The 72,089-nt window shown below is 32.2% G+C and overlaps 3 protein-coding genes across 11 annotated transcripts; all 3 read right to left on the bottom strand.

Annotated features, from left to right (window-relative positions):
• Positions 1-45,240: 45,240 nt before the first annotated feature.
• LOC126838934 (putative uncharacterized protein DDB_G0278921) lies at positions 45,241-52,433 on the bottom strand. 7 transcript variants are annotated; one of them, XM_050573733.1, is made up of 4 exons: positions 52,227-52,400; positions 46,648-46,676; positions 45,649-45,897; positions 45,241-45,573 (listed from the first exon to the last, which is right to left on the bottom strand). In XM_050573733.1, the coding sequence occupies exons 1-4, from the start codon at positions 52,274-52,276 to the stop codon at positions 45,362-45,364; spliced, it is 540 nt and encodes a 179-aa protein (XP_050429690.1). In that variant the 5' UTR covers positions 52,277-52,400; the 3' UTR covers positions 45,241-45,361. The 7 variants fall into 7 exon arrangements, with proteins under 7 accessions (XP_050429690.1, XP_050429691.1, XP_050429689.1 ...); XM_050573734.1 differs by lacking the exon at positions 52,227-52,400 and adding an exon at positions 50,674-50,747; XM_050573732.1 differs by lacking the exon at positions 52,227-52,400 and adding an exon at positions 46,782-46,951.
• Positions 52,434-53,580: 1,147 nt separating this feature from the next.
• On the bottom strand, positions 53,581-57,873 carry LOC126838933 (putative uncharacterized protein DDB_G0278921). Of its 3 annotated transcripts, none has more exons than XM_050573729.1 (4): positions 57,663-57,873; positions 55,000-55,028; positions 54,039-54,146; positions 53,581-53,963 (listed from the first exon to the last, which is right to left on the bottom strand). In XM_050573729.1, the coding sequence occupies exons 1-4, from the start codon at positions 57,710-57,712 to the stop codon at positions 53,755-53,757; spliced, it is 396 nt and encodes a 131-aa protein (XP_050429686.1). In that variant the 5' UTR covers positions 57,713-57,873; the 3' UTR covers positions 53,581-53,754. The 3 variants fall into 3 exon arrangements, with proteins under 3 accessions (XP_050429686.1, XP_050429687.1, XP_050429685.1); XM_050573730.1 differs by lacking the exon at positions 57,663-57,873 and adding an exon at positions 55,139-55,230; XM_050573728.1 differs by lacking the exons at positions 53,581-53,963; positions 54,039-54,146; positions 55,000-55,028 and adding exons at positions 56,192-56,454; positions 56,530-56,778; positions 57,529-57,557 and having other exon boundaries at positions 57,663-57,842.
• Positions 57,874-59,511: 1,638 nt separating this feature from the next.
• On the bottom strand, positions 59,512-61,509 carry LOC126837880 (uncharacterized). The gene is made up of 4 exons (XM_050571838.1): positions 61,269-61,509; positions 61,127-61,158; positions 60,070-60,321; positions 59,512-59,546 (listed from the first exon to the last, which is right to left on the bottom strand). The coding sequence occupies exons 1-4, from the start codon at positions 61,316-61,318 to the stop codon at positions 59,512-59,514; spliced, it is 369 nt and encodes a 122-aa protein (XP_050427795.1). The 5' UTR covers positions 61,319-61,509.
• Between the last annotated feature and the right edge of the window lie 10,580 nt (positions 61,510-72,089).

Raw genomic sequence — 72,089 nt, 5'->3', positions numbered from 1 at the left:
ATAAACATCATGAACGAGCCGAACACTAAGAAAGTACATACATATGAGCAACAAGCGTACATTTTGATTTCTGTGTACAAATTCGAAATGCAAGACAGTTATTGGAAAGGTTAAGCCGGACAGTTGAATTGAATGGTTGTGTTGAAACTAATAGCAGATATTTTCCGATCAAAAGTGTTTCATTTATTTCAATATTTCGTGGTTTAAAACGAAAACGGCGTTTGCTTACAGTGGGCTTTTAGAGTAAACATTATACCTATAGTTTATACAGGTGTCCCACAACAATTTCACCTTATGCATATCTCCTACATAGTTGTTTTATTTTAAATCTTATACTAACTCGAACAAATGAAGCCTTTCAAAGTAGTGATAATACGTACATTGTGGCCAAGTCTGCTCTTTCTTTTGTCCATAATCTCGCTTCATTCCCACTTTCATAAAAATGTGTTTCCGAATAAAGTTTGACGACAGATTTTTAAGAAAACTGTTAATTTTATAAATCTACACTACATTCAGTCTAATTTTTAGATCCCAAGTCCCAAAAAATAAATTGATGAAAAAATTTTAACCTCTTCGCTTTTAAAAAATAAAGCGTTTTTAAAAAATAAGTTTTTTTGGTTTGTCAAGGTATGGTTAGGTAGCGCTATATCTTACAATGAAAAGGACATATGCCTACAGTTAGCTTTTTCAGTAAATCACATGCCTAAACTTTAAACAGGTGTACCGAGATGATTTAACGTTATTGTAGTTCTCTTAGAAAATTGTTTGTTAAAATTTTTTGTTTAGGCTAGATTTTAAATCTAGCCTAAACAAAAAATTGTCTTCAGAAAAAATGGATAAACTACATGTTATCTGGAGCGAGGAAGTGTGGCTGTTTAGTTTTATTGAAAATCCATAAACAACAAATTAAAAGAAATATTTTTCAATAAGATTAATACATTTATTATTATAAATTAGATGCGTTATAGCTTACAGAACAAGTGTTTTTAATAAAGATACAACATCAAGTATATGATTATATGAATAATATCTTACAGCTTACTATTCTATAACGTCTATTACCGATCCGTCTACTTCACTCTTCTACAAACCCGTCGTATATTAACCCAAAGCTTGGGTAAATCGTTGAAACGAAATTGCCTATACGCTGTGTAGCTAATTTCGCTATATCAATAGTTGGCATTTTTTCTAAATTCGGTACGGTAATAGCTTGGTCGAAATCTTGCATCCAGCAAAAATTCGAAAAATATAAAGCCAAATCGTTTTTGGTCTGTGTCAAGTTTTGGAGAATGTCTTCTGGTACTGGAGACATGTAGTGGTCGAAAAAGTACTTTAGTATTGAGTATAGTCGCTCGTTGAACTCTTGTCTTTCCGAAGATAACCGCCTAAAAAATTGCAGCGCATGTTTCATGCGCCATTCAATGAACTGCAAATCCATGATTGCCAGCGAGGCCACGTTGTTGCATTCTAGTATTTCTTCTTGGTTCGTCAGCGTCGAGCACCGAATTTCCAAAACGAGTTGGTAGTTGACGAACTCGATAAATGTCAAAGCGAAATTGCAAGTCAAAAACTGATTAGACATTTGAATTTTATCCGCTAAATTGGCTTCGGTTACAAGCGGTCCGTTTTTATTCAACTCGAGCAAGTGTTGTAATTTGTAACGTAGCGCACCATTTGATCCTTCTCGGATTTCTATATGATCCAAATCGAGCCATCCGGTATTTCTTTGCAGAAGATCGTTCATCTTATCCACGCGGTCATTGGCGTTTGCATTCATAACCATCATGCACGAGCCGAACGCTAAGAAGGTACATAAATATGAGCAAGAGTACATTTTGATTTTTGTCTTGAAATTCGAAATTTAAGGTAGTAATTTGAAAGATTCAGCCGTACAGTTGAATTGAATGGTTGTGTTGAAACTGATGACAGTACACTATAGTACATGTATTTAAACGGCACGTGCATTAATATTTTTCCAACAAAAGTGATTTATTTATTTACAATAAAAATGACTCATGTCTACAGTAATCGTTTAGAGTGAATCATATGCCTATATTTAACCTTATTATACATCTCTTAGACAATTAGTAGATACAACATATTAGGGTTGTTGTTGCCAATTAAAAATACAATAAACATTTATTTCCGATACCATTTGACTATTGATTCATTCACATATTTTTTAGCCATAGTACTACAGATATTTATTTCAATTTCTATTTTTTAGGCGAGTTTTGCGACTTCAGGTTTGAAAATTGGGCCGGATATCGATCTATAGTGGGCTTATAAAAATATAAAATTTTTCTTTTCAGTAGCCAAAACTTATTTTGAAGAAAACCCCCAAAAAGAGAAAAAACTTAATTTCATGTTTCTATCTGAATCAACAATCCACAGGTATCGCAAACAAATTTTCATTATATTGTTGATTTCTATATTGCGTTTTAGTAACAATATAAACGAATTATTTGGAACGACATAAAAGACGTTTAAGGCTATGCAAGGATAATTAATAACCTTTGCTTAAATAAACATATGCCTCACCGAGTACCTTGTACACTTACACAAACACAGTTGGGAAATAATTATAACTTTGAACATTACTTGCACTGGCTCGCATGACTCATCAGCGTTGTCTGCATCGAATGACTAATCAATCTGATGCTCAAGCTTGATGTGTAATCTGAGATTTACAGAAAAACTAATTTTCTTAGCGATTTTAGAATCATCTGCTCTTGTAAACACTATACATAGGTTAATTCCTGCCTAACTTATTTTTCTGATTTTAACTATTCCATCTTTTTTCCCCTAAATATCTCATAGATGTTGGAGTTTTATCGTACGATACCTTCTAAGCCATCGAACCGATTTCTCCGTGCAGTAACTCTATCAGAAATCTTAGCTAAATGGTGCCAAAAATTGAAAAAGTTCACCCCTTCTACTTTAAAATCGAAAAAAATGTGAAAATCTGACCTAAGGTAGATCTATAACAGGCTATAACGTATAAAATTTTCTTGAAAATATGTATTTAAACTAAAAATTACTCTTTGACCGTGGTCAAAGAGTAAAATATTTTCATTTTATTGTTATTTAAGGTACATAGGTAACTAAGGCAATTTAAGTATATACAGACTGACGATAAACCCTATTCGTATCAACCCTAATAACAGAATTACATTTTTAAACACATTATTGTCATTAGATACAACGCTTTTTTCATATGAATTTATAAAGGCAATAGATACCAAAAAAAATTGTATAACACCTAAGTTCACAAATATCCTATGTATAATGGTATGCATGTTTTTAAATATTTATCAACTTTTGGCTTATTATTATATCTATGATTTTTTAGTATAAAAAACTATATAAAAAAGTGCAAAAACAAAAACAAAATTTTAAAGCAATGATTTTATAAACTGAAATCGCAGTTTATACATGAAAGTACATAAGTAACAGATATTCGATTATTGACCAACTTCCTACATTATTTTGTTTTTGGATCAACGAATTTACAAATATCTAAAATTTGAATACTTGTTTAGCAGCTAAAAATTTTTTTTAAATACCTATGTAGGTATTTAAGTCTAAAACTATATGTATGTTTGGAAAAAATTGTCAACTTATGATTTATTATAGCCTTTGAACTTTCAATATAAAAAGTTGTTTAAATAAATGCACACATGTTTTTTCTATGAAAATAAATACAAAGTTTGTAATTAAATTTGGTACAATAGTATTTTGAGCCTGTATAATAGGCCATATGGTAAATTTCAAGTTTATCAGCCTATAATAGCCTTCAAAAACACTACATTTTACATTTATTTAGCGTTTTAGTCACTTTTTGGGTAGTACTTGACCACAGATTTTTTTTTCTACATGTTATAGATATGTTAGACCTGTCTCAAGACTAATTTCAGACTATAAAATTTAAAAAAACTTCCCAAAGCCTAAAGTCCTTAGAAACAAAATGGCATGTTTTGTTTAATTTCAATTATTTCATTGTTATACTAAATAATCATACTTATAATTCATTTTACTTTGACGAAGTTTAGTTTATCTCAAACAGAAATAGTTATATCACTCGGATTAACTTGTACCTACGATATGCTTCTTAACTGTAAAGAGATAACAAGCCGTTTTGTCGTTGAGCATTGTGTAGGACGCGCTTTACCGTAAGATGCGGAATAAGATGTACTCTTTCGCCGTCTTCCGCAGGACTCGCCGGATGTCGAGCAAGTATAACAATATTTTGATAGCCTGCACGGTTTCGCCCGCACCACCGTTGATATTGTCCAAAAACTTCCTATCGACAAGACGTTTTGCCGGATAGACGCGACCAAAAGATAAGTATAAGTGCTGGTGGCGGTCTTTTGAACTGAGCAACGTTTGGCGGTCAACCGACCCACATATTATTTATTATTACCGAGGCAATGCAGGGACCTGGAAACGGCGGTCGAAGACAAGATCTTTTGGCCGGATAAGCCGCGTTATCGTTGTCTTGAAGCTGTGCATCCGCTCCCCAAACAGTAAGATTCCTTTTCCTCAGCAACCCAACAGCTCGTTGGCTTGTAAGTTATGACGGCTACAAATTAATGTACACGGTTTTGTGGCTCCTAAACAGTAATGCGATCGGCATGGCAGCCACGGAGTTATAGCGGTATAGGAAACCCGGAAATTAGTTCAATTTACCAGAACAAAAATTTTTCTGATTTCAGGAAAGTAAAAATATTCAAGAAAACCCGAACGTTAAGTTTCCCACCCCCCTCTTCTCTTCTTTATCAAATCGGCATTCACCAGTCCGTCGAATCCATTGGTAGAACCAGCGGTGATAAACTGTAGACGATCGCTTCAGTCTACAGGCAGCAGTGGAGCGAACAACACTTGACCAACAAGCTAGACAGCCACCAGAAGGTGGAAGATAAAAGGCCTCTGAACCGTTGGCAAAGCCGATTTGTAAAATATAGGTGTACCGTGTAAATGTGTAATTGTATTTATGTTATCTTATAGCTCACAAGACTGAAAACTTGGAATTATCGACCATGATCGTTTGTCTCCGCAGCTCTTCATATTTTGTTATTTCAAATAAGACATTCCTAGATTTGTATGACGTACTAACCGATTCGAAGTTAATAGTCTTGATCCGAAGCTACAGGCTTTCCGCCACTTACTATAATAGTTGATAGTTTTAAAATTGTTATCAAATAGAAATTTTCGTTTTAGGTAAACGTGCTAATATTTAAGTCTACGCTAGTGCATTGCAATGAACATTTGATTTTTTTGGTAAATGTCACCTCTATAACATAATAATATACTATAATAACAATTGTATACGTCGTATAATAGGCAATAGGATTCTTTTTTATGTTCATATGACTGGATTCCGACATCCGTTAACGCGATAACTTCGGGTATGTAACCCATTACCCTCCGGGCTAGTGTACTAGGTAAATGTCCGCCATAAAAGTAAAGGCGACGTTTAAAACAAAACAACTTTCAGGTAAAGAACGGCGAGTCGTGGGACTAAGGGTGTACCGGATGGCCAAATATAAACTAATGTCCGTTTTCTTTCAACGGTAATGAACTTGTTTATGTCAAGGTGGTGGTGGCTTGTCGTCTCTGGAACTTTTAATCGCGTCCGCCGAGAAACACTCAGCCCAGAGGTTCTTAAACAACGACTTATCGCCACCATAATTTCGTCCATTAAGAGTCTTCCAACGTGTATGGGTCACCCAAACGGCTCGTCCTCTCGTCGACTAGATAATAAAAGAGAACGAACGACCAAAGGGATGCTAGGGTGGCACTCCCGGATCCGTTGCTACCCCAAACCGATGCCTGACACTTGCTAAGTGGATCAACCGCTGTTTTATTATGTCTATTGGACAGTTTAATATGGATTACAAAGTCCGTTAACTTTTATCAATGTTTTCGCTATGGAAGGTTAAAATAATTTCAGATTGGTTCGTAGCACAGTATTCCGCAAACAATAAGAACAAATTGGCCAATAACACGTGTTATTCGGACCGAATCTTCATTGTTGGATAATAAATGAAGACTGGACATTTATGGCTTTACTCTTCCTTCACTTGGAAACCATACTTGTAACCATCATCCGCAAGCTAAGTCAAAATGTTTTAGAATTATTTTCAATCCTCATTTTATATTCATAACTTTTATGCCACGCTATAATTTTATTTTTATTTTTACTGAGTATGATAATATAACAATAAAAATATAATGTACTTTTATTTATTATTGAACAATTCCTAGTGTTTGCGCTACTGCAAATCGACATATTAGCTTCATACCTACAAACTTGCATAATAATATATTCCACAAGTGCATACTTCGTCTCACTTGGTTAAGTTTCGTCCGGACATTTGTTTTCTTACTTGTGGAAGTCCACTGTAAACAGCTATGCTATAATTTTATAAATTCTATGAAACATGGTTGTTTTCTACAACAGAGATATTATGTTATGATTTATTTAGGCTTTTTTTTTTTATCGAGTTATCTTTCTAAATAAAATTTAAACAACAATCATACGCTATTATTATGTATTCGATAGTTATTTTATTTGTTATGCATACCGTTATATAAACGCCATCAATTGCAAGGGTATAATGCTCACTGCAATGTTCTCCGTTCTTTTGGGATTCGTCTAGTAATCCCGTTAACACGGTATTGTGAAGTTTGTCGGACAAACCGCCGATTTAATTAATCCAAAACCGACTGAGAAAAGCCAAACACTTACACGAGTACCGTCCGAGATAGGCAATCGGGCAAGTTATTGCGGTATAAGGAGGGCGTCGTTACGAGTGGACGTGATCGAGGATAGGAAACAGGATAGGAGGTGGGCCATAAGTACATCGACGGTGTCATCGTTTTTCGCACTGCGGGTCCGTAGGTATAGTTTCGCCGGACTGGTTTTAATTACATTCCCAAAATTTACTACTTGCACCGCCGGCATTAAGCTTGTCTTATTTTATTCGTTCGGTCACTAACAATATCTTCCCTCTCTGCCCGTCTCTCTCTCTCTCTCTGTCTGTCTCTGTTTCTCCAACTATTATTAGTTTATTTATAGGTCATTACAGCCATAAATTTGATGCGTAAGTACCAAGTTAACCGTCAAACATTACACATCAAAGTTCACTATAAATTAATTAATTAAATAATACGGAAATAAACATATATTATTATAATATCATATTATTTTATAACTTTGGTTATGAGTCATACTACATCATTGAAAATGTTTTTGTAAAAGTGTTTTTATTTATTAACGCCATATGGAATGTTTCATTTTTTTTTTAATTGATTCAAAATTTCACGAATTTATTGTTTAAGAAATGTTATTTCTTTAGATAGTTATTGAAATTAAAAAAAATAAATCGTTTTATAAGAGCAATATTGTTTCATTGAATCATCAACAGAGAAGGCTGCCTATTTTATAACTTAACTAATGTAATATTATTTATAAATAAAGCAGAAAAGTAGAAAATAGTCGAAGTGGCAAAATCTGTAGAGGCGCCAGTTCATTTTTCTTGAGGTGCTTGAGCACAATTAAAAATGTGTACTTTACAAACCTTTATTTATAATTAATTAGATACAATTATTGTATGTGTAAAAAAATAATATAAATAATTATTGGGTGAATGGGCAAATTTGTGCCCATAAAAAGGTGTTTTTATTTAATTAAAAAAAGGGTTGACTACAAATTTCAAAAAATACAATTATACGTTATGAACCCACTATAGATTTTTAATTAATTGTATTCATTTTACAATTTTCTTGTGTTATTAGGTTTTGGTACCTATGTAATAATATATTTGACCGGTGTTCGTGAAAAAGATATGTCAATATTTTCTTCTTTGCAAGAACTATTCTCGCACCTTTAGCACCAAACACGAGTGTTAATTGTCTTATTACCAAACGATGCGTCTTGTTATATTTTAATACAATATGCTAACGATATAATAATAATATAATGATTATTACAATACACATGAAAACAAAAGTGACACCAGTCAGAGTACAAGAAATCAAAAATATAGGTTTGCACCGCAGAAGTTTGTAAGAACTTTCTAAGCGACGCCTGGTACATATTTCTCGATATATATATATTGTATATCCCGTTTAAGCTTATTAGCTTTAAACAAAACGCCATTCTCTCGTGACTGCGGAATTACCCAAGGCGATTAGCATAAACGTCGCCGCCGCCGCCGGTTTAAGTAAAGAAATACCTAAGGTCGGTCTCGTCCAGAGAGTGCAGCAAAAGTTTACGTCTTCTTTCGCCTGTCTTTGGGATTGACACGGGCGGCGGTAAACGGGTAAGAAACGCCCGAAGGACGACTGGATTATTATTATTATCCGACCAATCCGGTACCTCTATCTCCAGCATCGAGCACCTCCCCGCCTCTGGCTGCTTGTTGTTATACGGGTACGAAATTTATTCCAATGCCCTCGGTGTTGTTTTTCTCACCGCACCCTCACCCCCCCCCCCACCCTTTGCTCGAGTCTTTGCGTAAGTATAATACAGGATTTGGCTACGCTTATTTACATATTAATTGTCGAATTCCTACGATTGTCGTTATTTTCCATTTCCGGCTTGGTTTTTCTTCGCCCAACTCACACTGATATTCTCGTCATGTCCGCCGTGAAAGTTTTATCGAGAAAAACTAACCGGGTTAGAGTTATATAATAATAATAATATATATATTGTACTGTACAAACGATCCGCTCCACGGCCTGTCTTAGTCCTACCCCCTCTCCAAATCCTGCAAACCCCTTGACGTTCGCCCCTAGCTCATCTATTGTACTTGTAAGTGCGACCAACTTTTTTAATTAGAATAACGCTGCCACGCATATACTTGGTGGTATATTATGTGTGTGAGCCGCCGCTGTATTATTATTATACCATACAGACTTCAATCGTCGTTAAAATCCGCCCATTTACAGTTGTACCGCCGTTTGACAAGACAATATTAAGGAGATAATAGAAAATGAATAAGACATAATCAGTAATAATTGAATACGTTGAACAATGTATTAACGAAATAAACAGTAGGTGTATACACAATTGTATAAACGGTTATCCCGGAAACAGCCTAGAGCAGGTTAGCAACTCTGAGTAGTAAAAACCACTGTCACACGAAAGGTTTGGCAAATCTACATACTTTATACTTGTATGTAGACGTGTACCAGCCTAAAAACTAGGCTAGAAACTAGAACCTAGAAATTAGGTTCCATGCCTAAAAACTATACTGATTCGAGCTGTTACGCTAGCTGCACTGTTATGGTGCTTGATTTTATCAATAATGTGTTGTCGATCGCATTACAATAATTATACACATAGTACGGGAAAATATAAATTAATTACATTTTTTTATTAGCTCTCCCCCCCCCCTCCCGTCTAGATTAGTCGATTCTTGTAGAATATGCATGTCGCACGCGGGTCAGCCAATAAATAACAACGGTTATTGTACAAACGCATATTGTGTCCCTAACAGTTATTAATTCATATAATAATAGCTCTCTAACGGAACAAAATATAGAATTTCAAAGCAATTTCTTCGATTCGAGCGCAAACAACTATAATATTGTAAAACATTAATTAAAACGTCTGAAGTTAAATCAATAACCTCAGATTTTTATTCTGTGCGCATATTAACGCTGGGATGCGTTTTTAGGTCTGGTAAAACAAATAACAATTTTAAAAAAGTAATAATAATGTGTTATCATTTAACTATATTATTCTTGGATAATCATAGAAAATATATTACTTTGAAATAATTAGTTGTCGTTGTAACCAATAGGCAGATTATCGACATAATGAGAATGTTTTTGGGGGGTTTTCTTTAATAAAAAAAAATATTCAAGTAAAAGGCAACACAGAGTCAATGCGGAACTTAGATTTAAAAAGATACATTGTATAAATTAGCGCATCAAAAATTGCATAACATCAATATAAAATGTCCATTAATTAGGAATACAATACAAATGGTGCAATTAAAATTAAAACCCGCTTTTGATTTGTACTTTCTTAACTTTCTTGGTTATTCATTTTTGAAAAAATATTTAAAATGCATTATCTTTTATTATTGAGCAATTAATTCAAAAAGTCTGAACATTTAGGGGGAAAATATGTTTGTATGATTTACTACTTAAAGCACTCTGTTGTGAATGAACTATATCGGGTAAAGTTTTGAAACTCTTCACTGAACTTATACATGCCAAGGTGATTCTTATAAGATTAAATAACAAAATCCGTTTATCGGTTTCAGAGATCTACGTGGCTGAAGCAAAATATAGCTAAAATTGACAATTTGTTTAATTGTAAAATACTTATTTTTTTAATTCGTGAAATCCGATCTACCTGTAGGTATATTGTCTTTATAGGTACTATGTTCTCACTATTAGTATGTAGCTTTTGGTTTTCGCTTATTCACAACTAAGCTGTTTTAAAGTTATCAACGCCAAATTTTTTTTCTCTTGAACTACTATACTCGGTCGATTTTTTAAAAATCAAGATAATAATAAAATATACAACACTCATTCTTGCTTTACTATACTTGGACAACTTTTAGCTGCTTGCATAAATCAATGTCGATTTCTGTTTCACCGTTTTCATCATTACACAAATTTTCTTAAGTAAGTACACAATAGGCTGTATACTTTGTTTCCAAAAACTACGTGATTAAATATTTTTCAGTATTTACGTCGATATCGAAACAAAGATATTTTTCGCACTCGGTGGTTTCAACTCAAAAAAAAAAGTATTTTTGTAGTTTTTTTTTTCAAACAGTAATAACTGACGACTTACAATTGTAAAGTTTTGTAATATTTTTCTTTTAAGAGTCGAAAAACAATTACTGCTAACGTCCATCAGTCAATATGTCAAAAATATTGAAAAACGCCATTCGACAAGTAATCGTCGAGTCTTCGTTTTCAACTTTTTGTCATTTATAAGTTCTGAAGGGAAAATAAGAAAAATTAATCTGACTTTCAACGTCGCTTGAAAAAAAACTTGAAGAAATATGCAAATTTCAGAGCGCCAGATGGTTTTTTTTCTCATCAAGTATACAATTGTATTTAAAATGTTAATGAATATTTTATATTCGCAAAAATATATATTCTTTAAAATTTTAAATTACTAGCAAATACTAATTAAAACTGATGCTCTATAGAAACTGGATTACCTATAGTAATTTTTTTTTTAAACAAAAACAAATTAGTAAATTAAAAAATAATTCAAACAATTTGGCGGTAGTTCCATTTTGTTCATACTGTGTTTGCCTGTAGTCAAATTTTAAATTTCAATATTTTTTTAATTCAAACAATTATCTGGCTTTTTTTAAACTATTTATTTCTGTTAACTAATAAATCCTTTTTTTCCCACTATAAGAAAAATTGTACAAAACAATTTAATTAATTTATAGTTTTATACGTTTTGATCCATAAGACTAAAAGTAACGAGACGAAAAAATTGGAAAATACAAACAAATCATTGTTTAAAACAAATGTACTCTAAATTTATTTTACTTTCCGTTAAAACGTCATAACCAGATATTATTATAAATTAGAAATCGTATTTTTAGGGTTTTACTTATATTTTTTGGTTTATATAGCTCAACTGGGTTAAAAAAAAAGAGGAACGATTTGTCGATCACACAAGTGGTATAAAAAAAATTTATTTTTTCAAATTAGAGAATAATATACACACGGTGCAGAGTATAATATTGCATAATTGTCTGTAAAAAACAAAACATATTTTTGTATTTTTTATTGAACAGTTGTAATAATTTTAAAAGAGACTGTTTTAAAAATTACTACACATAAATAAACAACAATACAAATGATGAGTAATAATAATAATGATTATATCTTAACATTATGTTGACATTATTATTTCTTGTTCTTGATTTTTTTTTTAATGTTTCTGTTTTTAGAGATTGTTTACTTCGGTTGAATATTTTAAATATATCAGTATCTTTTAGAAATAAAAATGTTTATAATTCGAGTGTATTACCTCTCAATGAAATAATATGCAATTATAATTTTTTTCCCTTGTTAAAACCGTGTCCCATTTGTCTTTTCAATTATTTAACTCTTGATATTTTTTTTTTTTTTTGCTACATAGAGAGTGGATTTTTGGCTTTCACTTATATATTTATTGCATTATGCAGAGCTGCATAATGCAATAAAGAGAGAGCTCTGCGAGGGGTGAAAACTATGGAAAATATAATGATCAGAAAGTTTGTTAAAAAAATACCATTTTGCATTTTTTAAGCATATTTTATCGGTTTCCGATGAATATGAACAAAAAAAAATGTATTTGCGCTTATTAACATATTATTATCATGTTTTGAATTTGTTCAAAACCTAAAAAACCGCTATCTATAGTTACGACATAGAACTGTAAAAAGTCTGAGATTATATTATTATTATGATTTTACAACGAGTACTGTTGTATTTTTCGCCAAGTTAATATTTTTGTTTAATTTTTTTCTCTCTTCTCGCGATAAATTAACACTGACGGATGTCGAGCGGAGAAAAAACACAGTATAAAGTTTTCGCGCTAAAATGAAGGAAACCACGTCGTCCTGTAATGGCAGAGGAAACGAAGTGGGAGACAGGGGGGAGGGGAGAAAGAAATTAATTGAAAGGAAAATAATTAAAAGAGCGAAAAATCAGAGGGACAAAAGAGGAATGAATTTTGATCAGACACGTCAAACGGAGCGGTAATGAAAGGTGAACGATTTTTTTCGTTTTTTTTTTTGTACTTACAGGCAACCTATTAATTTTCGACAAAGTCGAATGGTATAGGCGGTGAGTGTAAATGCAAAAAAAAAAAAAGAAGAAAACTCCACGATGTAAATTTAATCTGTCCGACTAGTTTGAGTGATGAGAGAGACCGGCGGCGGCGGTGTGTGTATGTGATTAACAAGGCGTGGAATTCGTTCATCAGCCACTTGTCAATAACCGATGGCGACGGTCGGCTTGCTTTCTTTTCTTTTTTTCCCCTTTCTCTACTTTGGCTCTCGATTAATCTCTTTTCATTTTTTTTTTTTTTTTTGAGAAATTCAACACCCTGTTGAACCACAAGCCGAGAGACGAAGATCGAAAAATAAAAAAAGTGCTCGCTTAGTCGGGGTCGGCTTGTGTGGACTTTCTTGGTTTTTAATTTTCAAAGAATTTTTTCAAGGAGGAAATTTACTCTAGACAAGCTGAAGAGGTAGTAAAATTACACAGTACAACAAACTGTGTACTAATCACTCTGTGTTACTATGCCAAAGCAGAAGACATTATGGGCTATTTAGCAATAAAATAAAAAAGTATGAAAATTTAGGGGTGGGGAAATGTGTAGAATGGCTTACAACAATTGAAAAGCTCTACATGAACCAACTATATTAGATAAAGTTCTGAAACTCTTCGCTGCACTTTTTCATGCCAAGGTAATTCTAAATAAGAAAATACGTTCATCGGTTTCAGAGATTTGCGTAGCCAATATAATATTTAATATAAAAATTTACTATTTTTTTTTACTTAGATAATTAATTTTTTAATTCATATTTTATATCTCCTTGACAAGGTCTTTCCAGTGAGCTTAGAATCAACAGGCTACTTCCTATAGACTTATTTCAAATCCAAATCATTATGCCGCATGGGTATTAAATCCGATTTACCTATATATTATTATCTTAGACAAAGCTAAGGCAAATATCTGTGTAGTATTTTGTTTAATTTTTCCTATTATTAACGAGCTCTTTCAGAGTTATCAAAATGTATTTTTTTTTTAAATTTTATATAGATTACCATACTTACTGGTTTTCAAGCAAGCAAAAACACCAACCAAGTTGATGTGAACTCAAAAAGAAAGGTACTGGGACCACTCATTAATAGAGCGACGGGGCGCACGTGGAAGGGTAAGTAAATCAAAACTTCAAGACTCCCGCGGTTGATGTTTGTAATTTAATTTCCAACAATAACTTAAACAAAAAACCAAAAACGTTCTGCCGGTGCTCGTGTACAGATATAATATTATTTTATCAAAAGCCATCAATATTTTTGTTCGCGGATTACTCGGAAAACGCAAAAGAGACGAGCACTGACTGCTACAAAACTTAAGTAAATCCGAATTACTTATTATGTTTATATACAACAATATAGTAGTAACGGTACAGAACAGAATTCTTGAAATAAATGCCAATTGAAATGTTCAACTGCGCCCCGGCTGTAAAATTCCTATTCAATACCTACTATACTATAATGAGTTTTTAAAATCTGTATTTAGGTCTGTTATTCGAATTTTGTAAAACAAAGCTGAAAACTTTGAATCCCTTGCAAACCGAACGATTTCAAATAAACTGTATTTAGTTGTTAAAATAATAATTTCAATAGCGATCAAAATATCTAAATTTTAAAAACGACAAAATTTGCACTCCTAAAATTGTATGTAGAATTGTTAATCGTACATATTGTGTTTATGTTAATAATTGAAGTTTTATTCAGTACATCGTTATTAATAGCATAGATCTACTTTACAATTATTAGAAAATATATACAATATTATGTGTAATTTATTTTTAGTGGTTATCAGAAATCCGGTACAATAATAATTTAATCAATCAATTAAATTGGAATAGGGTTATAGAAATTTAAAAAATCTATCAACATCAATCACACATGTGCACAAATTTTAGGATTTTATTGTTTGTACTGCTATTTGTAGGCTATTCAATGATAAAAATAAATAAATATAATAAATATTAAATTAAGTATGTAAGGAAATTAATTACAGTTTTCCAGGTACAAAGTATTTGTCATTGTTTTAAATATCGGTCAACGGCATTCCCAAGAGGGTTAATCATCTCTCTCTTTCTCTCCCTCTTTATCGAGCCTATCCTAAGCCAGAGTTGGACAAAATGTAAATACGATAGGAAATAATAATATATCATTTGACACATCATGAAACCGCAATACCTTCTAGGCGAAAAACACCAATTTTCAAAGTATCGATATTTTCCCTAGTAAACGAGAGTGGCTCACACCAGATGAATCGCGCCCTGTACATGTGTGTGTATATACATATTTCATTTCGAGTAAACCGGAAAAGTTTTCTTTTTCGGCCAAAGCACACAGTACACATGTCGTAAAACGCGTCTTAAGCACCGCGCGTATATCGACGGCGACAAACACGGCATTAGCGTTATAACTGCGCAACCCTTAACTCATTCACACCCCTGCCGGCCACCCGTTGGCCCCTGCCTCGCCCGCACCGTAATGCGTTATCGCGCCGTATATTACAAGCGCGCGCAGACGTTTATGGTCGGCCAGACAGTAAATAACCGGCTTTGCTGCCCTTCTTCGCGCGCGCCTTGCCCTGCCCGCTCCCCTCCCCTACACGGTTTCCACATATCTCTCAGTCACCGGAATCGTGTGTCTCGCACCGAATCTCCCTTGCTAGCCGGTTCGGGACCACGCGCTAATTACTAATGTAAATTCCAGCTCTGGTCATTAAAAACATCCGCCGAAAAGCGACTGTGCGAAAATCCTTATATGTATTATATTGGTGTTAAGGATTTTGTTGTGTGCGCGCGGGCAAGAACACGCTGACAAGAGTAAAGTTGTTGATAAGCGAACACACACACAAGACCCTCGAAGGGGGGTGTGCGGGGGGGATGGACCGAGGAGTTAATATAATATGTTATTATATAAGCGTACAAGTGGAAGGAGAAGGGGGGGGGGGTGTTTTCATTTCGGACTGCCTTCCCCTACGGTCTGGCACGCCAATGAAAACCGACCGGGGTCACTCATAAATTTGAGATGTCTTCGCCGCACAGATGTGCCGAATTGGTGTGTGCCGCCGCCGCCGTAAGTATACAAAGTGCCTCTCGCCGTACACTGTTATTATGGCCCCACGGTGTATAATATATATGTATAATGTATATGTACCGTACCGCTCGTTCTGTCCTGCTCGTTAACGACAACCGTGTTAAAATATATAAATATCTAACAAAATATAATACGTTTATAGAAATATCGTCGTCGAGAGAAACGAACGGGAACGGTTGGGGGGGGGGGAGGTGTAAAAAACGTTTTTATTTTTTTATCGGCAAAATAACATAATAATATTTTGTAATACTTCCGAGAGTAGTTATTCTAGTGCAGACGCTGGTGTTTGTGTTGACTGCAACTGAATACTTGCGTTTGGATTGGTTATGATTTTAATGAAAAAAAAATGTAGCTCTGTTCATAAACTTCGAAAATATTGGAGTACATTTTTCCAAAACTGTTAACAGTGTTACCGTAGAAAGTTTACATGAGCAATAATCTTCATCCCGTTTACGGGAAACACGTCGAAAACCTACACCATATTATATTCACAATTTATAATTATTATAGTAATATAGATAATATATTGTGCTATTGTATTGTTTTGCTTGTGGGGAAAAATATTATACAATTAATTTACCTTTTTTGTATTGACTAGGTTTAAAACTTCCACGCATTGACAATCGTCCACTACCGTTTTTGCCACTACTCGTTTGAATTGGATAATTTGCAATGCCGTTAGGTTAGGTTATCGGTTAGCCCAAGACATAATATAATATGTAATAAATACTTTGATTTTTGATTAAGTTCACCGGCGTTTGTTACCGGTTTGTTTGCGGAGCCGTAAATCAAATTGGGCTCGAAATCGAAAAGGGGGGTGTGTGTGTGTGTGTGCACTATATTATATGTATATATAAACTTAATCGTCATAAATACAACGGCAATCCAAGCTTATACCGTCAACGGGTCTGATTAATATTCAGAAATTCACGATCCGCTCGACGGTGTTTACCATAATAATTATATCAGTATATTTGCCAAGTGGAGTTTAGAGCCGCTGTTTGTGCCGTACATATACATATACTGTATACACGGTGCTTATTCTGAGAATTATATTATATTATAAAATACAACTTATGCTCCGCGTTAGGTATATTATGTCACGCCTTCGTTTGTATATTGGGCGAATGTTCACGGTTATTGCTTTAACCGTGAAAGTTATTTTTAACTATGTTTTTAGACAGATTAAATGTGTACACGTGCCGCCACGCTATTGTAATCCTGCAACAAAAAGCTGTATAGTGTACATATATATATATATAAATATATATATATTTTTTTTTATGTATCCTTTAAATATTATCATGTCGCTCTAATCTAGTGTACGTCCCACAGTGCGAACGCGCTCATTTAACAGAGATACACCTGCTTTTGAAAAAGGCCTACAGAATAATTAAAACACTGTACACTGTACTCAAGCGTCGACGGTGTGTATGTGTGTGCAAGAAAAGTCAGAAAAGTGTTGGTAAGATTACCGAGGGATTAGAGAGACGATATGTAAATGAAACGACGTTTTATTTCCATAATAATGTTTCAATGAGTTTTTCGACGTGAGAAAATTAACAAATTAACTTACAGCTACTTTGTAGAACTAACTCGGTGGCAATACAATAAGATTAGCCGGACTAGTATTGTTTTAAACGCGCCGTGTAATGTTACCAAAATATATAACATAAGACTTACACTTACAATTCTTACTCGGCGAGCATATTTTAACATCTAATACACAAGACGTTTGAATTCGTTAGAAACGGGTTAAATGTACGTTTTTTCATTTTATTTTTTACAACAATTATTCGAGATGGCCTATAGGGAACTTACAGTATAATATTTACAAATTCAGTTTCAATCTGGGATCAATAACACAAGGTGAGTCTAGTAGGGTCTTCCGCATACAAGGGATCCATTAACCTGATGGTCATACTATTGACCGGCCTATTGAACTATGAAATATACATTAAACTTATTGGCACATTAAAAATGTACTTAAAAGCTATAATATGTATGGGTTAAGTACGTTTTATTATGTTCAAGCCTTTGTGAATTTTCCGAAAAAATCAACAGATGGAATCAATAAAGTATTATAAAATATTTATGAACTGGGAATGTCGCATATCCAATATTGTCACTATACTCGCTATATTATGTTCGTTTATACAGCTAAACTGAGAAAAATGCCTTCATTCTTAACCATTTACCCTTAAATCCCGTTTCAGACCATCTACACCTTACTGGCCACGGTTTATCCGTTAAATAAACCTCTATTAAATCTTCAGGCAGTCGATCTAGACCCACGGGAATAAACTACGGTTTCCGGGTCCTCGAACAAATAAATGAAAACACCGTCTAAGGATCTTCTTATAAGGGAGGATTAGGACCACTCGACATGGGCTACGGCAGAGAGTGTGTAAAATCTACCCGTTCGGCTTAGAGTTTACATTGGTGTTATATTTGCTACTATCCATAAAAAATATAACTAATTTAGTCACTAATAGGTAGTCGCTTAAGTAAAGACGAGTAATTCATTGCGGCGGACAACAATAGTTTCGAGATAATGAAACTATTAAATCGAGTATAAACCACTTAGAGAAAGTATAATTACTCGTTTGTGCCAAAAAAATGTAAAAGGCTGTAAAGGGTATAAGCTGTTCTCGCTGTACTAATTACTGGGTTTCCCAAGTCGACTCTGAGTAGCCTCCTTTCAAAAAAAAAAAAAGAGACAGTAACTCAAGATATTATTCGTTTTTTTTTCTAGAAAAGTTACTTTCCTTAAATAGAAGTTAATGTTACATCCCATCAAAATCAAAACTACCTCAAATTACTTATTTATTTAAACTGGGTTTACAACTGTTGTAGAAAATATAACGCCGAAATATTGATACAGGAACAAAACATTAAATCAAAACTGTTTTTATTTCCTGCGACTATTTGTTGCAACTGTCGAGCGTTATTTGATATATCTTCTTCTAATTCCTTAAAAATCATTAAGGCCAATTACCGTAACACGCGCCCACTTCCTGCTTTTAACCCTATCCTGAGGTTTGTTTCACTGTATTGTATTCCAATTCTTGTTAGATCTAACAGATAGACTTTGTCTATCCGCCTTTTTTTTCGGTTTACCCAGTGGACTTTTACCGTTCGGTTTCCATTTCAACACTTTAATTCATTATTCCAAAGTCTGCTAATTTCTCTTCGTCCCCTTTGGTTATTTACCAACGTTCACGTGCATATAAAATAACTTAGGCTAATTACTACCTAATATAATGTGATAATTGTTTGGATTTACAGACCATATAGTAGCTATTCTTGTTTTAATTGCTTCGTGATTGTTATTTGTGTCATTCAAATTTATAATTTCCGAGATATTCTCCCTGATTATAATGCTTTCTAGTGATTACCATATTATATATTTTGGTCTTTGATCTGTATGTAATCTAATGTCTACTATTTTTTTATTAGTTCTTTAGTACTTTAGTAAACTGGAACTGAAGTAATATATATATATAAATAACTATTTCATTTAAAAGTTGTTCTATTAGTCACTTGGGTAAGCCATACACCTGCGTACCTGATTTGCCTACGCAGAGCGCCGTCACTAACACAGTAGGTAATACCAATATTGTTTATTCTGATTATTTCTTATCGAACGATTACCCACCGTCTAGTAAACTATATTATATTGTTATAGGTCGATAAAGATAAAGATACAACAGCAAGCGATTAGTCTATAAAATCGGCGTGCATGTCCACGTCAGCCTGTAAAGGGTTATGTTTCGGTTGAGGAAAGGGTTCACAGACACTGTATTATTAAGACGGTGTGGGTCGAAGCAAACGCCAGTGTCATCAATGGTCTTAATAATTCTTCTCGATCTTATCGTTATTCAAATAAACCAATGTCAGTGATGGAAGTAAGGAGAGGGAGGGGGCGAGACGGCGATGACGCCGAAAGGCACTTTAACAATACTTATAAGAACAGAGCCCGAGAACGTTCTTGTCATAATAATTTTACATTACCCTCGCCACAAATGGTGGCCCGTTATGCCATATAGCCGCTTCCGATGCATTTTACCGTATACAAATATATATATATATATATATATATATAAATGATAATACATTCATAAAAAAAAACTGTTAATAATAATAATAATAACAGTGTTGATTACAGTGTACGATGACGGCGCATGGTGATGATAATAACGATGCTATGATGATGTAAAAAACCGACGACCCAAGTCGTTAAGTCGTCCCGGACGGCATTCATTTTTAAAACAAAATAATATTTATAATATACACCCGACAATATACATAAATAAATATATCTATACACAATGTATAAATATATATATATATATTATAATAATCGCCGACTACCGCATTACAGGTGCGAGCACATTATATTGTATTTTACAGAATATGCATTTACGTTTAACGATGATAATTATTAACAATTATTATCCAAAGTCGTCTGCGCAGTTTTTTTTAATAATAATAAACGTCACTTTTACTCACACACAGACACACACACACAAAACCATATCGGTTCGGCTATAACTGTTAACCACGAAACGACAGCGGTATTGTACATTATAATATTAACCGGATATAGACATTTTTATTTTTATATGGTTTTTTATTTTACAAGCACATTATACGCCTAATCGAATTTGCCCTTCACAGCTTTTGTACGGGTCTATCAATTTGTTTTAACCGTCATTATCGTTTTACAACGGCTATAAAACAAAAATAAAAATAAACTGTTACAGTAGGACGTTTTATAATGAAAACGTTTTGATGATGGCTCTTTGGAGGGAAAGAGTCAATAATAATCGTTGTACATACAAATCACGTTTAATTTAAATATCGGTATAACTCCTTACTACAGAAATTATTACAATTATATTAAAATTATTAAATATACGATATGGTATAAGCGATTATCAAGGTTTTATCGATTTGTTATGAAAATCGTAACAATTATTAAAAATTCTCCCTTTTGCACAGTACATAACCGGTTCAGCCATTTGTGATATCAATTATAATATTATTATATACTCGATACTTTTATCTTTCATTATTTACTTCCCACTTCTTCCTACCTTTAAACACTCAATATACGCTCTTTTCATAAATGATCCTAATAATACTACATAATATTATTTCATTCTGCATACATTTGAATTTAGCAAAAAGGTACAAGCATTAGTATAATATATAAACACTTACAATATTTTTCCAATAACGGATAATAACTCTATGTATGTAGAGTATTTTATTATAAAATTGTATTATAAACATAAATGTATCTACAAACGTAAAAAATTGCCATTATTTTTATTATTTCTACATATTTGTAACTGTTATTTGTTAGGATGTACTTATGTTTATGCCAATTAAACTTTACGATCACGGAGAAATACAAGGTTTATCCCGAGCTTTACGGTTGTTGATATAACTGCACGACTTAACAGAGTGTATCATGATAATTTACTCATTGCTATTTCTCCCATATAATAAACAATATTTTAAAGTTGCATTAGTTTTTCAAAAATCATTGTTGAGCACATATTATGCAATAAACTCCGTTGTGTATACGCATTGCTATAAATAAATGCAATCGAAATAACTGTTTAAAATGTATTGTTTTTTAAGGTACACAATAAACGTATTTGATGTTTATTTACCTTATTGAAAACAACTACATTATTCTTTATACATATATTTAACATACAAATCATTCCTACCATTACCTTATAATCTTCCAAGGAACATTATTATACTTCTTATCAAAAAAAAAAAAAATTAGACTTCTTTTCATTTGCATTGAGAAAATAAATAATATTTTATTTTTATAAGGCCTAAATCTTTATGTTATAAATAGATAATTCACAACCATATATTTTATCTTATACATTGAATCTTAGTGAGTAAGAAAAAAAAAATTGCTGAGAAATGACCAAACTGAGGAATTTAACAAAAGCCAAAAGATCTATTTTGTTCATGTATTTAAAAGAGAGGGAGATTAAAAAAGGAGACGACATACATGTCACTTTCTTATGTTCTATTTGCGTTCAAGATACATTCCCAACGACCGTTTAGCTGTATATATTATAAGTCCATGGAAATAAATTCAAGTCTTAGCGGATTCGGTTCGTTAGCTTAGTTTGGCATTTTATTACTAACAACCCAACCGAGACATTCGCAATACTAATAAAAAATATTTAAGCAAAACCATTGGAACGGAAAAAACCCCATCGATAAACTCACATTTTCCAAGGAGATTTCATTTTTTTTTATGAAGAATATTAAAGTTATTAACGAAAAAAACGAATATAGAAGTTCAACCGATTTGCTAAACGTTTAAAACCGATAAAACAAAAAGGAAAAAAATAATTATTATACAATGTATTATTTCTACTTGTTATCAGATAATTAATACTTGTCACCACTTACAGATTAACGTTTAAACGTTTATTCATAAAAAGTGGATCTATCACTGTTCACTTAAGTTCATGCCAATGGCCACAGTGCTGACTTTATTCAAATGTTTTACGATGTTGTAAGTATTATCATTAAGAGTTGAGTATTAACATGATCTCCATACCCTTTTGCGGGCACTTATGTCCAATGGTGGACATAAGTAAATGTCAGGGTTAATATATAAAACACAAGTAATGTGTACCTTGGCGGTGTATCAGGATCCTCGGTCGAGGCATTCTACTAAGTATTATTGAAAACCGCACGTGGAGTGGTATCAGAAGGAATTACCTAATCGTACCCTTATACTTGATTCCCAACAGACGGTGGATACAATACATAGTATAGTGTACACATGCGCTATGATGTTAGTTATAATGATGATAATTCCGGTTGGGAACTGTCCGAAGGCCCGAAGACCGATAAAATGTCGGCGGTCAAATCAAAAAGGACCGGTAGTCTGTTTAATTTTGGCCGGCTAACCCCCCCGGGTGGCTTGCGCCGACGTTTCGCTTTGCGCAAATCGGAAGTCATGGGCCCGCCGGGATGAACTACACAGTATCGCTAAGTCGGTCAGGGGAATTTCCCCGGGAAAAGCCGACCACGCTCTGCTACCAACCGGCCGGTTAGGGATCGCACGTCTTCGGTTGTGATCATAAAAACAGTACCGCGACACGCTTACCAACATAATATTTCACGGTTTATATAGGTTTACCGGCGTGCTGGTCGGGTCTCAAAGGGGTGGGCGACCGGCCACAAATCCCGTCGTATATTTAAGCGACTAGTGGAGACATCAAATTTGGAAACCTCGACCTGCCGGCTGGTGTGGGGTTTTTTCCTTTCGGCACAGCATTATAATATTATAATGAACGACCGCCGCTGTCGAAACGATCATTTCCAAAGTCGGGCGAGGAAGGTACACGCAAAGCTATACGGACCGACAATAATAGTCGACCCGGACGACGTTAATGGCCAATATTGAAACAATGTCCCCCGTTTAATATAAATTCTGGCATATTGTTAACCCGAGGATCACATGGTCGAGTTCCCCCCCACCGCCTTTTCTGCGGTAAACAATCAATCGGTTATTTATTATATATCGTATACACACGACCACTCCCCCCCCCGCTGTAGCCATGATATAATAATAATATAATATACGACTGTTTATAATCATAATACCTAATATCATATTATTATTATTACTATTGCTATTATGGTAATTATATATGTACAGTTATGAGCCGCTGCCGGTTGTAAATATCGCCGTTGACGATCGCCAAAACAAATGCTATAACTCTCCGAAAATAGGGGAAACCGTCGGCCGAGAGGCGACTTGAAATAATATTTCATCAGGGGCCGTAGACCGCAATACCATATTTGGAAAGATCTAAATACATTGTTCAGAACGGCAATTATAATGCATGCACAAGTATTATTATAAAAAAAATCACATTTATCTGAATACATATATTATGTATGTATACAGGTTTTGAACTAGGTTCCTTTAACTCAGCAATTCTCAACCGGTGGTCCTTGGACTCGTCTCAAATGGTCCACGATGCCAACGAATTGTTTTTGTAATTAGGAAATAAGAGGTAGGAGTGGAAGTGAGGTGCGCAATTAAGAAGTGGCCCGTGTCTCGAGTTCGGTTGGAAACCACTGCTTCAACTCTATTACATTAATATGTCCTTCCACAGATATGTCTTTATCACAGATCAAATAAAACCAGTTAATGCACTACATAGTAAAACAATAGATTTTCAAAGAACGATTTTTGACTGGTCTAAACTTAATGCAGTAGGACGAAATTATAGTGCTGAAAATATCATGCACGCTATTTATAATAATAACGCAAACTGATAAGAAATACTGATAACAAGTAGTTAGACAACGATGGTCGATGGACGTGATAACATCACAGAATTTTTTAGTCCACACTGTACAACAGAATGATTTTTTTTGTTTTAGTCACACTTACATGAGATTATTAGAGTATTTTTTTTATAGTGCACTATCTGGTTTTATTTAATCTGTGCTAGTATATTGTATGCAACACACGAACGAATGTTGAACAGCTAAAATCATAAATGTGCCACTTTTGGTCAGCACGACGAACGTTTTCCTATATACAGGGTATTCCAGCATGAAAGGTAAGTAATAGGTGATTGGACATCTAGGGGACCCCCAAATAAGTCTCCCGTTTTCATTTTTTCGATAAGTCAAAAATTGAAAGTTTCGACAGTTAAATAAAAAAATATGACTTAAAAAAAATAAAATTATTCCCTGTTATTCAGTGCAAAAAGCTCACCTTACAAGAGGGGTCACATCATTTTCAGTTTTTTTCAGTCCCTAAATCTTCTCTTATCACTTATCTTATCATTTTTTTCTTGCCTCTAATCTCTAACATAGATATATATAATAAACTAGATTGCTAACAGTACATGCCACCAATAGAGAAGATTGAAGCAGCCACCTTCCGCCATCTTGGTGATAATTAGAACCTTATCACGCGAGAATTATATATGTTTATAACAATCACATATATATGTAATATTGATATAATAATATATACAGATATATATTATATGCATTGATAACACACATAAATCCCACCAGAATGGCGGACCGTCGGCTTCAATTCTTATCGCTAGTTAGCAATCTAGTTTATTATATATATATATCTGCGGTCTCTAATCATTTATCTCTTATCACTAATATCGTATTATTTATTTCTTATCTCTTGTTTCTAATTATTTATCTCTAATCTTTCATCATTTAGCACCTATCTCTTATCATTTATCTCTAATCTATCATAATTTATCTCTTACCAATTATCTCTTTTCATTTATCTCTTATCAATTAAGTCTAAGCATTTATCTTTTATCACTTATCATTTATTTCTGGTCTCTAATCATTTTTCTCTTATCATTTTTTGAGTTAAGAGCCGAAAAGGACTGAAAATGAAGTGACCCCTCTTTTAAGGTGAGCTTTTTGCACTAAATAACCGGGAATAATTTTATTTTTTTTAAGTCTTATTTTTTTATTTAACTGTCGAAACTTTCAATTTTTGACTTATCGCAAAAATGAAAACGGTAGACTTATTTGGGGGTCCCCTAGATGTCCAATCACCTATTACTTAACTTTCATGCTGGAACACCCTGTATATTATGGGTATTACAACTAAAAAAAACAAAAAAATCTGGTTTATTTATTTATTATTTGACCGTTATAACAAAAGCACTATATATTTTGTTGGCGTCGAGAAAACTTTATTCTTTTACACATTTTTTTTTAACGTTATGGTTTTTGAAAAAACCTACCGCCGACCTACTATATTAGCAACGACAACAGCGGTAGTTAATAACTCATTCGGGCGAGAGCAATCAAAGCGGAGGATGGCCTGTCAGAATCCAGTAGTAAATCAACGACAAGCCTTTTCATCGAGGTGCCTGGGGGAGAGGGCGGGGGAGCTTCGACCCTTTGCGACCGGTGATTCTCGAATTTCAATTAACACGGACTACAAATCAAACAGCTTAAACGCGAAAGTGACAAGAAAAGGCAACCCGTGCCGCTCTACCCCTGTTCCCCGGGTCGCCCGCGCCCGCGTCCGTCATCGTGCCTCTACCCCGGCCTCAAAATCAACGGTTTCCCCGTGGCCTATACACACACAGTGTAGTCCCGCGGCAAAATATCAAACCGGACAAAGAAAATGCATTAATTTTGCCGAAAAGTTGTTTTCCACAGTAGTGCGGTACACTGACACGGTGTGTATACAGTGTAGATTTGTATGCGCCGGATGAATAAAACACCGCAGAGATGTTAATAAATAAGTGCGAGAGCGGACATTTATTGTGTACCGGCCACGTTTCCCGCCGAATCGAAAACCGCGGTGTGTAATTATTGTAAATCGCTGAAAGGAACGATACAACTTGTTCGTGTTCGGATTTAAATACAAAATAAAATGTACAATCGACAAATCCCTTTAGCGGCAAACACTTTTTAATAACACCTCGGTTTTAGTCTTGTTCACACCAATGCAGAAAATATTTCATCAGCTTGTCTCTAAGTTACTTTTGGCGTGTCTCTCATTTAGCCCCTTTTTTCTTGCTTTTGTGTGCTAATGATATTTTCCTATCTTGTTGGGAAATGTTATTGTTTGCAGATGACCTGAATTGTTGTTAACCTTACAATAAATCTTAACAATGTGTTGGGCTACAGATAACTGTACACTAGTAATCTTAACGCTCTAGCCTGGGTACAAGGATGATATTGAGGCATAGGGGTTTAACTAAAGAAATACTAAAGTGGGGCCTCTATGCATGATACTGATGCGGTCGATGGTCTAGTGGCTGTTTCTAGAAATGGTAAAAATTTATGTCGAGAAATATTTAACATCTGAAAAACTAAAATCTACTTGCTGTGTTTTCCACATACATTTGACGATGGCATAGCGTTGTTATTAAACTTTAGCTCTGTCGGACCTATAACGCACGGGTGGATTTCAATTAAAAGGTTTGATTAGTAATTAGTGTGTGCCGGATGTGCTTGTTTCGATCATGGATGGCATACGAAAACAAAGATGAAGGATTGTGTCGTTCCATAACTGTTGTAGTGCACTTGTTACGATTTTCAAAACGACACGAAATTTGAATCCCAAGCAGATTTATACAATTTTATGCTATATGTATATATTTGAGTAAACCGCAGGGCAATAACAACAATGAAATTTATTTATCGTGCGAGTATAAAACCGGATAACGCTTTGGGGTTGGCTAATAAAGAATAATATTATAATAACGGTTACACGATTATTGTAATAATAATAATATATTCGCAGACTCGGGTCCAAATGTCTTTTATGTAGCTGATGTAGATATGCACACATCCGATATCTCGCACTTAACCTAATGTGAATTATAATCACGTAACGATTAAATTAAATTCCTACCGCCTTTCGGATGAGGAACAGGTGTTACACGTTATAACTGTGTGTGTGTGTGAATAAACATAGTTAACCGCCCCCCGTGTTCCTCCCTCAACCCCCCTTTTAGTAGTGTAGCAGGTACACCCGGACTGCCGTGTTTATGGTAATCGTTAAGCCGGTTTCGTTTTAGGCGGTGATTTCGCCTAAACGCACTCGAAATCATACTTACACACACATACACAGAAGGATTTTCGGACAGAGTCAAAACGGATGCTAGAAGCTTAAGTACATACACACAGAGGCGTTATATTATTGGCGAGCGTGTGCGAGTGGACGGGATGTGAAATAGAGAAGCCATAAGAGAGACCCCGCGGTTCTCTCGCCCGGCGGCGCAGCAACACATTGAGATAATGGTTTGAAACTAAAATGATGTAGATATCATAAACGGCCCGGTCCCTTATAGTTCTGGCGGTGGCCGGGATACATATTATAATCCCTTGCACGGCCATAGGGAGACAGAGATAGAGCCAGAACGCATTATCGTAATTAATGACTTTTGTTTGAATCCTTTATTAAATTTAACGCGCTCGAATATTGTTATGGTTATTTTGCACAACAGCTCAGGACCTTTTCCTCATGTGCTGCACATCGCACTTAGCACCACCGAGTATGTGTATAATGTCCAGTCGGACAGCCCAGTTGTACTTATGTACGTGCGAAATTATTATTATTATTATTACTGTTATTGTTATGGCCCTCGCAAAGGTTTTCTATGGAAATCAGTTGCCGTTGTGGCGGGCATTAGACTCTCATAATACAACCGTACAGTAGCTGCTAATACCTTCGTGTAGATTTCTATTCGTGATAGCATTTTGTATATTATTATTATTAAAGGGCAAAATAAAGGCAATTATCTAATCTTGTAGTCGCCGCCCGAAACCTTTATGTGGTGTTAGTCGTAAACGTTGGTTTTAAAAAAAATATTATACAGACAAGCAGCCATCTTTCTCATAAAGTCAGTCAAGAAATATCAACTTCAAACACTATTCCTGTTGAAGAACAGACAACAGTATATCCACGCTGTCTAATCATTTGAATTATATACTTATTTTCTAATAACTCTAATTCTACTGCATCGCAAATTAGAATGCATAAAACGTAAAGGCTTTGACACCCAATCTTAATGGCATTGAATTTAAATATTTTTTTATGTTTAACATTTGTTATTGGCCTACACAAACATTACATTGTTATAACTGTACAATATGACCGTATATTTAAAACAAAAATCATCCAATAGATAATAATTTTGAAATCGATCAGATTCAACTAGTCAAAAACTAATCATTTGCCAAAGTCACCGTGCTAAATTTAACGTAAAGTTTAGATAGTTAGTCGAGAACGTACATAATGGTAACCTGATATTTTTTCGACATTTTGGGTGTGCTAATTACGAGGACAGCATACCTAAATTATGGCAGTACCTACGGTGAAACTTTGCCGCGCAGGAACCGATAAGAAACAACTGATAGGAGTCTTGATTGCGCATATAATTCACCGTCTACCTCATTAAGCAAAACGGTGGTGGCGGCGGCGGCGACGGTGTGTATGGCACTCGAGGAGTTTGTAGGAAAAAAACCTATATATTATTATTATTATACATGTATAGAGGTATTGCCAGCCAGAAGAGAGTCGTGTTGCAAGCGGAGTCAAGGTGTAATCGGCCGGTTCCATCGGTACGGAAAAGAGAGAGCCGCGAAATCGACGTGAACCCGTCGGATGACAAATGTACATTAAATCCCAACTAAAAGCCATTAAGAGGTTTTCTTCCCGGCCGAAATCTTAGCACCCCCCCCCCCCCGCCACCGACGCAGTTGTATATTTAAGCAATAATCTATATACGGTCACAAATTATTGTTTAAGTTTCTCGTCTTCGTCGTCGCCGTTTAAGGTCTTATATAGTTGGTCGTCCGGTCCACACCCGACCGCCAAAACCGTGTGTACAACTGCGAGAGATACGCTCTGCTAACACCGGCGCAGGAATTCGCGTCGGTCCCCAAAAACTTTACGTCTTAAATCAGATATCTTTCTGGAGTATAGACCCCCCGATACCGTGAATTATGACACGCACCGCAAATATCTCTTTGTGTATTCCAAGACGATCTGCTCTTCTTAACGACCTTAGTTTCGTCCAACCAACGTCCAACAATGTGTGTGTGTGTGTGTGTGTGTGTGAACACAACTCGTGTATGTGCCCGTTTATTTAACAATAACAACAAGAATTATTATTATTGTATATATGCGACTGGATCGTCCGAAAGCACACGGAGAAATCGAATAACACACAATAATATTATATATTGTTCAGAACGACCGGGACACGAATACATCTCGAGTAGACCAAAACACAAAGCCGATGTAACATTCCGTAAAACATTAGAAAGCGGCGCTATGATAATAAGATATTGCGCCTCGTATAGTACCTAGAAAATACCAGTGAACACAATATATTATATTATACTGTGTAACGGCTTTTCCGGATTCTGCACAAATGGAGTAAGACAATAATACCGGCTTACATTATAGCGTTAAGACTGTTGTCGACACCTAGATTTAATATATCCGTTTATGTGATTTTTATCCTTTATTATAACTTAGCGCCTATAAATATGTAAGAACCACGCGTACTTAATTACTATAGAATCCGTTCATAACTGTTAAACGTTGTATCAATACTGGATAAAAAAACACCCGTTAAGCAATCGAAAATGGTTATTTACTAACTAGGCCAAGTCTAAGAAAAATTGGTTTTAAAAAGTCACCGCAGTATTGCGCGTCGAGCTTTTCGAATGACGTCTAAAATAAAAACAAACAAAATTAAGAAGAAGAAAAAAATCGTCATCGCTCAACAGCCAGAAACGGTCGTCACTCCTTATGCTCAAAGTTCATTTACACTGTCAATCCAAATTAATAGCCTAATTTATTATCTAACTGTCAAAAATTATCTTCAGGCTTAGAAAAAAACCAAAAGAAAAAAATCTTTTATGGACTTGACAGAGGGCGAATTGAAAAACTTTGGCCAGCTGTCAACGTTGCGTCGAAACAAATAAAATATTTAATAAAAGGCGAAAAAAATGAAGCGGCATCGTCCCGTCACAGCGAACTAATTGTTAATTTAAGTTTTTTTTTTACTCTGTTGGCAGTAAAATACTTAAGTGTATAATTAAGCACCAATACTCTGTACAAACTGAAAGATGTATAGAAATGACCAGTTGCACTATCTAATATTAGTTACCACCTGTTATAAATTACTCATTGTTTTTTATAAGACAACTAAGTAAGTGTTTATTATTTTATACAATAACCTAACCTCACATAGTCTTATCTAACCAATGGCAAATTATCATTAAAAAATGGTTTTATTTTCCTTATAAGATCCGACGGATTTAAGTTGACTATTAATAACAGCGTTACTACTTGAATAATAAATATTAAGGGTTTTTTTTGTGTGGAGTATTCTTTTTACATGTGAAGTACACTATACCAATGTGCGCGAGTACAATACAGAAACTCGTTGAATATTTTTGTAAAAATAATTTTTTTTTTTTTTACTTGACATGTTTTCTAAATTATAATATTAATGTATTTACATAACATTGACAGAAAAATATCTATTTTGAAAAAATGTAGGATGCTACTAATAATTATACTGTAAATAGTCGAACTATTCGACAAAACATTTTAAGAACATCAAAGTTATAATAATTAAGGTTAACCAATTTATTTTTAGATATATTTATCATTACACAAACATATTACATATATTTTTCAACAAACGTTAATACACCATATCATGTCACGTCGTGTTCCAAGATTATTGGTAATTGATTATCTCTGTTATTTTCACTTATCTGTTTTCTTTTATCCATTATCTCTTATGATATATCACTTATCTCTTATCACGTGAAAGTGGAATTGTAACGCAAAAAATGTCGATATGAAATGTCTTGTATCCAACTTAATATCATAACCGTGTTAATAAATTGTACATACATATTTTTCGAGAAAACGAGTGTGTTACATCAGATTTATCAGCTTGTATGCGTACAACAACTTTCGTCGACGGTGTACAAAATTAATAATATTATTTCGCATAATTATCATCACATTTTCAAAAAGATTGATATTGCAGCCGAGCCGGAGAGACCGCACACAGATGTGTACAACCGCCGATACAATGATAATAGTATAATACAATATTAAAGCGTCACCGTCGCCGGATCCTTTGAGGTGGAACCTTTGGGGTGGTCCATGTGCACGGCTAGCGGTAGACACAATCACGGTGATTATTATAAGCCCGCTTGTCGGCGATATCGGAATTATTAATAAAGCGGCGGCCGTGACGACTTAAGTCCGGAGACGCGAGGTCAAAGGATAAAAGCCAATCCGGTTGCTTGGTGTGTAAATTTTCGCTTTATAAGACCCCGGAGAACAGAAGGACAGCGGCAGAGGTGGAAGCGAGGTTACCTACCCGCTAGGGAGTCGTTGTGCCGGCGCTAATTACGGACGGTGTGTCTGTAGGACGATGGGTAGTTAATCTGGAACTCGTCATACGCCTTGTTGTTGTGTATAATACACTATACGGTAGGTTAGGCGTGTTGTAATATGTATTAGATACCTAATAACGTCATCCTATATTACGGATCCAAGGTATCTCTCTAAGCTCCCTCGCCGCTGGTGCAAAACCCGTTACATCACCGCAATGCATCATCTCATATTGTGTTTGTTAGCCATTCCGTTTGCCGGCATCAAAGGTTTTCTTTGCCGGCTTAGTGAATTATTGACGCGCGAAACAGCGTTCCAAAATCGGTAATCAAAAGCAGCCGTATTATTCATTCGGCACTGCAATTCTCCATATAGTAAGAATAATTATTATTGGCCCGCATTAGTCGCTCGCACGACCGATTAATATTCGCTTACGCCATTGAATTGTTAGTAGTTTACTGTTAACATGGATATTATGTTTTTGGGCTGGATACAAGAAATTTCACGCCGCCATTTTAGCTTTACACTTTTAGTGGGAGTTAAGAGATTAGTGATAAGAGATTAGAGATAAGTGAAAACAACTAGGTTTATTTTCTTTGAATAGTATTCCTTTATCGGCTGCCTTAGCGTTGTTCTACAACTTATGTGTATAATATAGGATGTCAGTTACTTACAATTATATTTAACTATCGTATGATAGTCGCTTAGAACACCATTGTCGGTTCTTTACCCGAAAGTTATTTTTTAAAGTTATTTACCCAGGAATGTCCCGTCAAGACTACTTTTCCTAAATTCCCATCTTTCCCCAAAATTAAATCATTATATGACATATTAAATTTCATTATTTTAGAGGACTAAATCTTGAGTAATCTTGAATTTTAATACAAATAAATTTGTATAAATAGAAATGTGTTCGTTCAACTGTTATCTAAGGGTCATGTACTATTTTGATGGAATCTTTTTGGAAATCTGTTTAAACACTTGTTTTGAATGGATGGTATTGATGATTTGGATGTAGAAGTAGATCCTCCACGTAAAGTCATTTATTTTACAGCATGGAAATTCATCGCATCATCATGGAGATAGGTTCGACTTGGACATCACACAAACTCGAGAGGAAGAAAGCGATTTAGAATCCGGTTCTGGATCTGTATGCGAACATATTATTCTCCCCATGACGTCGATGCAAGTTTTGGTTCAAGTTGTACTTGCCTCCATGATAGTTACAACGGTTTTAAATAGCAATAAAAAAATATAAATTTATTCATACTCGTATTAGATATTGTCATTTGAGTTTTAGAACAAATCTAGTGTTAAAAGAATTTACATACTAAGATGTAGATAATTTATTTTTTACTTTTTTCCAGTTTCTTGTATATATTTATATGCAAAACACGAACATAAACAATGCAGTTAATTAATACAATATTTATGAAATTCATATAAGTATATATATAGGGAACTTTCCCCGGAAATGTCCACGATTATTCACTTCCGGGAAAGTGAAGACTCCTAAGACGGAGCTGTATGTAATCACAGCTACTTGTATTTTTACTATATATATATATTTATTAGACATTCCAGGGCGGGATAGGCGATAAACAATAGCCGAAGGCCAACTAAACCGGAGGACCGTTTGGAAAAGTTTTGAGTCAGCGCCCAAACCGAAATCAATCGAGTCCGCCCATCCATTTATTTCACAGCAAACCCGTGTGATTCTAAATTGGCATTTCCGCTAGCCCGGCCGGTGTGACATTGTATTGTATCGTACAAGTGTTTATCTCTCCAATATCCGTACCACATGTCCGGCGGACCGGGCACGTATATTATTTTATTATATTCTGCTGTAAATCTGGCATCGCAGAAATTAAGACGGTTACGTCTGCCTGCGCAGCTTTGGAATGGGCCAATTTTCTCGGGAGACCGTTTACGTGGAATGTGCAGGGGGTGGGGGTAGGAGGCGAGGTAGAAATATAAAATAAAATACAATACATATAGAAACACACACACTTACACACACGTACATAGTATAAGGGGCGAAATAAGAAATATTATTGGAGTCACGAGACGAAGGCGCGGCGAAAAATAGACAATCAACCGAGATGCACCAGATGGGTCGAGTTTGTCGTTTCGTCTCACTCACGTCTTCGAGTACCGCCATACACACATATGTATATATGTATATATCTTCTTCTTTTTTTTTGCTTTTTGGACCGTTGAACGCCGTATTCTCATAAACCCTGTCCCCCGTTTGAAATTGCCTACGTCACCGTGTTGTGTTGTGTTGCCTTTATGTGGAGACACTTCACCGAACGAGCACAACAAACTTTGTAGATATTGGATCGACACACACACAGACATGTATATATATATAAATGCTCGGTAGTCGAAAAGACCAAGTGCGAGCAAAAACCGTTCTGCTGGCGATTGGTTTGCGTCGTGTGTAAGCAATTTGTTTTGATCGCACGCACGTGCAAGGAGGAGACATCTTTGTTGAAAATTTTTGATTTAACTAGCCTTATATTGCACGCCGACCAATGTAAGTTATTAGAATCCAAAGGAATAAAAGTAAACGGCGAGTCAAAAGTCGAATACAAATGATACCCGCATAGGTGACTCGAACACGGAATTGGCGAAATCTGAAAACCATAGGGCTACATATTGGCTTATTTAAATTTACAAAATTTGATTTTAATAATATTGTACTACAACATTAAAATATACATTTTACTGTACACATCAAATAGGTTAGGTTACACTTAATCAAACGTTGAATTTTTAAACCTTTAAACGGTTAACATAAAGTAAGTAGAATACATATTTACTTGTGATATTAACATAATATAGCATATTTAGGATAAATGGACTTCATATAAGATATATAAACATGATGAAACTCGTATATTGGGTTGGTTAAATGTTTATCCTTACAAGATTATGATCACTCTATGTTAGACTTAAAAATATTTTTAAAAAATAAACTAATGGATTTGTATTAATACTCATTGAGTATTTGGACCATCAACTTCTTACAATACCGTGGGATTTCTTGAAAAATGATCATACAAATTAACACATCCAACTGTTCATGACTTTTAATATTAATTTTTTTAATTGTGTTTTTAAATATATTATTATTGTAAACATACTTGCAATAACTAAATTTACTGTAGAAGTAAGTTAAGAATTTGCAATTTTAATGAAACGTAACGACTTAAGACCGAATATCTACAAGATCGTTTAAAGGGTTTTTATGAAAAAGTAGATAAAACAAGTTGAATAAATAGATGAATAGTCGTGTAAGTAGTAACTATACATAGATGTATGATAATTATTCAAACATCTTGGACGCCCTGTACGACGGTTTAAGAACAATAAGAGTTTATACATTTTATATTATTGTATTTTAGTTGTGCGCGCAATCGGATAAAGACACTGTGTGTATTAGGTGAATAACGTTGTTATTCGAGTCGTAAGACTTGCGCTATATTGTACTGAGTCGGTCGTGCAATATCTTATAACGACTGCCACTTAAACACCGACCGTGCACAGACGGAGTAGTACTTGTCGACACTAATCGCGTTAATGCAAAAGGGTAATTTGAAAATTTTATGGCAAATATATTCTCTTTTGCCGGGCCCCGGTCGTTTGGGATATTGTAAATTTAAGGATTACCACCGGCAGCCGTGGGCCCCGCCGCACCTAGAGTTAGGGTAATTATTATAATTTACCTCTCCTCCACCCCAACCGCCACCCCCTCCCCATTTTTGTATTTCGTTCACCCTCGGCCGATTATCTCCCGTTAAGTGTTAGTTACAACGTCACCAATCACGTTGGGCTCTGCCGTTATGTAGAGTATACAATATTTTTTAGCGGTCATTAAAAAAAATTATCTCCACGATTGTTTAATCCTCTTACCGCGACGCCCGCACCAGTTATATCCGTGTCGTGTTCGCTGTGCATTACAAATATCATCATCATCATCATCATCATCATATTATTATTATAATTACTACTATCGTCGCCAACTATATAACGCTGGTAACGCCGTAGCTGTATGCGCCGTTAAACTTTATGGTGACTTGAAAAGTAATTATTATTCAAAACCCGATATCGACCGGTGAAATATAAAATTACAGAACATTATTCTTCTTTTTTAAATAAAAACAGTTGAACTTATGTACTTGGTAAGTTCCAATTTAATTTTTAAAAAAATCCATAGCACTCTGGGAAATACTGTACAAAAAAAAAGGTATAGGTATAAATAATAATAATTTAAAAATATTGATGATATTGTTGTGCAAATTCCTATTCGAATAAAACGTTTTTCGAATAATATATTTTTTTTCAATAATTTATTCCAATATATTTTTACAATTTGTTAACACAATTTATTCGAATAAACAGTTATTTAAATAAAAAAATTGGCTTCCTTTATATTATACACATATGAGTGAATTTGTCAAACATTCCAAGTGTCAAAGTATAAAAATTAAACTTTATAATTTTGTTTGGGTTTTATTCATAACCGGAAACACTTTAACATTTTTTTAAGTGTTAAATATGATTGTTTTTTTTATAAATTTGTCACTTTAAAAATGTTCAAAACTGTTTCCGGTAATCAATAAAATACAAATCAAATTATTAAGTTTAATTTTTATAATTTAGCGCTTATAACGTTTGACAAATTCACTCTTTAATTACTTAAAAAAGCGCTTACAAACTATTTAAATAATATATTTAAAAATTATTCGCATAGTTGACTTTGAAATTATTCGAATACATTTTCATTTGAATATATTTTACTTGAACGATTTGTTATCCAGATGATTATTTAGATAATATTTTATTTGCATGATGATGCCACAACTCTATGAACAATAACACAAATAAAATTGTTTTCAAACAGAATAACTATAAAATTGCAATCATTATGTAACAAAAAAAAATGAGTGTTTAACGTTAAATGGATCATTATTGACTTACGTGTGCTTCGATTACAATTACTGTAGACTGCAATATCCTTATATATCTATTATCTAGTAATTATATAAGAACGACGTGCTTTGTTTTTTTTTTTTTGTCTCCACCGAGTAAAGAGTAATTAAAAATAAAAACCTATTTTAACGTTATCGCAAACGAAAGAAAAGAACGGTCGCAACTTGTATAATATTATCATGTTTTATTAAAAACAATTTAAAAACAAAACCATCTCTTACAGCAGATAACGTTAGACATTATCAAGTTCTTCTTTCTCTTCAAACAAACCCTGTCTACCCTTTAACACGACTCTGAACGCCAGATCTATCTCTTGGCATAGATTTTATTTAATGTTTTAACACAATGCACAGTATTACCAGAATTATATTTTATTTTAATAATATATTACCGTACACTAGCACTAATTTTGCACGATTACCGGACTTTAAAGATTTTTTATTTGTTCCAGAGGAATGAGAAAAACTCTTTTATTCCCTACTTTACAATCGTATACTGAATAACATAAATAAACCTTTTTAATTAACCAAACGTCATTTGCAATAAAATATAACTGAATAGTACAAAGCAGTCAGAACGCAAACGTCAGTAAAGTAAATAAAAGTGTTTTTTTAATTGGATAACGTCAACAATCCTTCTAAAGAACTATTGAAAACACAATAATTCTTTCGGACAGTTTTAATTTTTATACAAAAACTTAGTCCGAAGTTTATGAAAATGTTTAAATATTTGTACAAAACGAGAATACAACTAAATTACATACACATATATATAAACGCAAATGACTTGTATGTAGGACAATCCTACATTTTTATACATAGACCTCGTATAGTGTAAGGTATATGAAAAAAACCTTAATACTTTAAATACTTTAATCAGCTAAATACTTTAATCAGCTCTTAAATCAACCAGTAGTAGAGGAAGACAACGAAACTGTCTATTACTATACAGCAGAACCGAAGATAGAAAAACCTAAACAAGAAGAAATCGACAATATAATCAATAAGCTTAAGAACAATAAAGCACCTGGAGAAAACAATATAGTGGCCGAGTTACTGAAAAAAGGGGGTGCTAAAATAAGAAGAGAAATTATGGAGATGATTTCAATTATATGGGATACAGAAACCCTTCCAGAGGACTGGAATACTGCAGTAATATGTCCTATATTAAAAAAGGGGGATCCGACCAAAACAAAGAACTACAGAGGTATATCTCGTGTTACAAAGTGTATACGTCATTAATATTAGAAAGGATTAACCCATATGTAAACGAAATAGTCGGGGAATATCAAAGCGGCTTTAGAAAAGGTAAATCGACATTGGACCATATTTTTACACTGAGACAGATAATGGCTAAGTTTTATGAATTTGATAAAGAACTGCACCTTATATTTATAGACTATAAGCAAGCTTATGATAGCATTGATAGGGACAAACTATGGGAAGCACTGAAAGTACTAGACATTCCTAAAAAGTACGTAAGCCTTATAAAAGGATGTAACAATGGAACTGTGTGCAGAGTTCGTTTCCTGCAAGAAATGTCTGAAACCTTTGAGGTAAAATCAGGCCTCAGACAAGGTGATGCTCTATCACCCACCTTGTTTAATCTAGCATTAGAAAAAGCAATTAGTGAAGTATGGGACGGTCGAAAAATGGAAATATGTGGGGAACGAGTAATATTGGCATACGCAGATGACATTGTAGTAATGGGAGAAACTAGAGATGAAGTCATAAATACTGCGTCCAAACTCTTGAAAGCAAGTAAAACCATAGGGCTGTGTGTAAATGAGGAAAACAAAGAAGAAGAAGTCCAAACATAGACCACATAACAGTAGATGACTATAGTTTCAAGAAAGTGGAGGTATTTAAGTACCTAGGTGTTAACATAAATAGCAACAACGACATGCATGAAGAAATCAATGATCGAATAGCATGCGGCAATCGATGCTACTATAGCATAAGGAGACTCCTTAAATCAAAACTACTGTCACATAACTCAAAGACACTACTGTATCATAGCTATCTACGACCAATAATCACATACGCGAGTGAAACATGGTCACTGACCAAAGGAGACAGCAGACGACTAATGACCTTCGAAAGAAAAGTACTGAGAAATTTATACGGCCCGAATTTCAATGCAGAAACACAAACTTACGAAAGAAGGAAAAATCAAGAACTACAGGAGTTATATAACAGGCCAAATATTATTTCATATATAAAAAGCAAACGACTAGAATAGTTCGGCCATGTTTGGAGAGCGGATGGACAAGTAATAAAAGAAGTCTTAGTTAACAAAATAAATAAAAAACGTCCATTAGGAAGACCAAGGACCCGATGGGTGGATGTTATAGCTCAAGATATCAAAAACATAGAAGAAGAGTCATCTTTTGACGACGCATACGATAGAGAGAAATGGAGAGGTTTTGTGATGGCAGCGATGGCACTTAATGGGCCGATAAGCTGAGGAAGAAGAAGAAGATATGAAAAAAAACCTTTTTTTATTTCATCATTATTATTATTTCAACATAAATAAGTTATTGGACTGGATACAAGAAATTATCATGCCGCCGTTTTCGCATTATACCACAGATATATTTAATAAACTAGATTGCTAACTAGAATTAAAGCCGATGGTCCACCAGAATGGTGGGATTTGGGTGTGTATAAAATATTTTCATGTGATGAGGTTCTAATTCCCACTAAGATGGCTGCTTCAATCTTCTCTATTGGTGGCATGTACAGTTAGCAATCTTGTTTATTATATATATATATATGCATTACACTTTCACTTTCAAATGATAAGAGATTAGAGATAAGAGAAAGAGATATACGACAAGAGATTTGAGATAAGAGATAAAAAATAACATATCCATGATTTGATTTTTTTTTCGTGGAGCGGAGAAAAAGAATCTATTTTTTAATATTATTAATTTATCTTTTATAATTTTCATATACTAGTTGTATACACGATTGAAGGTATTTTTTTATGTTAGCTTGTTTTGATAACACAATTATCGGTTATCACCTCGCCGGTCTTAGATTATTGCAACTAGGGTGGCCAACTTTCAGAAAACAACATTGCGGCATAATACAATACATTTTCCATTTGGCTACCGACTATGGTCTACGGTCGATTAAGTGGTGTTAACAATCAAATATTAATAGAATATGTTATAATAATATAAATTCTGATGTTATTTTTTTTTTTATTGTTATTTATAAGTATTTTAAATATTTATTTACTATTAATTTACATAATATCTAATAGACCGTAAGCTGAATTCGCCAAGTCAAAAGTATAAAATATTAAAATTTAATAAATGTGATATAAACAGGTACAATATGTTAGATGTGATCGTTAAAAGACATAATATATTGTATTCTATTGTTTACATTTTTTTTTATTAAACTATGATATAAGAAAACAAATTTCCTTGCATTATACCATTCAAAAGTTGGCAAACCTAGCATAAATTAAATGGTATCAGGCGGGAGGTGTACGGTGTATAATTTAAAACCTCTGCGACTCTTGAAGTGCGTTTGAAAAAGACTGTCCAAAAAAAAATTACCATTTTAAGTGTTCCACGGTCGCCTCGAGTACTTTCAAAAGTGTTTAAGTTTTTTTTTTCCTGTTCCTACAGGACCGCCAAATCCGGTGACGATAAAACCGGCGGGTTGACTTTAATTAGTGCGAACTTAATAAGGAATAATGTTTCGGTTAACCGAGTTGAAAACTTTTGCGTATAGTGTCTCCTGAATGTTAATACCGTTTTGACTAATTCATTGAAGATTAACACCTCGCCCGGGACATGTCTTTGCCTCTCTTTCTTAGTTATTCGCATTACTGTCTTCTGCGACGGGTTGGACGGCAAACAAACGTGAAACAACAATGACACAAAAAAACAAAGGGTTTAATGTTCGGTGCCCGGAGGATTGCATTGTTAAAAAAAAGCATTGTATCTGTTGGAAGTTTTTCAAGGTGTTAACCGTTCGTTTATATTTTCCTCGACCAGCGCAGGTAAGTATAAAGTGTCGCATCAATACTGAATGTATATGACACTGCACTGTTGTTGGTTTATAATAAAATAAACTTTGTATATACTAAAAGTGGCATGTTAAACTTATGTGGATGTTGTTTATCATATAATGGTCAAAAACTAAAGACAATATGTAAGTGTACAGCTAAATATCACAAAAGATAAATATAGGCTTGAATAGAAAAAAAAATATCACTTATAATGTTTGATACATAACTAATAATATCTACTATAATAACACTCACATTAAGAAACTCTATAGATAACCTCAGGAAAATATAAGCTTCAGGATGCGTTGAAAGTATTATGTCAACAAGCTTCAATAGTTCATATATTAAACTTATTTTGTTATGCAAATGATAATATTGTTTCTTTAAATACAGAGAAAACATACATTTTCCACTAAGCTACACCAAACAAAGGACGTCAAAAACAATTATACCTTGTACGATCATCAAACGGATTCGGTACCTCATTCGTGATCAAAAGCTACTTAATAACCTACATATTGGTACATCATTTATTATATTTACATAAAGGTTTAATGTGATAGATATAATACATATTATACAGTAAATAGTACACTGTACAACAGATTTTTAATAATGCTACAACTGTTTTGAGTAATTTAAAATTGTATATTATCAATCATACGGCGAATACATTTTTTTTCAATATTCAGTAGTACTTAAAATTCAGTGGGGGTAATTGTAAACAGTTGGGGCAAAGGAATAATAAATTTAATTTTAATTGAAGTTCCTTAAATGGTAAATAACTTAATTATTTATTTTTTTGAAAAAATATACATTTGCACGCTATTCATTTGTTACAACCTGAATACAATTATTTTCCAGTAATTATCCTTATAATAAACCACAATTATATTGTGTTAATTATAAACAAAGTTATTTATTGATGCTAATTGCTATACATATATTTGTACTTAGATTACATAGAACTCTTTACTTCGACCTAACTTATTATTATTTTATAAATACCTAATAGACGTCATAGTCCCCTAGTATAACTTCATTAGCGACTTATTATCAGCATAGTCGAGTCCTATTTTTATTAATTGACTTTTGTCTTAGGCGAAACCATAATGTAGATTGCCACCCGTCAGCGGCCATTTGCAATACGGTTATTTTTCTGATAGGCCGTTAGAGCTGTAAGTAGTCGACGACAACAGCTTCTATGGGTTAATAAAAAAAACGAATTTAAAAAAAAAAACCGCCCATTAAAAGGTCAAGAAAATCCATAAGCCGCTTGGACGTTCTGCATTAATACCTACAACACATAGGCGAGTAATATATCTGATATTTTTTCCTGGATTCGGTTATGGGTCGAAAGGTTTAGTTATTTCGAAAAAAAAACAAAACCCATTCGGATGTAAACAGACTCGATCAAATACCGTAGTAGACCCTTGCTCCTTATATATTTAAATACAGTATAAAAGTGTGTCTAAGGCCATTTTTGTTCCCTTCTTTTTATTCCGGTTAAAATCCGAAAAAATACTACACACACACACGGGTGTTTAACGCACACACACACACACATAGTACACTGCATACAAAACAGAATAACGCAATCAAAGCCGGGCGTCGGATTTGGGTTGGAAAAATAAATATACTTGTGTAATACATGTAAAAGTATAATATATTGTTATAAAAAAAAAATAAAGGCCGACACGACTTGAGGGTAAATTCGATTATGAACTACCTGGGACCGATATTCTTATCCAATTTTTTTTGCCTTTGCCTCACCCAATACGCACACACATGGGTTTCTTACGGTATAAATAAGCAGAGCAGGAGTGGGCGTAGGGGAAGCAAGCGTATAATATAGAAACGGTCGGTTACAATCAGGTCACGTTTATAATGAAACGGTCAATTTTATGGAGGATAACCACCGCCGCCGCCCTGTCCACCGAGTTGTGCACAGACGTATATATACACACGGGACGACGACGACGACGACAAAGTCTCCTAGATGATTGGACGACGGAGGAGCCCATGTTGTATAAGACGAGATAGGGGCAGAGAGGGACAGGGAGAGGTGAAAGATACTGCGGTGTGTGTGTAACGAGCAACGGGTAAGGGTATAAGGACAACGCGCGTATAAACCGTATTTGGTTATTGCTTTCGGGCGGCTGGTGGCACGTAAGGGCGTTTGTTTGTAATGGAAGCGAAACTGTCCCCTTAAATAAGGTTTATCATTAAATTTATTGGCATTATCTTATGAGTCAACTGCGCGTTTACGAAACGTCCCGCCGCCCGGTCGCTTCTCTTCTCCAATAACTCAAACCCATTTGTTTCTCTATCTATCTATCTCTCTCTCTCTCTCACTCTTATTCTTTCTCCCACTCCTTTAGCACGTCCTGTATATATACTCCGCTTAACGTCTCCTCCATTGCCGCCGCCGCCGCCGTGCAAACAACCCAATCCAAACATTAAACTGATCAGCGCTCTTCTACACATATATATATGAGTTTTAATTATTTGCACAATACACACACAGACATTAAAAGACATGTTGTTATAGTATATAACAACGGTAGTGTGTGTACCGATCGAATTTAATCTCGACTCGACGGTCTTTGAAATCGTCTCATTCCCATCCGCAACTTTCTCCACTCATATCCTCTGCCAGCGTGTCTCGTTTCTCGAAAATATGATTATTCCAAACTGTAAACCCGAAATACATATACAGGGTGTTCCAGCATGAAAGGTAAGTAATAGGCGATTGAACGTCTGAGGGACCTCCAAACAAGCCTCCCGTTTTCATTTTTTCGATAAGTCAAAAATTGAAGATTTCGACAGTTAAGTAAAAAAATAATGACTTAAAAAAAAAATTATTCCTTGTTATTCAGTGCAAAAACCTCACCCCAAAAGAGAGAGGGGTCACATCATTTTCAGTCCCTTTCGGCCCCTAACTCAAAAAATGATTAGAGACCAGAAATAAATGATAAGTGATAAAAGATAAATGCTAAGACTTAATTGATAAGAGATAAAAGAAAAGAGATAATTAGTAAGAGATAAATTATGATAGATTAGAGATAAATGATAAGAGATTAGAGATAAATAATTAGAAACAAGAGATAAGAAATAAATAATAAGATATTAGTGTTAAGAGATAAATGATTAGAGATTAGAGGCAAGAAAAAAATGATAAGATAAGTGATAAGAGAAGAGTTAGGGGCTGAAAAAGACTGAAAATGATGTGACCCCTCTTTTAAGGTGAGCTTTTTGCACTGAATAACAGGGAATCATTTTTTTTTTTTTAAGTCATTATTTTTTACTTAACTGTCGAAATCTTTAATTTTTTACTTATCGAAAAAATGAAAACGGGGGGCTTATTTGAGGGTCCTCCAGATGTCCAATCACCTATTACTTACCTTTCATGCTGGAACACCCTGTATATAACTGCGGTTGTTACCCGCACGAGGTAGTCCCACAGAACAAACACAAGAGAAACTATATCATTTTTACGCGGGCAGGAGCCCTGTATGGGAAGAGTTGAAATCATGTCCAACACCTTGAAAAATGCACAGTGCCGGCAGGTGTAGGGAAATTCTCATTTTTCGTTCATTCTAGCTAAACTGTTCACGTGAAAGATAAACACGGAAAATGGCGACGTTATTGTTGTCGGTGTAGGACATATATTTTAATAAATGATACGGTGTAGCCACGAATAACAGAAAAACTAAAAAAAAAAACAAATATCTGCGTTCTGGTATCACTGCATATTTTTCAATATGTCTGATCGCTTTTTGATGTTTATTCTGTGGTAGACCGTTTACAAATAATTCATAGATGAACTACATACGTACACACAAATCAATACCTTTTTTACCGAGTTTATGAGCTGACACCTATGTCTGGCATCCGTCACGAGTTCCCTAACGATAACAAGTTGTCAAGTCACCACTATGGTTATGACGGTTAAAATGAGAACATCCTCGGTCCTGCATTACCCCGTCTTTCGTATCTTTTTATTTTGCTAGGTTATAACCACATACTATATGAAAACAGATAGCTAAATCCCAGATTAAATAGTAAGAACTTTTTTAAATCTGTGACAACGTAGTCATGGCTATGTTATTATTTACTAATAGAAATAGCAACTAGTTTTCTAAATTTCAGGTATAAAAAATAATAAATAGGTAACAACATTTAAAAAAAAGTACTGAACTATTTGACTATAAGTCTCAAATTTATCAATACAATTTTTTTGTAAAAGCAGTGACCTACTTTTGTCGTTTTTGAAATGACCGAACCAATTATAAATTGTATGTAATGTGTGATTATATTATGAATTTATGGTACAATTATTGCATAACTAAAATATAGTATCATAGTGCTAATACGGTATACATTCTTTATATTTTCATATTTTTTTAATAGAATATAATCAGTTTGTAATTTTTAAATTTAGATACATTGAAATTTTTTTTTTTATTTGTCGATTTACTGCTTGGTGAATGCTTATTTTGAATTTATAAAATTTATGATTCCTTCTCCTCGTGTTCCATTGAATATTGTTTTTATTTCATTGTTGACATACAGACAACCTCCACCGCAGTCTATCACTAATGGTCTCACCGTTGATTTGACTCCTGGGACTTTTTTGCCGTCGATCCAGAGTGCATCGCCTTTAAATTCTATGATTAAACCACATTGCTTAAAAACTCCATCTCCTGAAACGTATTCAATAAATAAAATGTGTTATAAGGTACGATAATAATTTGACCACAAGGCCAAACTAGGCTTACCCGTATGATCGAAGTTATTATACTGCGCACGATTATTACCACTGTTATTATACTGCTCACCACTATTACCACTGTTACCACTGAAGTTATTAAACTGCATACGATTATTACCACTGTTGTTATACTGCTCACCACTATTACCACTGTTCAACTGCACACTAGCTGTATTGCCAAAGTCATTATTCTGCTCATCTGTGGTGTTTGGAGTGTTAGACCTAGATGATCCACCACATTCTATGTCATTACATTCTATACAAAAATATAATTACTTTAAACAAAATAATAAGATGTCATATTACCATAAGAGAAACCATACGATTTGTTCATCGATTTCCTAAATAAATTCAGTTAATTTCTTAAAAAAAACCCTTTTTCTTTTTTTGAGAGAATTACTAATATATTGTATACATCACTGTACATACTGTAGCAGTATATGAATCAATTCGTATTATGTTCAAAAAATATTTTAACAATACAAACTTTATAATAACGTGTAAACTAAAAAACAGTGTAGAACTTGTTTTTGTAGCATACAAATTTATTTTTTTAAATTAATATAGATATCAGATTTAAAAATGAGATATTAACTTTATAAACTACTTGGTTAATACAAATTAGTTATATTGTCCTAATCGATCGAGTATTACGAAAAATAAAATATATATTAACTAAGAATAACAATGATTAAAATTATTAATCACAATTGAAAAACTTATCATGAGTAATAGTTTAATTTGTCATGTTTGAAAAATTTAATCGTGGAAAATAGAAATTCATTTTTGAAATCATAAGTATATTACATTATAGTTCTTACATATTTTACTGTGTAAAATATGGCTTATAATTATACTTAATAGTTTCTAACCATCTATAATTTCCTATCAGAAGTTATTTCAAAGCTCAGTCATAAAAATTACTTAAAAAATGCTTCGACTACACACTATGCCCTAACCTCCATAAGGTTATTTTTTTATACCAAATCTTATAAAATATAGTTACTTTTGTTTCTAGAAATATAACCACCACACCTAAAAGCAAACGTTTATATTTAAAAAAAAATTTAACAAAAAAACTCTACATTTTATATAATGTTTCCAAACGGTTTAAAAAATAAATAAATACAAAATACTTACGCCACGTACGTTGCCAGACTAAGCAAAAGAATCATTTTAATAGTTACCATATTAACTGTTTTAATTTACTGTTTAATTCAAATTTACTAAAATATTCGGTGTTTTTAGTACTTATAGGAGCAAAGACAACGTGTACAATACCGGTTAACACAAAATACAAGTTATGATTATGTGTACCATAACATATGTAATTTGTACACGTAGTCATTTAGACATAACAATTTTTTTTTTTTTGATTTGTCGCGTTTTTAAGTCAAGACGTATCTAAACACTATTTACCGTTTTTTCAATGTAACGCACCGCTCAGCCCAACAAGTATACCACGACGAATTTTGTTAAAAGGCATATTGAATACTTTTCGGACAAACAAGGAAATGTATATGCTTACAAAATTAAAAAAAAAATGTTCGATAATTATTATAATTACTATCAGATATTACTCCAGCTAAGGTTACTTAAAACTCGAAGGTTAATAATAAATCATAAGTTGAAAATATTCTAGTGTTAAACATACAATTATAGAATTTGTACACATAGATATTTTGATATGTTTTTTTTCCAACTGCCGTTGTGTATATTCATGAAACCAAAAATATTAAATGTTTAGTAAAATAACGTGTAAAACCTACATAGGTACAAGATAGTTTTAATGGGTGCCGTATCTGTAATTTTGTGTATCTTTTTTTTTTTATTTGATATATTTGATTTTATGAAAATAACGTTTTCCATGCGAATACCTTATAGCACTGTTAGAGTATACGCATCGCAAAAACTAATATAATGAAGAATTTAATCATCGATATTACGATTTTTTTTTTAAATTCCTACTCTACTTGTACTCATATATATGTTTTTTATTGTCTGTTATTTATAGTTTAAAGTTTTGACTCTTCATCTACGCTAGAAACTCGTAAATAGCTAAGGAGATCTTTAAAAACAAAGAACATCCATGTCTAGTGTTGTATGATTTTTATACAAAATTTAAATTTATTTTCTATTTTCTTTTTATCTAGGGCTTATAGTTTTAAATAGTCAACCTTTGGCCAAACCATACTAAAATTATGCTGTTTATAAAAGGTTTTTTCAACTTGTTTTTTAATATTTAAATATAACAAATAAGTTATAATTAAAAAGAAAGTTCTTAACTAATTGAATAGTTATAAGTATCAAATTTATCATTACATTTTTTTTTTTTTTGGAAAAACAGTGACCTCATTATGTCCTTTTTTGAAATGGCCGATTCAATTATAAATTTAATGATAATATTATGAATTTATATTAATATAGCTATTGTACAACTAAAATATAGTACTAAGAAATATATTCTTTTATTTTCATATTTTTAATTAGGATATAATCAGTTTGTAATAATTGCATTAAGTTACATTGAATTTTTTATCTCTCATTGTAGATTTATTGCTTCTTGAATATTTAAAAATACATGATTCCTTGTCCTAGTATTCCATTGAGTTGTTCAATTATTATGATGTAATCAGTTGGTAATATTTGAATTTGGTTACATTGAATTTTTATTTTTTATTGTAAAAATGCATTAATCCTTCTCCAGTTGTTTCAGCGAATTGTTCATTTATAATCCCATTTATCTTTAATGAACCTTCACCAATTTCTATCACGCTTACATTCTTTGCTTTAACTCCTTTCGCTTTTATGCCGTTGATAAAGAGTTTATTACCTTTAAATTTTACGGTATTACCATCTATATCATAAACTGTTTCTTCTGAAATGTTTTCAATAAATTAGATGTGATATAAGGTATGAAAATAATGCGACCCCGAGGCCGAATTAGACTTACCTCTATTACCTCTGTTAAAATTCACACAAGATGTATTACCCATGTCATTATTCTGTTCATCTGTGGTGTTTGGAGTGTTAGACCTAGATGATCCACCGCCAATGCAGTCTATATATAGAATTATATAAAAACATAATTACTTTAAACAATATAATACAATATGTTACTATTGCCATAATACCATCTATAGGATTTCCAAATAAATTTTCATAAATTCAATTAATTTTCCTAAAAAACCTTTTTTTTTAGAGTAAATTAATAATGAATTAAATACAACGCTGTACATACTGCGTTGAAACAGTATGAATCAATTTCTATGATACTCAAGCAATTTATATTCCCAGATTAACTAAAATTTTATACTATCATTTAAACTAAAAAAAAACTGTGTAAAACTTGTTTTTGTAGCATAACATTTAAAAATGTTATGATTTAAAAATCATACATTTTTTTTTTAGAATGTTTTTTCTGTCCCTTGGTTAATACAAATTAAAATTTATTGTCCTATTCAATCGAGTATTACCAAAAAAATACAATACGAAAAACAATGATTAAAATTATAATTGATAAACTAATCGTTGTTAAATTAATTAAGATTGAATAATTATATCGTGGAAAAAGCAGTTTTTTTTCAAATAAACTAATCATGGTAAAATGAATCATAATTGAAAAAGTTAACCGTGGAAAATAGCAATTTATTTTTTACATTTTTAATTAAAATATTTAGCACCACAAATAACTACAATTATACTACACAAGTGTGTAAAATATGGCTTGTAATTATTATACTTAATAGTTTTTAACTATCTATAATTTCCTATCAAAGTTATTTCAAAGCCCTGTCATAATAATTACTAAAAAAACTATTATTCCAGCGTCACCAATATGTTTCGACCCCTCACTATGCCTCGACCTCATTGAGATATTTTCATACCAAATCTTATAATATAATATAGTTACTTTTTATTGTAGAAGAACCGCCACCACACCTAAAAACCAAACGTTCATATTTAAAATTAAAATTAAAATAGAAAACTCAAGATTCGGTATAGTATTTCCAAACGGTTTTATAAAATAAATAGTTAGAATAAATACTTACGCCACGTATGCTACCAGACTAAACAAGAGAATAATTTTAATAGTTATCATATTATCTGTTATAATATACTGTTTAGTTCGACTGCATTTAAATATTCAGTGTTTTCAGTATTTATAGGACCTAACTCAACGTGTTTGCTTATAATTGGTTAACACAAAGTTACAAGTGGGGGATGTAGATGATTTTTTATTTTTTTCAAGACCATATTATTGTCTATAATGTAGCCTAGGTTATTTATGACCATGTTATTAAAATTATCCTCTTATTAATTTGTCGTTCATTGCAGTGTGAAAATATTATAATTAAAAATATGTATTTGCTTAGAACTTAAAATTTTTTGAAGAATTTTTAGTCAGAAATCATACACAAATGGTCCTTTGATAGGCCAAAAAAAAACTTGTCCGACAAGGCAAACCGTGAGGTTTGTGTGAAAACACAGCTGGCGGCTGTCTGTATTATCTTTGATTCCTTGATGAACTACCGCTAAGATTAAGGGTATTCAACCCCAATAATAGAACCAGATTCGTCCAGAAATGAACTTAGCTTTCCGTAAGATTCAGTTTAGACCGTAGCATATACATCCTCGAGGGACTACTTAGGCTCAAGTTTATCGGAAATATATTTATCAATAAATCAAACTCTGACACTAAAGTTAAAATTATACAATAATTAATTCGTATCAGCTGTTATTACAATATTGTTTGTTGATTGGTTTGTATTTATAATAGTCAGAAATATAATTTTCGTTCTGACATTGTTTAACAACGTGTAGCTGCAACTAAGTTTCATGTTTGAAATCATAAGTTAAGGTACAATAAAATAACCAATAACAATGGTGAAAGAGATAGTGTAGTTTAAGTTAAAATTTTGGTCGCAAATGATCAAACTTGATAGTGTAGAAAACGTTTATAATTAAAAAAAAATCAACATTTTATATAATGTTTCCAAACGGTTTTAAAAAATAAATAAAAAATACTTACGCCACGTACGTTGCCAGACTAAGCAAAAGAATCATTTTAATAGTTACCATATTAACTGTTTTAATTTACTGTTTTAAATTTAGATACATTGAAATTTTTTTTTTTATTTGTCGATTTACTGCTTGGTGAATGCTTATTTTGAATTTATAAAATTTATGATTCCTTCTCCTCGTGTTCCATTGAATATTGTTTTTATTTCATTGTTGACATACAGACAACCTCCACCGCAGTCTATCACTAATGGTCTCACCGTTGATTTGACTCCTGGGACTTTTTTGCCGTCGATCCAGAGTGCATCGCCTTTAAATTCTATGATTAAACCACATTGCTTAAAAACTCCATCTCCTGAAACGTATTCAATAAATAAAATGTGTTATAAGGTACGATAATAATTTGCCCACAAGGCCAAACTAGGCTTACCCGTATGATCGAAGTTATTATACTGCGCACGATTATTACCACTGTTATTATACTGCTCACCACTATTACCACTGTTACCACTGAAGTTATTAAACTGCATACGATTATTACCACTGTTGTTATACTGCTCACCACTATTACCACTGTTCAACTGCACACTAGCTGTATTGCCAAAGTCATTATTCTGCTCATCTGTGGTGTTTGGAGTGTTAGACCTAGATGATCCACCACATTCTATGTCATTACATTCTATACAAAAATATAATTACTTTAAACAAAATAATAAGATGTCATATTACCATAAGAGAAACCATACGATTTGTTCATCGATTTCCTAAATAAATTCAGTTAATTTCTTAAAAAAAACCCTTTTTCTTTTTTTGAGAGAATTACTAATATATTGTATACATCACTGTACATACTGTAGCAGTATATGAATCAATTCGTATTATGTTCAAAAAATATTTTAACAATACAAACTTTATAATAACGTGTAAACTAAAAAACAGTGTAGAACTTGTTTTTGTAGCATACAAATTTATTTTTTTAAATTAATATAGATATCAGATTTAAAAATGAGATATTAACTTTATAAACTACTTGGTTAATACAAATTAGTTATATTGTCCTAATCGATCGAGTATTACGAAAAATAAAATATATATTAACTAAGAATAACAATGATTAAAATTATTAATCACAATTGAAAAACTTATCATGAGTAATAGTTTATTTTGTCATGTTTGAAAAATTTAATCGTGGAAAATAGAAATTCATTTTTGAAATCATAAGTATATTACATTATAGTTCTTACATATTTTACTGTGTAAAATATGGCTTATAATTATACTTAATAGTTTCTAACCATCTATAATTTCCTATCAGAAGTTATTTCAAAGCTCAGTCATAAAAATTACTTAAAAAATGCTTCGACTACACACTATGCCCTAACCTCCATAAGGTTATTTTTTTATACCAAATCTTATAAAATATAGTTACTTTTGTTTCTAGAAATATAACCACCACACCTAAAAGCAAACGTTTATATTTAAAAAAAAATTTAACAAAAAAACTCTACATTTTATATAATGTTTCCAAACGGTTTAAAAAATAAATAAATACAAAATACTTACGCCACGTACGTTGCCAGACTAAGCAAAAGAATCATTTTAATAGTTACCATATTAACTGTTTTAATTTACTGTTTAATTCAAATTTACTAAAATATTCGGTGTTTTTAGTACTTATAGGAGCAAAGACAACGTGTACAATACCGGTTAACACAAAATACAAGTTATGATTATGTGTACCATAACATATGTAATTTGTACACGTAGTCATTTAGACATAACAATTTTTTTTTTTTTGATTTGTCGCGTTTTTAAGTCAAGACGTATCTAAACACTATTTACCGTTTTTTCAATGTATCGCACCGCTCAGCCCAACAAGTATACCACGACGAATTTTGTTAAAAGGCATATTGAATACTTTTCGGACAAACAAGCAAATGTATATGCTTACAAAATTAAAAAAAAAATGTTCGATAATTATTATAATTACTATCAGATATTACTCCAGCTAAGGTTACTTAAAACTCGAAGGTTAATAATAAATCATAAGTTGAAAATATTCTAGTGTTAAACATACAATTATAGAATTTGTACACATAGATATTTTGATATGTTTTTTTTCCAACTGCCGTTGTGTATATTCATGAAACCAAAAATATTAAATGTTTAGTAAAATAACGTGTAAAACCTACATAGGTACAAGATAGTTTTAATGGGTGTCGTATCTGTAATTTTGTGTATCTTTTTTTTTTTATTTGATATATTTGATTTTATGAAAATAACGTTTTCCATGCGAATACCTTATAGCACTGTTAGAGTATACGCATCGCCAAACTAATATAATGAAGAATTTAATCATCGATATTACGATTTTTTTTTTAAATTCCTACTCTACTTGTACTCATATATATGTTTTTTATTGTCTGTTATTTATAGTTTAAAGTTTTGACTCTTCATCTACGCTAGAAACTCGTAAATAGCTAAGGAGATCTTTAAAAACAAAGAACATCCATGTCTAGTGTTGTATGATTTTTATACAAAATTAAAATTTATTTTCTATTTTCTTTTTATCTAGGGCTTATAGTTTTAAATAGTCAACCTTTGGCCAAACCATACTAAAATTATGCTGTTTATAAAAGGTTTTTTCAACTTGTTTTTTAATATTTAAATATAACAAATAAGTTATAATTAAAAAGAAAGTTCTTAACTAATTGAATAGTTATAAGTATCAAATTTATCATTACATTTTTTTTTTTTTTGGAAAAACAGTGACCTCATTATGTCCTTTTTTGAAATGGCCGATTCAATTATAAATTTAATGATAATATTATGAATTTATATTAATATAGCTATTGTACAACTAAAATATAGTACTAAGAAATATATTCTTTTATTTTCATATTTTTAATTAGGATATAATCAGTTTGTAATAATTGCATTAAGTTACATTGAATTTTTTATCTCTCATTGTAGATTTATTGCTTCTTGAATATTTAAAAATACATGATTCCTTGTCCTAGTATTCCATTGAGTTGTTCAATTATTATGATGTAATCAGTTGGTAATATTTGAATTTGGTTACATTGAATTTTTATTTTTTATTGTAAAAATGCATTAATCCTTCTCCAGTTGTTTCAGCGAATTGTTCATTTATAATCCCATTTATCTTTAATGAACCTTCACCAATTTCTATCACGCTTACATTCTTTGCTTTAACTCCTTTCGCTTTTATGCCGTTGATAAAGAGTTTATTACCTTTAAATTTTACGGTATTACCATCTATATCATAAACTGTTTCTTCTGAAATGTTTTCAATAAATTAGATGTGATATAAGGTATGAAAATAATGCGACCCCGAGGCCGAATTAGACTTACCTCTATTACCTCTGTTAAAATTCACACAAGATGTATTACCCATGTCATTATTCTGTTCATCTGTGGTGTTTGGAGTGTTAGACCTAGATGATCCACCGCCAATGCAGTCTATATATAGAATTATATAAAAACATAATTACTTTAAACAATATAATACAATATGTTACTATTGCCATAATACCATCTATAGGATTTCCAAATAAATTTTCATAAATTCAATTAATTTTCCTAAAAAACCTTTTTTTTTTAGAGTAAATTAATAATGAATTAAATACAACGCTGTACATACTGCGTTGAAACAGTATGAATCAATTTCTATGATACTCAAGCAATTTATATTCCCAGATTAACTAAAATTTTATACTATCATTTAAACTAAAAAAAAACTGTGTAAAACTTGTTTTTGTAGCATAACATTTAAAAATGTTATGATTTAAAAATCATATATTTTTTTTTTAGAATGTTTTTTCTGTCCCTTGGTTAATACAAATTAAAATTTATTGTCCTATTCAATCGAGTATTACCAAAAAAATACAATACGAAAAACAATGATTAAAATTATAATTGATAAACTAATCGTTGTTAAATTAATTAAGATTGAATAATTATATCGTGGAAAAAGCAGTTTTTTTTCAAATAAACTAATCATGGTAAAATGAATCATAATTGAAAAAGTTAACCGTGGAAAATAGCAATTTATTTTTTACATTTTTAATTAAAATATTTAGCACCACAAATAACTACAATTATACTACACAAGTGTGTAAAATATGGCTTGTAATTATTATACTTAATAGTTTTTAACTATCTATAATTTCCTATCAAAGTTATTTCAAAGCCCTGTCATAATAATTACTAAAAAAACTATTATTCCAGCGTCACCAATATGTTTCGACCCCTCACTATGCCTCGACCTCATTGAGATATTTTCATACCAAATCTTATAATATAATATAGTTACTTTTTATTGTAGAAGAACCGCCACCACACCTAAAAACCAAACGTTCATATTTAAAATTAAAATTAAAATAGAAAACTCAAGATTCGGTATAGTATTTCCAAACGGTTTTATAAAATAAATAGTTAGAATAAATACTTACGCCACGTATGCTACCAGACTAAACAAGAGAATAATTTTAATAGTTATCATATTATCTGTTATAATATACTGTTTAGTTCGACTGCATTTAAATATTCAGTGTTTTCAGTATTTATAGGACCTAACTCAACGTGTTTGCTTATAATTGGTTAACACAAAGTTACAAGTGGGGGATGTAGATGATTTTTTATTTTTTTCAAGACCATATTATTGTCTATAATGTAGCCTAGGTTATTTATGACCATGTTATTAAAATTATCCTCTTATTAATTTGTCGTTCATTGCAGTGTGAAAATATTATAATTAAAAATATGTATTTGCTTAGAACTTAAAATTTTTTGAAGAATTTTTAGTCAGAAATCATACACAAATGGTCCTTTGATAGGCCAAAAAAAAACTTGTCCGACAAGGCAAACCGTGAGGTTTGTGTGAAAACACAGCTGGCGGCTGTCTGTATTATCTTTGATTCCTTGATGAACTACCGCTAAGATTAAGGGTATTCAACCCCAATAATAGAACCAGATTCGTCCAGAAATGAACTTAGCTTTCCGTAAGATTCAGTTTAGACCGTAGCATATACATCCTCGAGGGACTACTTAGGCTCAAGTTTATCGGAAATATATTTATCAATAAATCAAACTCTGACACTAAAGTTAAAATTATACAATAATTAATTCGTATCAGCTGTTATTACAATATTGTTTGTTGATTGGTTTGTATTTATAATAGTCAGAAATATAATTTTCGTTCTGACATTGTTTAACAACGTGTAGCTGCAACTAAGTTTCATGTTTGAAATCATAAGTTAAGGTACAATAAAATAACCAATAACAATGGTGAAAGAGATAGTGTAGTTTAAGTTAAAATTTTGGTCGCAAATGATCAAACTTGATAGTGTAGAAAACGTTTATAATTAAAAAAAAATCAACATTTTATATAATGTTTCCAAACGGTTTTAAAAAATAAATAAAAAATACGTACGTTGCCAGACTAAGCAAAAGAATCATTTTAATAGTTACCATATTAACTGTTTTAATTTACTGTTTTAAATTTAGATACATTGAAATTTTTTTTTTTATTTGTCGATTTACTGCTTGGTGAATGCTTATTTTGAATTTATAAAATTTATGATTCCTTCTCCTCGTGTTCCATTGAATATTGTTTTTATTTCATTGTTGACATACAGACAACCTCCACCGCAGTCTATCACTAATGGTCTCACCGTTGATTTGACTCCTGGGACTTTTTTGCCGTCGATCCAGAGTGCATCGCCTTTAAATTCTATGATTAAACCACATTGCTTAAAAACTCCATCTCCTGAAACGTATTCAATAAATAAAATGTGTTATAAGGTACGATAATAATTTGCCCACAAGGCCAAACTAGGCTTACCCGTATGATCGAAGTTATTATACTGCGCACGATTATTACCACTGTTATTATACTGCTCACCACTATTACCACTGTTACCACTGAAGTTATTAAACTGCATACGATTATTACCACTGTTGTTATACTGCTCACCACTATTACCACTGTTCAACTGCACACTAGCTGTATTGCCAAAGTCATTATTCTGCTCATCTGTGGTGTTTGGAGTGTTAGACCTAGATGATCCACCACATTCTATGTCATTACATTCTATACAAAAATATAATTACTTTAAACAAAATAATAAGATGTCATATTACCATAAGAGAAACCATACGATTTGTTCATCGATTTCCTAAATAAATTCAGTTAATTTCTTAAAAAAAACCCTTTTTCTTTTTTTGAGAGAATTACTAATATATTGTATACATCACTGTACATACTGTAGCAGTATATGAATCAATTCGTATTATGTTCAAAAAATATTTTAACAATACAAACTTTATAATAACGTGTAAACTAAAAAACAGTGTAGAACTTGTTTTTGTAGCATACAAATTTATTTTTTTAAATTAATATAGATATCAGATTTAAAAATGAGATATTAACTTTATAAACTACTTGGTTAATACAAATTAGTTATATTGTCCTAATCGATCGAGTATTACGAAAAATAAAATATATATTAACTAAGAATAACAATGATTAAAATTATTAATCACAATTGAAAAACTTATCATGAGTAATAGTTTATTTTGTCATGTTTGAAAAATTTAATCGTGGAAAATAGAAATTCATTTTTGAAATCATAAGTATATTACATTATAGTTCTTACATATTTTACTGTGTAAAATATGGCTTATAATTATACTTAATAGTTTCTAACCATCTATAATTTCCTATCAGAAGTTATTTCAAAGCTCAGTCATAAAAATTACTTAAAAAATGCTTCGACTACACACTATGCCCTAACCTCCATAAGGTTATTTTTTTATACCAAATCTTATAAAATATAGTTACTTTTGTTTCTAGAAATATAACCACCACACCTAAAAGCAAACGTTTATATTTAAAAAAAAATTTAACAAAAAAACTCTACATTTTATATAATGTTTCCAAACGGTTTAAAAAATAAATAAATACAAAATACTTACGCCACGTACGTTGCCAGACTAAGCAAAAGAATCATTTTAATAGTTACCATATTAACTGTTTTAATTTACTGTTTAATTCAAATTTACTAAAATATTCGGTGTTTTTAGTACTTATAGGAGCAAAGACAACGTGTACAATACCGGTTAACACAAAATACAAGTTATGATTATGTGTACCATAACATATGTAATTTGTACACGTAGTCATTTAGACATAACAATTTTTTTTTTTTTGATTTGTCGCGTTTTTAAGTCAAGACGTATCTAAACACTATTTACCGTTTTTTCAATGTATCGCACCGCTCAGCCCAACAAGTATACCACGACGAATTTTGTTAAAAGGCATATTGAATACTTTTCGGACAAACAAGCAAATGTCTGTACTTAAAAAATGTTCGATAATTATTATAATTACTATCAGGTATTACTCCAGCTAAGGTTACTTAAAACTCGAAGGTTATAATAAATCATAGGTTGAAAATATTCTAGTGTTAAACATACAATTATAGAATTAGTACACATAAATATTTTGATATATTTTTTTCCAACTGCCGATGTGAATATTCATGAAACCAAAAATATTAAATTTTTAGTAAAATAACGTGTAAACCCTACATAGGTATAAGATAGTGTTAATGGGTGCCATGTTTGTAATTTTGTGTATCTTTTAGCTTCGATGCAAAGCGGAGAAGGTATTAGTTTTTCTCTGATGTGTTTTTTTTTATCTGTATACACTGTAACTTTTTTAATACCGAACCAATTCCTTCGAGTAGCAACTCTATAAATCACAAATTTCATCTAGTTGGTACTTTAGGGGGGTAGGAGTAAAAGTTGAAAAAGTTTACTTCTTTATTGTCAAAATTTGAAAAAACCGTACGAGTTTTTAAGTTGGAATTTTACTGGCTATAATTTCGAGAAAAAAAGTCGGATCGAGTTGAAATTTATAAGAAATATTTATTTAGTATGCCCGCACTCGTCAGTTGTATCAAATTTAAATTAAACTCATTTACCACCCCCCGAGAGGGGGTTCAAGTTTTTTTAGTTTTTTAGCCGTAATTTTAAGACCTTTAAGTTGAAAATTTGTCAGTAGTTAGAACTCATATGTGTATCCATAACATGTTAAACTGAAAACAAATTCGGCTCTATAGTTTTTTTTAATTGCTGAAAAACTGTGTTTTCGCTGATTGCGTATATTTTAACAAAAACACCTAAAATCTTTAAAAAAATGTATCAAATCATTAAAACAATTTTATGTAGATCTATGCAGAATGATACTGTTAAGTTTTGTGCTCAAGTACCACTTTTGACTTTAAGCTTACACAAATTAAATTTTAATTTTTTTTTTACTTAAGTTTTTTCTGGCTGAGTGAAATTGAGAAATTATATTAAATTCGTAATCACCGACCCCAAAAACATATAATTTGACCACTTTTGAAGCATTTTACATAAAAACACAGAAAAATGTTTTAGTTTCGATGCAGAGCGTCGAAGGTATTGGTTTTAATGTGTTTAGGTTGTACTTGTTTTACTATTTATGTAATATAATAATAAAATAATAATTATGTAACTTATTAAAAGATTACGGCTCTTTTAAATTATATTATAAACTTCAAAGTCCAATCAAATTCTATTTTACTAAAAAACAAAAAATAGATTAACATATATGTCTAAATTTATTATTCATACAAGTTGCTATAAGATATTGCAAAACCGCCCCTCCCTTTAGGATTTTAATCCTCTAATCGAAGGGGGGAAAATTACAATAACCTTGAAATAACATTGTATTACAAAAAAAAAACCAAATTCAGTTCACGTAAATTGTTTTTTTTATTATTATTCTAGAAAATCGTCAATAAGTCGGGTTGGCCATGAATTTCTTAAGACCTTGAATTTGTCGATTCGTATATTTCAATTTATGTATACAGTGGAAATGGGAAAGTACATCGAACAACCCAAGTGTTTTTCTATAGTAAAAAAATTGCGTTTTCGAGTTAATGCTTAGGCGAGAATTCGATAATAATACTGCCATAGAAAATCGTACATATAAATCTTTTTTTACTTTTGAATTCGGTGTAACTTTTGAAATATATGCGCTAATGTGCGAAATTATACAAAATCCTCACTCTCTAACAAATTATTATAATAATTTATACACCTATGCAATGGTCTTATCATTAATGACTTATTAATTCGTATTGGCCTAAAACGGAACCCCTAATTTGTTGAAAATTGTCCACCAACTTTTATGGTCTCGGCGATAAATTCTTCCGCTTTTCTTTTCTCTAATCGTAATTAATTTTTATCACAATTGTTGCATCTAAGCTACAAAATGCATCTCCTGAAACGTTTTCAATAAATAAAATGTGATACAAGGTATGATAATAATTAGACTTGCCTATTATATTACCTTGGTTATCCTGCACTTCACCACTCGGAGTAATAACCTGCTCACCTCCACTAACCGGATTAAAAACTTGCACACATTCATTACCCTGATTATTAAACTGCGTACCTCTATTAGCAATGTTATTAAAAATGTTTGAAGTACCAACTCCGTAATCTTCAACATGAACTTCATCTTCGTTTGGTAATTCACTAGATTCAAGAGTCATTCGTGACAATGACACGATGTCGTCATTGTCCAATTGTGTTGTTTCGACTGAAATGTTAACAATATATATCTTAAAAACTATGTAGCCAGGCACGCACATCACTCAATCTATGGTAACAACATTATAATATACACAATCGACCAGTTCATACATTTAGCAGATTATTGTCAAAAAATGTTTTTGACATGCAGAGTTGGGAATTTTGTATTTAAGTTAAAAAATTTTTAATCTTAACTATTTGAGTCAAAAAATAAAAATAGTCATGGTTAAAAATTTACTTTTTTGTAGGTACATAAGAATACAGTTTTAGTGGCTTAAGAAATCATTTGTGTACAATTTAATGATATTATATTGTATAGTTTCATTTAATTTAAAAATGTTCAATGAATAATAGCACTTAAACTTAAAACTGTGTATTACTTGTTTTCGTAGCGCTTTTAAAAAATAATTAAATAAGAGCTAACGGATTAAAAAAGATGAAATTTTTATCTCAAGGTATGGTTATAAGACTAGTCCACTAATTTTAAAAAAATGGTTAAAATAAAAATATATTATATTTTATATAATGCGCAACTCTGCCGACGTGACGGTGAAATTTATTTTTTCAATTTTCATTGGAATTATTTAACACCAAAAAAAATCATATAAGTTATAACACAATAGTTAATATGGTTTATATTTATACTTCTAGTAATAAAACCTTTTATAATTTCCTATGCAAGGTTATTTCTAAACTCATAAAAATTACTAAAAAGGCTATTACTCCATGTCACCAATATAATTTAGAGTTTAGTCCCACATGCTCCGGCCTTATTGAATTATTTTATTTTAATCTTATAATATTATTGTTACCTTCTTTTGGCGATTCATCGCCGTTACCACACCTGAAAAGCAAACGTTTATATTTAAAATTAATATTAAACAAGAAAACTCAAGATCTAATATAATATATCCAAACGGTTTTAATAAATAAATAGTTAGAAAAAATACTTACACCGCGTATGCAACTAGATTAAACAAAAGAATAATTTTAATAGTTATCATATTAACTATTTTAATATACCGTTCAACTATACTAAAATATTGGGTGTTTTTAGTAGTTAAGTATAGAATCAAAGTCAACGTGTACGTCTACAATATCGGTTAACACTAAGTTACAAGTTGGGCATACAGATAGATTTACGTTTTTTTGCACGAATAAAACACATATTAATATTTGTTTTCAAGACAATGTAACCGTCTATTATAACGCCCGTGTTATTTATGGGCATCTTCATTGCACTGTAAAATTCAACAATAATAAATATGTATTTGCTTAGAGCTCAATATTTTTTGTCAGAAATCGCACACAAAAGGTATTGTAAAAAGCCAAAAAAAAAACTTCACTACTTAATATTTAAATATTTTTAATTTCCATTTTCAGAATTATTATATTGATGTTCAGTATGAGCAGTTCGATTCTTAGTTTTTAATTTTCATTAAGTTTTTTTGGCAGTGTAATATTTAAAACTGTTGTACAGGGGGATTTTTGTTATCATTGGCCACTTAATATCTCACTGGATTTAATTAATAATGAAATTGATTTTATCATAGTGTTTTTATATAATGTGATCTCAATTTTCCACAATTTATTATGTTTGTACCCGCCTTCCAAACTAGTTTTTTTGATAGTTTTTTTTTAGATGTCAAATTCGCCCTTTTTGGTACACCAGATTGATGAAACGACTCAATGGGTAGGCTATTGTTGACCACTTTTGAAGTCTTTTACAAAAAAATAAAAAAATAAAATTGTTTTAAATATTCTCCATAAGTATCAAATTTATCATTACATTTTTTTTTTTTTTTAAAACAGTGACTTACTTATGTCGTTTTTTGAAATGGCCGATTCGATTATAAATTTGATGATATTTGTGATAATATTATTAATTTGTATTTATATAATTATTGTAAAACTAAAACTGTATAATTGAATTTGGTTGCATTGAATTTTTATTTTTTATTGTAAAAATGCATTAATCCTTCTCCTGATGTACTAGCGAATTGTTCATTTATTATCCCATTTATCTTTAATGAACCTTCACCAATTTCTATCACGCTCACATTCTTTGCTTTAACTCTTTTCGCTTTTATGTCGTTGATAAAGAGTTTATTACCTTTAAATTTTACAGTATTACCATCTATGTTATAAACTGCTTTTCCTGAAACGTTATCAATAAATAAGATGTGGTATAAGGTATGATAATAATTCTACTACGAGGCCAATGACTTACCACTGTTTAACCGCCCACTAGATGTATGATCCATGTCATTATTCAGCTCATCTGCGGTGTTTGGAGTGTTAGACCTAGATGATCCACCGCCAATGCAGTCTATATATAGAATTATATAAAAATATAATTACTTTAAATAATATAATACAATATGTTACTATTGCCATAATACCATCTATAGGATTTGCCCATAGATTTCCAGAGTACAATTAGTTTCTTAAAATAAACTTTTTTTTTAGAGTGAATTACTAATGTATTTCATACAGCACCACATACTGCGATGAAACAGTATGAATCAATTCCTATGATATTCAAGCAATTTATGTTCCCAGAATAACTAAAACTTTATACAAATATCATTTAAACTAAAAAAAACTGTGTAGAACTTGTTTTCGTAGCATAACATTTAAAAATGTTATGATAAAAATGATACAATTTTCTCTAGAATGTTTTTTCCCTTTAACTACTTGGTTAATTATATTGTCTTAATCAATCGAGTATTAAAAAAAAAACAAATTATTCACCACGAATAACAATGATTAAAAATCATAATTGAAAAACTAATCATGGTAAAATGAATCATAATTGAAAAAGTTAAGCGTTGAAAATAGCAATTTATTTTTTACATTTTTAATTAAAATATTTAGCACCACAAATAACTACAATTATACTACACAAGAGTGTTAAATATGGCTTATAATTGTTATACTTAATAGTTTTTAATTATCTGTAATTTCCTATCAAAAGATATTTCAAAGTCCTGTCATAATAATTACTAAAAAAACTATTATCCCAACGTCACCAATATGCTTTGACCCCTCACTATGCCCCGACCTCATTGAGATATTTTTATACCAAATCTTATAATATAATATAGTTACTTTTTATTGTAGATAAACCGCCACCACACCTAAAAAGCAAACGTTTATATTTAAAATAAAAATTAAACAAGAAAACTAAAGATCTGATATAATATTTCCAAATGGTTTTTGAAATAAACAGTTAGAAAAAAAACGTACGCAACGTATGCTGCCAGACTAAGCAAAATAGTAATTTTAACAGTTATCATATTGACTGTTATAATATACTGTTTAGTTCTACTAAATACGCTAAATGTTTCGGATAATATTAAACTTGATAATATAAAAGTTTTTGCCAAACTTTCAACATATATTGTTAAAAATATTTTCTGTCCAGTTAATACCTGCGGCTAAATAACTATTGCAATAAAAATGTTGTTTTTTTGCTATAGTGCACGCGTTATATTGACACAGCACGATACATTGCAAAAAAAAAATCAAACGTTTTAAGACAATCATAAGTTGACAATATTCTCGAATGACACATAAGGTTTTTTTTTTCGCACAGTTGTTTCGATATATTCTTTTGCAACTGCTATAGGCAAAAGCTTGAATTTCCGACCAACAAAATATTTTTCATATTAAATCCGATCACGTGTAAAGTCGTAGACAATGATTATGTATTCCATAACATAATATGTAATTTGTACACGTCGTCTTTTAGGTGTATTTTGTTTTATAACTATATGAACGCATTAAAATTACAATACAGATTCGCATCAAAGTGTTTATTTGTAAGTGATGTTATCACTTTCGGTTGTTTTAATTCATATATATATATATATATATATACCTATTTACTGTGACCCTATAATATTCTTCGGGCCCTACTCCATTGTACTGGATTTTTAGCATTTGCATTATGTACTACATTTTAATAACATTGCCCTCGAGTTAATTTTATGTGCTAGTTTGAGCACTTGATAATATTAATGTTGTTTAGTTATTTTCTAAAATGTCCAGGGTTTGCACCGTAAATAATCAGATTTCTTAATATTTATTTTTATTTTCGTATAGGAGCACTAATTGCTAGTAATTTTAATTGTTTATTAATGTTTAAAATAGTCTAAATACATATTGGAAAAGAAATAGATCTGAAAGAAATGACTGGATGTTCATCAGTGAAATTATCTGTACATGTATGTCTGGTACAATAATTTTTTTTTGTGAATAATCATGAAACCAAAGATATTAAATAAAAAACTGATATAATAAAGAATTTAGTCATCGATATTATCCATTTTTTTTTTTACATTCCTACTCTATGTGTACTCAGATTTATACAATGTTGTATATTATCAGTGATTCATAGTATTAAATAGTCAACCGTGGCCTAAGCCGTTCTTGACTTCTGTTGTTTTTGAAAGGAATATCAAATCGTTTTCTATAAGGTATAAAAAATAATGAATAAGTTATATTCTTTTATTTTCATATTTTTTATTATGGTATAATCAATTTGTAATTTTTAAATTTAGATACATTGAATTTTTATTATAGATTTATTGCTTAATGAATATTTAAAAATACATGATTCCTTGTCCTGTTATTCCTTTAAATTGACCATGGTCTTCCCCATTTATCGTGACTGAACCGTTACCCCAACTTATCAGCTTTACATCTTTTTTTTTCATTCCTTTCACTTTTTCCTTATTGATCCAAACTGTATTACCTTTAAATTGTACGGTTATACCATCTCGGTTATAAGTTATTGTATCTCCTGAAAAGTTTTCAAAAAATAAGAATATAAGGTGATATAAGGTAAGATGAGGCCGAATTAAACTTACCATCATTACCACTGTTATTAATCTGCATACCTTCATTACAAGTGTTATTAAACGTTGCACCTTTGTTGGTTTCTGATGATCCTACAATGTAGTCTAAATTATATGAATATATAATTACTTTAAGCAATATAATATAATATGTCTGTATTTTCGAAAGAGCATCTATAGAATTTGTTCATATATTTCCCAAATTCAAATAATTTCTAAAAAAAACGTTTGTGCTTTTGTTTCTCCTTAAACTACTTTAATAATTAAAATTAATTATGTTATCCTACTCAATAGAGTATTACAAAAAATGATTAACTACGAATAACAATAAACTATGAATGAAACAATAAATAACAAAAAAAATACTAAACATGATTGAAAAAGTTAATCGTGGGAATAGTTAAAATCAGTATAATAAGTATTATAGTAAATTAAATTATTATTAGTACGGTTATTTATAGCTACATAAATAGTCCATTTTTATTTATTTAAATAATGTACAACTCTGCCGATATGACGTTGCAATTTATTTTCTTAATTTTCAGTTTAATTATTTAACACCAATAGTTTTTACTATCTATAATTTCCTATCGAAGGTAATTTCCAAACTCAATCATTTTAATTAATAAAAAAACTTTTATCTCCACGTCACCAATGTGCTTCGACCCCACTATGCCCCGTCGAACTTATTGTGTTTTTTTTTACCAAATCTTTTGTTATATACTTACTTAATAAATTGGTAAACCAGCAACCACAACTAAAAAGCAAACGTTTAAAATTTAAATTTAAATTTAAAAAAAAAAACTCTAAATTTCATATAGTATTTCCAAACGGTTTTAAAAAATAAATAGTAAAAAAAAAATACTTACGCCACGTATGCTACCAGACTAAACAAGAGAATAATTTTAATAGTTATCATATTAACTGTTTTAATTTGCTGTTTAATTTGACTCTACTTAAATTTTCAGTGTTTTTAGTACTTTTAGAAGAAAAGTCAACGTGTACGTTAAAAAAAACGTCTACAATATCGGTTAACACTAAGTTACGATTTGGACATACATGTCATGGATTTACGTTTTTTTACACGAATAAAATACAAATTAAAATTTGTATTCAAGACAATATGACTGTCGATAACAACGCCTGAATTCTATTTTATGTACATCTTATTAAAATTGTTGTCTGTATTACTTCTACGTTCATTGCAGTGTGAAATTTTAATAATAAAAAATACTTATTTGCTTAAAGCTCAAAGTTTTTAGTCAGGAATCGCACACAAATGGTACTGTAAAAGGCCAAAAGAAAAACTTTACTACTCACTTTTTAAATATTATAAATTTCCGTTTTGAGAAATATTACATTTAGGTACAGCTTTCTGCTTAACAAAGTAACTCAATAGCTTACTATTGCACAAATGGTTAGCCAACATTTGTCCGACCACACTGACATCAGAAGAATATTTACATTTTTTTTTGGTCACACTGACCTGAGATTATTTGAGTTTGTTTACATTTTTTTTTTTTTAGTGCACTTTTTCGGTTGTACTTTCACTTTGATATGACTTGAACGCGTTTTGCACGTCATAATAGCAATGAATTCGCTCAAGGTTCTGTCAACGTTTCTCTTTCTTCGACGGGTTGATTGCCCCCCCCCCCGCCCACGCATCACTTAAGGGGGTTTTCACAATTTTTATTTGCACTTGCCCGATGAGGTGGGGTAACGTACATTGAACCCGCGTGTCCGGGCAAGTTTCCGGGCTGATGGCGCGTTTATGGTCGTTTCTAACAGCCGAACCCTTACAAGCCGAGCCATATCGTCGTTGTGTTGTCCGTATCGCTTTTAAACGGGCTGCCGCATAAAAGTAAACGATACTGACAAAGAGCACTGAACGGTCTGATATTATATGGACAGCCCGTTATGCCATCGTTGTCGGGTCCGGAGACGACCGTTTAATTAAAACACACCAAGACGTACGTCACGACCCAGCCGGGGGTAAATCCCTTTAGCTCGGATGTATATATATATATATATATAGAAATGCTTATACCGTTACCACCACCGCGGTTACGGTATATACAGTGTGTTAACGGTCAACCACTCGTCACCCAGCGGGAAGATTATCAATTACCGTTTATTGTATTTGTATATATATACCCCTTCCGGTCTCCGATTAACTGTTATTATTTCCCCCCCCCCGCCTCCTTCCCACTTCCTGCATTTTTTTTTTTTTTTTTTACTATTAAGGCCGACGTCTGTCAACGTATTTTTGCTCAGACTGCAGCGCTAATGGACCCGCGAGCTTGGCGATCGCCGCGCTGTTAATTGAATCCTTTCAAGGCTTATTACGCGCCATTATCTTTAATTCCATCGCGGACCCCCCCAGCGGGCGCCGTGCACCGGCCACGACATACAGGGTAACGGTGAAACGGAATCGCCTTTGAAAACTAAGGTTTCCACGACCATTACCCGGCCGGCGGCGACTTCGGTCCGGTATTATATTATTATCATAGTTTTGCCCAAGTCGGAAGTGCTGGCCGGACGGAACGACGGTTTTAATTAACGGCTATTGTTTTATACATTCAGGTGTAGGCCACTGGTCGACAGTGCGCCGCGACATTTCCGAATTCCTAAAAAGGATGATCTATATATATTCTAATAAGAATTTCATCCTGATCTGTTGTGTATCATGACCAGCCTACACTATGGTGAGTCCAACGAACAAGCGCGACAAATTATATAAGAAATAACTCTCTCGTGTTTAGTAAAAAGTCAGCCAGTACAATTATATTAGCCTTGAATTGTTTTTTATCCAACGGTATAACTTGAGATTCGAGAAAAATCACCTAATATCTTGAAGGTAAAATTAATTGTTTATTTATGAAACGTGATAAATGATAATTTTGTTGAAAGTTACTTTTTTTATATAAATTATATGTTCTGTTGCTATAGGCGGATCGTTTACTTTTGAAAGAACTCAAATTCTTATGAGATAGTTAAATTAAAAGTAATTCTGAAGTCAGTAAAAAGGTTCTTGTTGATGATTTATATATTTTAAATATAATAATAATAAAACATAATGGTAAATTAGTTCGGGTTTACAACACTCTATTGCGCACATTCCGGACGTTTATGATTTAGTCATTTTATTTGTGAAAAGACGAGTTAAGTAACTCATTTGTTTATGAAAATGTTCAAATTCGTTAAACTAAAACTCTTACTGTTGGTTAACAGTAACAGTTCAAAAATACATTTGAAAAATTGGTAAACGCATATTTAATTATTTATACTGCATAAAAAATGATTTAAAATATTTGTTGTCATTATTTTCAAGTAAAATTGTTTGTGAAAAACAGTTATTTTTAATTTTCTGAAAGTCTAACTAGTTGGACTTAACCCCTTTCATAGATAATGTATAAAAATGGTCAATCACCACTTCTTTTGTAATATAGTAATTTTGACACACACTCACACCGCAGGAGCATAGGCACAAATAATTTGCGGTCATTTGTCAAAAATATTGTTATTTACTATCAGAACCAGCAATAGCATTGCATTCATACCGTTGTATTAGCATGCTCGACACGCGCCCCAAAAGGGTTTTCATACATCATAAAAAAACCGTGTGTGTTACTACTTACTAAATATATTATAGCAAAACAGCAGCAAGCAGTTGTAGACAGTAGCTGTGGTAAGGTTAACACGCATCTATTGTGTGCATCAATTTACAAACAAAACGTCAAACAAGAAGATAGTTTTGTGTGGGCCCTGTAAATCATGCCGGCCGAGAGATAAAGTCAGAATGTAATACAATAAAAATCAGTATTTTTTTTTTTATGTCCTGACACGACAAAAGTGTACCGTTAATTATGATACTTGATTATCTGATGTTAATATCAGCTCTTGTAATATTATCTTATAAAAGCGCGCAAGAATGTAATTAATGTATCTGTTTATCAACCAATAAATGTCAAACATCAACCCTTTAGACGATTTTTTTTTCATAATATAACTGGGAAAAGTTTAAAGACGTTGGCGCCACAAATTTGAAAACTTTGCCGCCATTTTTATTTTTTTATGAACTACCGTCACATGAGAAAACAATGGTTTACTCATAAACATTGATAAATTATGACCGAACAACGGTCTAGATTAATAAGGTTTTTTTATTTAAAAAAATATATATATATTGTAACTCTTAATAAAACAACCAACATTTAGTGCCGACCGTCCGAACTTTGGCTGAAAATAAATTTACCACTACTTATTTCTGTTTGTGTAACGGTGGTTCAATAATTGTAATAAGTCAGTCAAATCCAAAACAATAGAAAATTTGTATTTGTTTTTCGAATGTACGGATTTTGGAAGTATAACTTTAAGTTGATTGAAAAAAAAAACATGTCAACAATTGAAGGGCTGCGGGAAAAAAACTACCATAGTCAATATACTCAAAAGTTTCAGTATTTAAGTTTCAGAACTAAAAAAAGCTGTGACTTTGAACCGTTGAACCGATTTTAACCGAATTTGAACTAGTTTTATCAATTTTACGAAACGTTTATTTGGCATACTTGCAATAGCCTTAAACTTGATAAACAGTTAACAAAATTGTGAGCACTTAAACTGTTCAATGTGCAAGATTCTATCACATTTATATTAATAACTTCATTGTTTACACTTTGGTTACTTTATGTTATTATTATACTTGCTTACACTGCCTTAACTTATTTGTATGGATGTACAATCAGGTAATTATTAACTGGATAAATTAATAATACATGAAAAATGAAAAAGATATATAATGCATAGTTGTAAAAAAGAACATGCAAGAGTATTTAAATATTAAAATTAATTTGTTAAATTTTTGTGTGACGAATGAAAAAAATTAATATTATTTATGGTATTAGAGGTTGACAATAATACATAAGAGGTTTATATCATCTTGCATTGGGTAAATCGATTTTAAAATTTAAGAGCTCTATTAATCCACAAAATGATTAAATATTTTTTATAAAAATTTCACAGCTAATAATTTATACCCATTATCCAAAGTAGCTGTACAACGTCAAAACGCGTTATCTGTATTTATCATAATTTTACAGGAGACATTTTTTTTTTTAATTATTCAGGCCTTAAATCTACAAGGACTATGTTACTTTACTGTGTCACATACTCCTAAAATAACTGTGAGGATTTTATAGTAAATTCAGCGTGTTTCGTTACCAAGAACTGTTATAAAATAGTAAATTTCAATAAGAATATTGGTTACTAATGTTTTGACGTTGTACATATCTGAAAGGCCATATTATGACCCAGAGATAATAGTGTACAATTTACTATTAATTCACTCTTCCACTATAATATTATGACTTCTGAGTTCCGGTAGTCACCGCACAGTGTATTGTTGTCCCGAGGGAACGACGATTCATACTGGCGAGGGGTACAAAATCAAGAAGCCATTGTGGGGGGGGGGGGGTGAGAGACGGGTCGTAAAGTTCTTAAACATGTTTTTTTGAAGTCGACTCAAGGCGTTTTAATCAAGTCTCGGCGGCGGCAATTGAATAACGGTCGTTTTGCCGGTGAACGTTTCGCGCAAAATGCAAAAATAAAGAAAAAAAATAAACTAAACACAAAGGAAAAACTGTATACATACATATATACGTGTAAAAACCCAATGGAAAAACGTATAACGTATATAAATACGCCGGTGAAAGAACGGGGAGGAGGGGTGGGTTAGGGGTAGGTGAAGGTTAGGGCGAGGAGAAAACGCATTAGATATTTATGTATTTTAAAGGCATCATAAAAAATAATGAAACAAACTTCCTTGCCTGCAGAATTATCGGTTTCGTCGCGCTAATATTTCTTTTTCTCTCGCTCTCCGACAACGGCAACGGCAACGGCAACGGCGGCGGCGGCACTGCCACGCTGATGTAATAGCCAAATCCAGCTTTCCCTTGTCGGGATTTTTCATCATATTTATACACACCGCGCGTCCACCCCCACCCCACCCCCTTTTCCACAGGCCTTTTCTATATATATATATTGCCACCCCCTCCTGCCCGGGTCAGCCCCGAAAACGCTATTTCTTTTTATGCCCGACGCCCGGGATATCACTCCGGCGCGCATTATTGCCACTAATAAAATCGTCAAATTTAGACAGATTTATGCGGTACATTATTTTTTATTGTTATGTCCTTCAAGGCTTTAGGACCTGACGGCCGCCCTCCCTTCCATCCGACCCCCCCTCCCTTCCCCTACGTGTATCCCGGTACGGTTTCCCGCCGCGCACCCTTTCGTGTATATGTGTTTTACGTTGTTATGTCTCTCACCCTCCAGAGCAACCCGCCCGAATGTGTATGTATATTCCCGTCATTCCCGTTTTCTCGTTCTTATCTCGCCCCGGTCGGCGGGATAAAAATTATCGTAAATATCGTTGCACGTCTCTTCCAAAGAGATCGTGTCAACCGATTACGGGAAAAGGGGTGACAAAAAAAAAAAGTGTTTGTATGGCTAAAAATGTGAGCTCTGATAGTGGGAAGGTGAGGGAATGCCGGTCATCTGTTTAAAATATAGTTTAGCTAAAATTTTGATAATTTGGTTTAATTGTTGTTGTGACCAAAACCCAATACCAGATGTTTCAAAATAATAAACGACTTTTTTCCCACCAAAAGTTAATTAACAATTTTTACATCACTTTTGTTGCAATATTTTTCAGAAATGAAACTCATTTCGAAAAAAGAATTTTTAATTTTTTTCCCTAATGACTATTTCGTTTATATCGAAAACTGTTAAGGAATTTTCTCATAATCTACCTGAATATTATAGTTTTTAAGTAAATACATATATTTTTAAAAAAAGTCTGATACAGGTAATAACGGTCTATAATCTTATTCGCTATATTAAAATTATATAATAACAT

Source organism: Adelges cooleyi, unplaced genomic scaffold (genome assembly GCF_023614345.1).
Source record: "Adelges cooleyi isolate 19-005CV unplaced genomic scaffold, UGA_ACOO_1.1 ACOO_flye_CR_arks_rails_tigmint_CR_PRNA_30, whole genome shotgun sequence".
Taxonomy (NCBI): domain Eukaryota; kingdom Metazoa; phylum Arthropoda; class Insecta; order Hemiptera; family Adelgidae; genus Adelges; species Adelges cooleyi.
Note: the sequence above shows the minus strand (reverse complement) of the source record. Positions and strands in the feature narration are given on the sequence as shown.

What these genes read in the sequence shown, in the direction of transcription:
- LOC126838934 (XM_050573731.1), bottom strand. Translation starts at nt 52,276, where the DNA reads ATGGTAACTATTAAAATGATTCTTTTGCTTAGTCTGGCAACGTACGTG. An exon ending in AGTCTGGCAACGTACGTGGC is followed by an intron (nt 52,122 to 52,226) that starts GTAAGTATTTTG and finishes GTTTGCTTTTAG; the next exon opens with GTGTGGTGGTTATATTTCTA. An exon ending in TTATATTTCTAGAAACAAAA is followed by an intron (nt 51,343 to 52,092) that starts GTAACTATATTT and finishes ATTTTTGTATAG; the next exon opens with AATGTAATGACATAGAATGT.
- LOC126838933 (XM_050573728.1), bottom strand. Translation starts at nt 57,712, where the DNA reads ATGGTAACTATTAAAATGATTCTTTTGCTTAGTCTGGCAACGTACGTG. An exon ending in TTATATTTCTAGAAACAAAA is followed by an intron (nt 56,779 to 57,528) that starts GTAACTATATTT and finishes ATTTTTGTATAG; the next exon opens with AATGTAATGACATAGAATGT. An exon ending in TAATAACTTCGATCATACGG is followed by an intron (nt 56,455 to 56,529) that starts GTAAGCCTAGTT and finishes AATACGTTTCAG; the next exon opens with GAGATGGAGTTTTTAAGCAA.
- LOC126837880 (XM_050571838.1), bottom strand. Translation starts at nt 61,318, where the DNA reads ATGATAACTATTAAAATTATTCTTTTGTTTAATCTAGTTGCATACGCG. An exon ending in CGATGAATCGCCAAAAGAAG is followed by an intron (nt 60,322 to 61,126) that starts GTAACAATAATA and finishes TTAACATTTCAG; the next exon opens with TCGAAACAACACAATTGGAC. An exon ending in TGAAGTGCAGGATAACCAAG is followed by an intron (nt 59,547 to 60,069) that starts GTAATATAATAG and finishes GACAAATTCAAG; the next exon opens with GTCTTAAGAAATTCATGGCC.